The sequence below is a fragment of the Phaseolus vulgaris genome, chromosome 9, assembly GCF_051622355.1.
Source record: "Phaseolus vulgaris cultivar YP4 chromosome 9, ASM5162235v1, whole genome shotgun sequence".
NCBI classification, from domain to species: Eukaryota; Viridiplantae; Streptophyta; class Magnoliopsida; order Fabales; family Fabaceae; genus Phaseolus; species Phaseolus vulgaris.
In genome coordinates, this window is record NC_143506.1 from 24,667,480 (window position 1) to 24,719,682 (window position 52,203).

General features: G+C 31.5%; 1 protein-coding gene across 12 annotated transcripts; it reads left to right on the plus strand.

The window, feature by feature from the left end:
* Window positions 1-15,993: 15,993 nt before the first annotated feature.
* RUG1 (Regulator of chromosome condensation (RCC1) family protein) lies at window positions 15,994-30,899 on the plus strand. 12 transcript variants are annotated; one of them, XM_068626166.2, is made up of 14 exons: window positions 15,994-16,454; window positions 17,272-17,348; window positions 17,515-17,593; window positions 17,818-17,877; window positions 18,040-18,141; window positions 18,486-18,579; window positions 22,409-22,451; window positions 22,554-22,599; window positions 22,699-22,745; window positions 22,820-22,922; window positions 23,007-23,061; window positions 23,179-23,282; window positions 29,889-29,968; window positions 30,345-30,899. In XM_068626166.2, exons 1-14 carry the CDS (start codon window positions 16,214-16,216, stop codon window positions 30,462-30,464), a joined length of 1,251 nt encoding a protein of 416 aa, XP_068482267.1. In that variant the 5' UTR covers window positions 15,994-16,213; the 3' UTR covers window positions 30,465-30,899. The 12 variants fall into 12 exon arrangements, 5 of the variants coding, with proteins under 5 accessions (XP_068482267.1, XP_068482269.1, XP_068482268.1 ...); XR_016515658.1 differs by having other exon boundaries at window positions 16,005-16,454; window positions 22,820-22,929; XR_016515660.1 differs by having other exon boundaries at window positions 16,005-16,454; window positions 22,829-22,929.
* Window positions 30,900-52,203: the final 21,304 nt, after the last annotated feature.

The following is a 52,203-nucleotide window of genomic DNA, read 5'->3' on the forward strand; positions in this document are numbered from 1 at the left end:
CTCAAATTTATTGTATAAATTTTTATTATGATTATAAAAATAAAGAACAAATTCTTTTGTATCCGTTATGAAAAATATCTTCATATTCTGAAAAGAATCTCAAACATACTTTTACACATAAATATTTATTTTCAGTTTATATAATTTAAAATTATATAATATATAAATTTATATCTTAATATTTTATATTTTAGAAATTATACGTATTTTAATTTCCGTGTCATATTCGTGTGATACGTAGCAATATTCACATTCACGTCAAACTACGAATCAATCTCCTTTTTTATTTGAATTAGATCGTGGTTACAAATCATGTAACAGAACTTTGCAGAGTTTAGGTATATTTCATAAAAATAAAAAAAAATAAAAATTTATGACTACAGTTTTGTTGCTTGTGATTGCGTGTCGTAGCATTAGTCAAACAAAGAAATATTAATTTGGTGCTACTTCTAGGTCTCCAACACACACAACGCCAAATACAGAAGGTAATAAAAAAAAACATAAATGGTTTAATGTAGTAATTATTTTAAGAAAATAAACTGCAGGAACAAAAAAAAATAAAAAAAATAGAAATAGTTGGTGATTAAAGTATGAAAGAGAAATTGCCGGACATCCGTACTGTACAGATAATGATGAAGAAGACAATGTTTGACTCCTAAGACCTTAACTGTGGAGTGTTGCGCAATAGTGTCAGTGCTACAACTTTTTATCTTTTTGGTGGGACGACTTTTATCATGTGCTAAACCTGCTTTATACAATTTAAAAAAAAAATGGTATTGGGTATTAACGTGTTTTTTAAAATTAGAAGAAAAAACTAAAAATGATAGAAAATAGTTGATTTGAAATTATTATAGTAATGTATGTGCGTTATGACCATTAACCTCTTGTCTTCTTACTACTAAGCTTTGTCTTAATCTGATTTAACACGTCAGAGTAGCACAAGTAGAACTTTAAAAACCTGTAAAAGAAGAAGGAAGAGAAGAAAAGATAATGTTGGCATGGTGGTTTGTTTGAAAAAGAGAAAGTGAGAGTAACCGATAACCCACGACGAAATCACCATAGGCTGTGATGAAAGTAATAAGGCGATCACAATAATTAAAAAGTGCAAAAGATGAAAAGTTATTATACTATGATATCATATCCTATGATGGTATTTACGTAGGCTCCTAACTCTCTCTCACCAGGACCACGGTCACTTCCTTCCATTTTTTTTAATAAATAATTATAGACTGAATTTTTTTTTAAAAAATATATTAAATTTATGCATTTTTTTATTTTTCTACAAAATATTTCAATATTTTTATAAAGTATAGTCACTGTCAAATTCATGCAGCGAAAAGAGTTACATGACTGTCAAAATCAAGTCCGAATTAAAAATGGTAGAGAAAAAAAAAGAAAAAAAAGAGTGGTCGGCATATGTTCATAAAAAATATAAATACAGGGAGAATTGAGATCTTGATTCCAGAGTTAGATCTTGTTAAATAGTGACAGAGAAGGAGAGATTATGGATGAAGCTTTGAATGGTGATCTAATTTCTATCCTCTAAGAGTTCCTCAGTATGTGGGACAAAAAAAATGTATTATTAATTTAGTTTATTTATCCATTTAGTTTTATCTCGCATAATTTGTAGTTTACGTAGTGGGGTGGGGTGGATTTACCCACTAGTCCTCGTAAATAAAAATAATTATTATTTTATTTTTTGTGTAAAAAAAATATATATTTCACTCATCCATTATTGCAGTGTGATCGTTTTATTTTGTTTTAAAAGAATTGAATTTAATGTACTAAAAAAAATATTTTAATCATCTAAAAGATTATGGTGAATTTAGTTTTAAGTAAAGTCTTATATTTAAAATTTGTTAATAAAAAAATAATATAAAGAAGAGATTCCAATAAGATACTCGTTAAAAGATTGGTATCTTTATTAAAATATTTTGTAGCAAAATTTTGATAAGATACTCTGATACATTTACATACATATATAGGAAAAATAGATACAAAACAAAACTTAAATTATTTTAATCAAGCCTTCTAACAACCTTCATACTTGAATTCATATTTTTATCTTAATTAAATGAATTGAAACAATAAAATATTTTCAATAACAAAAATAAGTTTTTTTTATAATTAATAAATTTTTAATTTTTTAAAAAAATATTTTGCAAAACACTTACTTGATTGTCAAAGAGTTTTTTGCAAGTACACTTCCAACCAATACGAAATTTTTTTATCTAAAATAGGATGTTAATTGTTCGAACAATAACAAGTATTATCTAAAATTTATACAACAGAATCCAATAATATATTAAAAAAATTTAACTCTATCAATCCAACAATATGTTAATTCTTTATTACTACAAACTTTAAAATATTCAACCATTTTAACAAAATGTCTCACAATTGCAACAAAATCAATAATTTAATTTCAATATATATAATTTTATTCAATTTCTAACGTTGTCTATCTTTGTTTTCGTTTAGGTTAACCTCAGTTACCGATAAATGTTTCATATTTTAAGGAGCTCTGTTTTTTTTAATAAAAAAATAACTTAAGGATGTTTAAAGATTCTCTAGATTATTTGCAATGAGCTAAACATAACAATAAGAAAATCATTAAATAAAAATCCATTTTAGAAATTAAATATAATTAGTTGTTATAGTGACTAAATTAAGAATATTTTAAAGACAAAAAAATTATTGATTTCTAAATTAGTTTATATTATTGATAAATAGTTTTTAAATTGGTATCTAATTAGTTACCAAAGTTTTAACTATTAATTATTTAGATTTTAAATTTGGTAGAAAAATCTTGTAGTGAAATAAATACAATCATAAACTTAAACTAAGAGAGATCAATCTTATTTTCATTTAATTATACATGTGATAACCTTTGGACTACATGTAGTAAAAAAGAGAAAAAAAATTAAAAACCTAATTGAACACAAAAAAAAATTACCCTATCAAAATTCTCTTAAGCTAAGTCTACTCTTGGTTATCCCTTGTCTACTGGCTCCAAAATGAGAAAATAAAAAATGTAGTAAAACAAGTTTTAAAAAAATAGAAAATTTAGATTTAAAAGGAATAATAATTTTTTTTAGTTATTATATATAACTTAAAATACCATTATCATTCTTCATCAACTTTTTAAAAAATATATATCTATATATCTATATTATTTTCTTATTCTTCATTGCTATAAACACGAGTCAGCTTAAAAAAAATTGTGATTACGTAATAGTTTTTTAATCTTTTAGCAAACGAGTGTGAATGTTACTCTTTAAATGTAGCCCAAAAGATAAGTAATAAAGTCATGGATTTTGGTTATCATTAGTTGTTTTCATCATATTATAATTAATTCATTGTCCTTTTGTTGTTGTTAAAAGACAAGGTTATGTTTAATAGCTAAATAACCTCATACAATTACACAATTCAAGAAAACTTACATTTCATTTAAACTTAGCTTCATTCTAAATTAAAAAAGTGTTTCCAACACTACAACACAAATATTAAACAAAAATCAATCTTAGATAAAAAAAAAATAGTTAGTCATTGTATTAACTAAATTAAATATTATTTTAAAAACTCAAAATATTATTAGTATTTAATAATAAAATTTAATAAATTAATTTTTAAATTCATATCTAATTAGCTATTGAGATTTGTAATTTATATGTTAATTTAATTATTAAAAAAATAAATTTTCACTAAACATTTCATTAAATTAATACTAAATTTTCACTATAAGTGGATTTTTATTAAATACCATAATTATTTTTAAAAAACATAAAATGTATCATTGTCTAAAAAAATTAAAATTAAGATAACCAATTATACTTGTAATAAAAAACTGATTCAATCTAGTTCATTTAATTTTTTATAAATAAAGAAATATTACATAAGTCAATTCACCAAGTAAAACAAAAATAAAAATAAGTATTATTTGTTTTTTACAAAAAAAATAACATTAGAATATTGTAAAATTAAGTAAAGTTAAATTTTCGTCCAAAAAATTCTACTAGTTGTATTTATTTCACTACAAAAAAATCATTAAATAAAAATCAAGTGTAGGGACAAAAAATAATTAGTTACTATATTCGCTAAATTAGATATTACTTTAGAGATTAAGAAAATTATTGATATCTAAAGTAATTTCTATTGTTAATAAAATTTATAAACTAATTTATAAATTGGTATCTAATTAGATACTAAAGTTTTAGCTACCAACTTTAGAATCTAAATTAATTGGTAACTAATTAAATATCAATTTATAAACTAGTTTATAAATTTTATTAATAATAAAAATTAATTTAGATACCAATAATTTTTTTAATCTTTAGAATAGTATTTAATCTAGTTAATATAGAAACTTTTTTTTTTCTTCAAAAATTAGTTTTTATTTAATGTTTTTCTAAGAGTGGATTAAATTAAAAATTTAACAATATCAAATATTTCTATAAGTTGTCATATATTAATAATTTTTATTTTTGATAAATGATAGTAATAATGAGAAAATAATAAAATAGTATTAATAATGATAAGACTGATAAAAAAAACATATGATAGTATTTATTTACAATATAAATAATAACAAAAGAGAATATATTGTAACAAATTGTATTCTCTCTTTGTGTAATAGGGTTCATACTTTGAACAAGAAAAGAAACTAAAATGATTTTCTCATCTATGATAATCTGAATGTTCAAAACGTTTTTTTTTTCTCAAATAAAGAAGAATCATAATCAATTATCCCTTCTTTATTATCCCTTCTTTAGGAGTGTAGTTGCTCTCAAGGGTTACTTTGGATCTTTGAAAAAAAAAATCAGTATCAATTCTTTCTCTTCAAATAAACATCACTCATTATATATATTTTCAATTACTCAAGTGTATGTATAACGTAAGGGATGAAGAAATTTTCTCTCATTTGAAAAAAAAATATATTGAAACCATAATATCTTAATCAAGTGACATCTTTTTTTTAGAAAATTGACATTTAAATGTTTAAAATTCTATTTTGATATGAAAAAAAATGAATAATTTACACACTATCCATTTTGGTGATAAAATTGTATATATTAACAAATAAGTATAGAATGAATGATTTTGAAACAATAAAGTTTCATAATTTCCTTTAAGTTAATGAAATATAAAAATAACCTTGATATAGACAAAATATTAGTATGTGATAGGGTTTGTTACACATACATATTCTTTTGTGTTCTTTTTGGAGTCAGACAGTTGCTTAAATTTGTGGGATAAAAAGTGTTTAGTGTAGTTTGTTTTTAGGCTGATTACTTTTTTTGTCACTTCATTAAGTGTTAAAAGTCAATTTAATCTAGTAGTTTTAAAAAAAATCATCCTAAGTTTTTCTAAAAAGTATGCAATTTTGCTTTTGTTAAATTGACATGAACGACATTAAGTGATGATGATGTAACACACAGAGTGACACTATTATGCACACATGAACTATGTAGTTAGATACAAATGGGACACATCATGTATAAGGAATTTTCTGATGTGGAAAATCTCTCTTTTGGGTGAACTTTTAAGGAGAACAAAATTAGGGAAAGGAGATTAAGGTTGTACGGCAAGCAGTGATTGCAAGATTTTGAGTGTTGTATTAGGAATTTTGTGGTGTTCATTGCGGTGTTGTTGTTGGTGCGTTCGAGTGTTGCAGTTCGTGGTTAACTATTGTCTTTGTAAGATAAGTTATTCTTCATTTTCACTTTCATTGTTGTGGGATTGGTTGGATTAAGGCTTTATAGATTTAAGGTGGGAATGAAATGTTGTTCTTTTAGTACCATTGGGTTTTTTATATGCGGTTTATTATGTACTCTATTACTTTCAGGCTACTTTTAGAGTAAAATTAGGATTTAGGGTCCCACCATGTGCAAAAAATTGTTTTTTGTGGTCTACCATTTTCTTTTTTGTGTGTTATTTGAAGGATTACTTTGCAATTTATTTGATATTTGTGTGCATATCCATATTTGATTGGGATAGGTTTTATTATTTTTTTATGATGTATAAAGGATTTTTTGACGTTGTGGTCCACCATGGAGGAATTTTTTTAAATATTGGCAGTAAGATGTGTCGATGGTTAGACAACTACATGGTCATATGGCTCAAATATATGCAAATACTTTGAGATAGTAGGCATTTTGAAGGAAATGGGCTATTTAATGATTAAGGGGTTATAATATTCACGTGGTGGGTGTTGTGTGTTAGAAGATAAGTTGCACTTGTTGTTTGATGATAGTGATACAATTGATATGTTGAACATTGCAAACAAATATGGTGAAGTACATTTATTTGTAGTACACACTTTGTCATAGGCTCATCTTGTGGATGAATTTTTATAGAATATAGGGTTGAAAGTGGTAATGATAGAGGGGTTCAAAGCGAGCCTAACTATGACAATGATGGTGACGAGGGTGAGGGTGACGAGGGTTATGTTGAAGAGGATGATGGTGATGAGGGTGATGGTGATCAGTTTGATGCTAATGAGGGTGATAGTGAGAGGTTCATGGTGAAGATGCATATGTTAAGGAGGGATGAAGGTCAGGAGGGTCATGTTGATGAGGATCATGGTTAGGAAGTTGATGTTGAGGAGGCTTATGTTGTTGAAGAGGGTGATGCTGGAAAGGGTCATGCCAAGGTTAATGTTGAGCTTATGTTGTTGAGGAGGGTGATGCTATGGAGGGTCATGGTGAGGCTGATGTTGGCAACCTTGATGTTAAGTGTGATGATGGACTTAATGAGGGTGACTCAAAGAGTGTGGATGGTAATGATGACGTACACATGGGTTAGGAGGGTCAAGGTAATGAGAGTGAGGTTGATAACAACTTATTTCATGACTTATATAATGAGTTTTTGGAGGGTGAGTATGAGGCATATATTTTTCCTGAGAGTGAATATGTCATAAAGGATGTGGAGGATTATGATATTGGTCATGTGTGACACGATTCTTCATCGTTAAGGGAACCTGATGTTGAATTTGTGGAAGTTGAAGTTCAGAGTGAGGCTTAGAATGCAACTGGTGAGGGATTAATTGATGGGTTTGTTGAGGTTGAAAATGTTAATGGGGTGAGGACTACTTTAGAAAGGAAGAGGTAGATAAGTAAAGGAAATGTAAACAATCCCATGAAAGGTTATGAACCTAGTTTTGCAGATGATTAGAATCATTGGGTGATGATGATAACCCAACTGCAAATATACGTGTGAATGATAGAGGATTGTCAAATATCGAGTGAGAGTCAGAGGAATTGGACAGTGTGGAAGAAAGTGAAGAAGGTGATGATAGGTTAGGAAGTAACGGTGGTCAATTTCCATCTTTTACAATGTCCAAAAAGATGGCAGATTTCCCTTAGGATTTAGGTACCTATTTCACAAACAAGGAAACTTTCAAAGATACAATAAGAACATATATTGTCCAATATGGGAGAAATTTAAAAATCATCAAGAATGATAATAGGAGAGTTAGGGTTAAGTGTATTGGAGCCCAAGAAAAGTGTGACTGGTTTGCATATTGTGGCTACTTACCATCAACCAATTCTTGACAATTAAGGAAAACCAATGGCATTCGTAGTTGTATTAGACAATTCAAGGTAAATTTACAATGCTTATGCAAACCCCATCTATATAGCTACACAATAATGAAGATTGATATTGAGACATTCATGCACATCAGAGCAAAACTCTCACTCTCCTACAAAATAGCCTTTGAGAAACTCTTAATGTAGGAGGAAATAACCACCCAACATGCATAAAAGGAGAAAATCTCCCTGTAATGAAACCTAACCTAACTTATGTGTACATTCCATTTGTACCTAGCTACATAGTCCATGTATGCATAACAGCGCCACACTATGTGTCACATCATTACCACTTCACGTTGTTCACGCTAATTTAACAGAAGAAACTAAATTGCATACTTTAAAAAAACTTATGACAAAATTATTTTTTTAAAAAAACAACTAGATCAAATTCACTTTTGGCCCTTAATGTAGGAACCAAAAAGATAATTAATCCTTGTTTTTATCTCTATTTTTGAGGAAAATGTATTAGATAAATTCCATGTATGAATTGGGTGTTTTAGTTTTTATAAAGAAGGATTGTATTTTCTAAGGAGTAAGTATCAAAAGAAAAATTGGACTAACCTATCTATATCTAAAGGTTTGGACATTCCTTAGATGTCCCAATTATTTATTTCATTCTTTATTGATAAAAAAAAATAGTATGTGATGAAGTTAATAAAGAACATGATTATTTTAGGTATTGTAAATGATTATTTTAGGTATTGTAAATATGAAGTTAATTTTGTTTTTACAATAAGACATATATTACACAAATGAGGGCATGTTTATACATGAAAGAGTATACAATAACAAGGTATAATATAACATAATAGTATTAAATTTTGAGCTTAAAGAACATAGATTAATGAAAGGAAGGGGAGTGAGGGGAAAGGAAAAGCAAGAAAAAAGAGACTCACACTAACACTCATTCAGAAACCCCACTTCCCATTCACGAGTGATTCAAGCAAAACTGTGTCCCCATCTCAACCCAAGAGCTGTTTATTTATTCCTTCACTTTTTTTTTCTCATTGACCTCTCTACCCACTCTCCAAACCCCATCACACGTAAGTCTCCACTCCCCACTGCCCCACCCACCACCCTCATTCCGTATATCGTACATCCTACATAATACTACCATTTCTTTATAACCACAAATCATTCCCCTCCATCGCTATATATTATCCCTTCCTCCTCTGCTTTCTCCACTTCCACTCACTCTCTCTCTCTCTGTTTCTCTCTGTTTTCAATTTTCAATTTTCAATACCAATATCCCAACACAAGCAAGCATGCAGGAAGAGAAGAAGATGAAGGTGAAGAAAGGGTTCTTGGCTGTTCAAGTGGGTTTAGACGACGACGACCAACCTGGTTCCTCTCCTCAGAGATTTGTCATTCCTATCTCGTACCTTTACCACCCTCTCTTCAAGCGTCTTCTCGACAAAGCTCACGAGGTCTACGGCTACCACACCGATGGCCCCCTCAAGCTTCCCTGCTCCGTCGACGATTTTCTCCATCTCCGTTGGCTTATCGAGAAGGAGTCCTCTTCCCATCAACACCCCCCTAACCAAACCAACCATCGCCTTCCCCACGCTTTGCACTTCCACTCCTGTTGAGGCTTCTCCCCTTCTTCTTTTTCTTTCGCTGTTTCTGTTCATACACCATATAGCACTAGTGCAAGCTAATTAGTTAGGAATTCACTCCATCGCTCTGTGTTTTATTGTCCAGAGGGAAACTTAATTGAAACAACTCAGAGAAATTTATCTCTCTGTTTCGATCACTTCCGATTCTTTTGCTCTCTGTCACTTCTTCTTCTGGAGAAAATCTCCAGCAATATGAAACCTCTTCAAGAGTTCTGTAACGATAAACGTTGAAAAAATTATTAATAGAACTTATCAAAGCTGAATCTGTGAAATTTACTCTGATTTCTGCGTCGGTTGCAGAGGATATGGAAATATGTTGGAATTCTCCTTTAACTTTTTTCTTCCAATGTTTTCGGGTATGCTAATCATTGTTCCCGCTTGAAAATTGAAGAGTGAAGATGTGAAGGATCAACAAGTTGTAATACAAATGATTGATACATAGATTAACTCTTTTCATAAATTATTCGCATTATTCTTTTATAAATATTTATAAAAAAAAATAAGAAAACCACTATATATATACCTGGTAAAATAAAAGATATATGATGCACCACTATTTTAGAGAAACATTCGCTTTACAACTCTTTTTCTTAATTAAATATTGTATTATAATATAATAATTCGGATAAATATTCTTTAATAATGGTTAATGAATACATCCGCCTTACATTTTTTTAATAAAATAATAGTTTTTAAATTGTAGAATGAATGTAAAAAATGAGAGAAGAATGTCAATGTATAATTACTTAAATAATAATTATATATATAACTGTAAGGTAAATGTAGAAAAAATTATATAAAAATGAATCCTGATTTATTTAAAATTAGTTTAGTTTCTTCATAAAAGTAAATCATCAAAGTGTACCTTAAAAGAGGTTTTTTTTTTTTGTAACGAGTAAATTAGCTACTAGTTTAATTTACTAGTTTATAAATTAGTTTAATTGAAACATAAATGTTTGATAAAAAATTGAAAAATATTTATTTTAAAAGCTTTTAGTGTAAACTACAATTACTTTAGTTAACTTCTATTTGGCTTCTAGAGAAGTTAATTGTAAAAATAGATAAATTGATAAATAAATAAATAAATAATTTATAAAATAAAAAAAAAAATATTAATACTCGTTAGATCAACTCATTTAAATAAAATGATTCACCCAAATCAAAAAAAAATATACAAGTTTTAAAAAAATAGAAGTACTAAAAGATTTAATAAAAAAATCATTATTTAAAAAACCTAAAATTATAGTTACATAATAATATATTTTTTAGAAGCACAAGTTTATTTATATAGTTATATTTTTATACCATTTTACAAATTTAATTATAGTTACATTTTATTAACTAACTTACTAAACGTTTATATAATCTAATAAACTAGTTTATTATTTCGAAACTTATAAACAAAAAAAATTATTAACTATGATATCAACTAGTTTATCAATTAGTTTTCTCAAATATACCCCGATTCCATTAATAAAAACTAAAAGACAATTCATAATATTGTTAATTACATCATTTTGTTTGAAGTTGGTTAAGTTTAACATTGTCAAACTAAGAGTGAATAAACTAACTTCAAATTACTCCTAAAAGGATGATTCTGCAACTGACTTTGCTTTTTGGAACATTCACAACTCTTAACCGCTGCAACTGCTCACATCATGCTTTTCATTTTATTTGCTTGCTTTACCATGATGTTCTTAAGTAATAATAATAACCCTTTATTCTACATTTTTTAATCTATGCATTGTGGAAGAATATCCCCTAAAAATAATCTCATTTTAAAAAATTGTTTTAATCTATGCATATATGGAATAAAAAAAATAAAAGTGTAAAATATCACAATGAAAATACATAGTTATGGAGAATGGTGAAGATTTTATTTTATTAAATTGAAGCAGTTTAAATAAATAGGACTTTTTCAATTGAATGAAAATTACAACAATTTTTATTAAGTTAAATTAGTCTAATTTTTTAAATTAACAAATCAAAATATGTATTTGATTTAATTATTTATTTAACTTATGTGGTTATCATTTTTTGTATACACTTATATATTAATTTTTTTAATCGTAGTATTAATATAAATTATTCTTTATTGAAATCAATTGCTAATGTCATCGAGAATTTTGAACGAATATAAAATAAGTATTTACATATTAACTCATATTTAAAGTAATATTATTGAAATTTGAACACAACTTAAATAAAAAGATTATTTCAATGGGCAGCTACATTTATATATTAATTTTTTTTAATCATAGTATTAATATAAATTATTCTTCGTTGAAATCAATTACTAATGTCATGAGAATTTTGAACGAATGTAAAATAAGTATTTACCTACTAATTAATATTTAAAGTAATATTATTAAATTCAAATAAAAGATTATTTCAAGCCTTTCGAGCCTTTTATTTTTCGGTGATTCCTTTCTGCACCTATAGTTTTCATATGCATTTATATTTGGGTGATTAAAAGATCAATTTCTATCATCTTCACCCTTATGGTTGTTGTCCCCTCATCATCGTTATTTATTTGTTGTTGTCATCTTTGTCTATTTTGTCATGAATTATAAGAAATATATATTTGAATTGTGAATTATGTAATTGCATAAAAAGAATTTAGAGTGTGCAGTTTAGAAGATATTTTTGTGTTATAAAATCTAAACTTCAAAAAATTATTTCTAAATTGTATAATTTAATTTTTTTTATAAAAAATAATTTTTGAATTACACGATTCAAAAGTGAAATAAATTTATGAATTATATAATTCATTAATTTCAAAATATATAATCTAATAAGCTGTTTCATGTAAAAATATAATTTATAAATTGTGTAATCTAAATGTAAAAAAAATAAAATTGATTGTACAATTTAAAAGTCATTTTTATTTTTGAATGATAAAATTGATAAGTTTTTTTCATAAAAAAAAATGACTTAGCTATTACAAAATCCAGAAGGACAAAGTGAAGATTTTCATATATTTATGAAAGTGTTGAAAAAAATTATGGCAGTGAAAAAAGAAATCTCCTATTTTTCTCATCTTTCCAAATTTTTGTGTTTTGTCTTTAAGTCTTCCTTGGACATGGGCTGCATTGATATTGGGCTTTATGCGTACACCACGTCCAAAAGTTTGAAAGAGGGCTGCTTGTTCCTGCACCTCCATATATTATTGAGGAACCCCATGTAAAAAAAATAAATTAATCTCTTAAAATCCCATTTTCTGTATATTTTGGATTACATAATTCGAAAGTCAAATCCATAAGCAATTTAAAAAAATATATATTATGGACTACACAATCCACAAACTAATTTTGGATCCGAAAATAGCTTATGAATTATATAATCCAAAATATATTTAAAACAAATGGTATTTTAGATTACATAATCCAAAAATATTTTTTGGATTTGAGAGTAGTCTATGGATTATGTAATTTGGGTTTGAAAAAAAAACTTTCAGATTATATAATTCAGAATATAAACAACACTTTAATTTTCTTTTTAATTTTTTATATAGAAAGACATTTTTTAAAAAAAATAAAAATTATGAAGGCTGACAATAAGAAATAAATAAAAATTTTATATTAAAATATATATACAATAAAATTAAAAAAATAATAATAATTAAATGATAAATTATACTATTAAAACGTGTAGTGATACGGTCCGTACGATCAAAATCTTAATTCGGTACTCGGTCTAAATCGACCGATATGACCAAAATCATTATGTCTAAACAAGATTAACGAGACTAATCAGCGATCAAGCACTGGGTAATGCACTCTTAATCATGACCCAACTCCCTAATCTGGCCCAATAACAAAGAGTCCACAGTAATCATATAAATAGACACAAATTCCAAGAATCAGGTACGTTATCATACAGTACTAAAAACACCAAGTGTCGAATATCAAATTCTTACTTTAGCGTTGGAGTACCTTTTTGCAGGTATCATTCGAGACCGGAGCTAGCAAGGAGGAGGAATGGAGGAGCGAGTGTGAGAGTTCAGTTAGGAGGAAAGAGCAAAGTGTAGACCTACTGAGGAGTGGTTTAATCGTTCTCTTGGTCCCAACCTCGTTCGAGAACAATTGACGCCCACCATGGGGCTGAGAGAATTAGCGTATAGAAGAGAGTAGATGGTGTCAACCATAAGCATGGTGAACGAGAAGATGTATGATACTGAGCAAATGGCGTTATTGGTGTCTCTGTAGAGAGAGATTGTCGAGATGAAGAGAAGGAATGAGGAGACTAAATGGAAGAATGAGGATGAGATTTTGGCTCTTCGAAAGGAGAACGAAGAGATGAAGAGGAAGTTTGTGGAAGGGGGTCCATTTGTCGGGCCGACCAACCATGCTGGGAGGTCCTTCACCACTCCCACCGACCTTAGAATTGTCGATGAGCTGAAGGATAAGATCCACTCCAAGAGGCTAACTGCGAGTCCTATCTGAATAGGTCGATCCCTACGACCGGTACTCTGGACATGACCAACCGACATGCATTCATCGACTCTGTGATCGGAGTACCACTACCGAGTAGGTGGAAGAGCTTTAACAAGGACCGTTATGACTGACCCTAACGACCACATGGATGTGTGCACCACGCACATGAGCTTGTACACCTCAGACAATGCAGTCCTGTGCCGAGTGTTCCCCACCTCGTTGAAAGGAGGAGCTTTGATACAATTCAAGTAGCCAAGAAGATGACCAAAGACTCGATAGGCAATTCACATTGTGAATTATGTTTTACAACTTTTTTACAATTTTTATCATATAATGATACATAGTCAAATGATAATTTTTTGTTTGACAAAATCTAGGTTTAAATTTTTTTCCTTCTTAGGTTAATATATATTTAATAACATGCAATTTTAATAGGATAAGGAAAGAAGAAATTACTTAGAGATTTTTATACTGGCATGTCTAATAGTGCATACTACATATAGTTCTTAACCAATATATTGATTTATTATGTAGAGTAACATTGCAAGTTACAACACAAATATTATTTCGTCCTAGCCACTCCTAGCTAACATGTTCTAGTATTGTTTTGGAACTATCCACTCCTAACTAACTCACAAGTATTCTTTACACTATCAATTATGGCTAAAAAGCATAAGCGTTGTTTTGGAACGTACACTTCTCGCTAACCCACTAAGTATTCTTTAACAAATAACTACTCATGGTTAAGACAAATGTTTATCTAAGATGTGATAAAAAAAAGATCACAAGTTTCTCTCATTACAAATGGTAGCATCTTTCAACGTGTACAAAGTTTAAACTCTCTCTTCTAGTTTGTTAGACAAAACAATGTTCTTTACAAAGGCTTTAGGGAAGAAAAATATTTTAACAACATTTTGTCATTTTTAGCGATTCGAACCTGTTGCTCTTATTCTTAAAGGTTAACTTTATATAGACGTTAAAAAAAAAGGTTGTGGAAAATGTTTTTCTAACTATTGAGAAGCTTCAATTCGTTAGAATGTCTTTTTTGCATTTGAGCATGTTGATCATAGAGGATGCATTAAATGCGCTCCATGCATGCATTAAATGATTTTCTCCTTTTGAAACAACATTCTAATAGATAGAAAAACTTATTAGTCATTGGTTAGAGTGCCTTTACTCAAAGTTGTCTAAAGGACATGACCGTATAAGGTAAATAGTATTTTCTAATATTGACAACGCAAGTGTTAAGGAGTTGTTGAAGTACACCAACTTTAGCTCATGTTGCAGAAGATCGTTCATGTGCCATATGCTTTCATGAATGTTCTTGACAGATGAGGAAAAAACATTTTCCACAACATAAAATAAGTATAAAATATTTTCGTGAAGTATAGTATTAACATAATATTAAATGTGTATTATTTGAGTAAACAATGTTTATCAACTAAAAAAGACTATGTATTTCTATGAGATGAAACACTTCTAGATTATATAATCCATTATAAAGAAAAATCTTTTGTTCTACCAAGTCTAATATTATTTTATGCTTTATTGTTTAGTAATGCTTAATCAAAATCTAATGGTTAAAATTTTTTCTCAATAATATTATTTTCCTGGATTTTCATTTGTCAGGGCTAGCCCACAATTTACTACATAATAAAACAAATTTGAATGAAGAAAAAATTATTCCTCACAAACTATTGAATTGTTATAGAAAACTTTTTGATTTGTCACATTTTATTTAGATTTATAACTTTAAGTATACATATGTATTGAAATTTATACAGAAAAACTTATTATTATGATAAAATGTAATGTGAAAATATTTTTATGTACATATGCATATAATATATTATTAGTTAATATAATATATAATGAGTATTATATATAAAATGTTTTGAAAAAACGTACAAATATTAGTTTTTTATGGATAATAATATATAGTGACGTGAAAAAACGATTAAGAAAAATTTGGTTGTAAAAATAAAATTTTAAAAAAATTCTAATAATTTTTTAACATCCGTTGGTTTAATAATTTTCACTAATCTAATAAGATAAAACTTTGTATGAGTTAAAATATAATATAAAATCTTACCTATGATAACTATTTAAAATTTTTAAATTGCTACAAATTAAAAAAAAACTGAGGATCGAATTAAATTTTTAAAAATAAATAATGAAACTGAAACTCGTAAATAAAAAAATGATAAGTATTTTAAAAGAATAAAATAAGAGTTAAATATGAAATAGTTTTACAAGACTAAATTTTATTTTGAGAAGCGGGTTTCTTATCGAACACAAGAGGGTTAAAATGGTAAATTACGCTTGGTATCTCTACAAGGTTCTAACCATAACTAACAGCCATTACCAGAAGAACATAGCAGACGTTGCAGCAGCGTGAACCGTGAAATGTTTCTCTGTGCTCTCACTCTCTCTCTCTCTCTCTCTCTCTCTCTCTCTCTCTCTTCAATGCGTTATTGGTTTAAGTATTGAACTGCATCTATTCGCTTCATAATTCTTCCTCACTCCAACAACGTCCTTCTTAACGGACTACCCATTCCTCTCACCACAAATGTGGCGTGGAAGTTTCTCCAAATTCGCCATTAGACCTTCGGCTCTAGGGTTTCTGACGCGGTCTTTCTCGCGCGAGGCGGAGGGGAAGAGGTTCGCTGCGTTGTGGGGGAACGGCGATTACGGCAGATTGGGTCTTGGCAACTTAGATTCGCAATGGAAACCCGTCGTTTGCTCCGCCTTCCGCAACCAGACCCTTAAAGCCATTTCTTGCGGCGGGGCTCACACTCTCTTCTTAACTGGTTTCTTCTTTTATTCCTCTTTATCAAATTGGCTATTCTTCCATTTTCTTTTATTTATTCGTTAAATTAAATTGAGAATTATTAATAAAAACGGAATATTGGATCGTTTTCTTCTTGATTGTTATTGTAATATCAAGACTTCGGAAATGTTAGTCTTGTGTAGTACTATGGAGTGCAATTGTTTGGGGTTCGTGTGGGAATTTTGTAGGGTTGCGATAGATTTTTTCTTGGGTTCATTGGAATTTGAATGTCTTTAACTTCCAGCCTATGAAGCTCTGGGACACGCTTTTAAAATGGTGTCTCGCATCGGACACTTACATCCAGAGGATAAAGTGTACAATTCAATTTTTTTTTACAATTTTAAAAAGGATGATGTGATTTTCTAAAAATTCATAACTTATTATATAAGTTTTTTTTATGATTATAAAAATAAAGAACAAATTATTATATATAATAAGGAATATTTAAATTATATATATATATATATTATTGGAAATATTTTTATTTAATATCCTATTATAGTTTTATATAATACGAAATTTTTTAAAATTGTTAATTTTTCTTTAAATGAATTTCAACTAAAGTATCTTGTTTCAGTGATGATGATTATCATATAATTCATAATAATGTAATATATAAATTCGTGTTCTGTCCTATATATTACACGTGGTTTAGCTCAGTAATAATAGTCTTCTATGTGCTATTGGATTGGATGATACAATATGACAGTATTTAAAATTGGTGATGAGTCTGATGACTATTGAAGAGTCTTGGTGATGTCCGTGTAGGGGCTCACAATACTGTCTTCCTTCCGCAGATGATGGAAGTGTATATGCAACTGGTCTTAATGATTTTGGGCAGCTTGGTGTCTCAAAGAGTAAGCACTACTCAGTGGTATGATTTGATTTGCCTTTTTTAGCTGTATTTTTTTGTTTGGTGAACTTATCACTATCGCAGTAGATTGTTTTTTGTTCGACTGTTGATGAATCATTCCCACTGGACATAAGTAGGAACCAGGAAAATTTACTTGACAACATTTTCCATGTTTTGGATATCTTAGGAGCCACTTCGTGTTTTTGGAGAGGAGAAGAAAATTATGCAGATCTCTGCTGGTTATAATCATTCTTGTGCGATCACAGGTCGGTGCTTATGCATGCTAGTGTTCACCTTCAAAAACTTGTATTTGATATTGGATATTTTTTTTCGTACAAGTTTTGTATTTGATATTGGATGCCTTATTTTTTCCTCCAAAACGAGTATTTAACAGCTTTAAATTCTTTTATCCTCTGAATTTCTGCATATTCTTTACCTTCCTATTTTTAAGTTTTCCCTACCTCCACCTTCTCACTTGTCTCTGTTGTAGTGGATGGAGAACTTTACATGTGGGGAAAAAATACAAGTGGGCAGCTTGGATTTGGAAAAAGTAAGAACTAAACCTTGTATTAGCATTTAATGGACCCAGAGAGGTTTTTTCTCCTGAACCTACTCATATTATTATGTTTAACTTTAAAAACTTGATACTCTAGAGCTGTTAGAGGTGTTCAAAGAAAAAAGGATGGCAGGTAACTGTTTTGTTGAAATGTAGGGGCCCCAAATATAGTTCCTTTGCCTACTAAAGTAGAGTACTTGGATGGAATCAACATTAAAATGGCAGCTTTGGGTTCAGAACACACTCTCGCAATTAGTGGTATGCAATAGATATACTAAATATTCATAATATCTTCTCAATTGTTGTTATCGAGTTCCTCTCAGCAAGCATGACTGTAAATTGTACACTAAATATTCATAATATCTTTTCAATTGTTATTATTGAGTTCCGCTTAGCAATCATGAATATAAATTGTACACTAAATATATATTTTCTCAATTGTTGTTATTGAGTTCCTCCTAGCAAGCTGATGTAGATTCTACACTAAATATGCATAATATATTCTCAATTGTTGTTATTAAGTTCCTCTTAGCAAGCATGACTGTAGATTGTACACTACTTATTTATAATATCTTCTCAATTATTGTTTCTATCTTTGCTAGATGGTGGGGAGGCCTTTAGTTGGGGAATGGGAGAGTCTGGCAGACTTGGTCATGGCCACGAGTCAAGCATCCTAGGATTCTTCAAAAGTTCCAGGTTCTGCCCCTTCGTATCTTTAACAATTTTAGTCCTCATTAATTTATATCTCTGCTATTTTGTATATTATGTTTAGGAAATTGCGTTTTATCTCATGTGATTTGGCTAAAAAACACTTTGACACTTTGTGGTTAAGTTTGAACACTTCACCTCCTTATTGTTTCCCTTTTAAAACATAACAAGCCATGTGCTATTTTCCATCCTTTGCTTTAATGGAGTGTACATTTAGAACTTACTATAGAAATCTCTAATTCTCATTCTTCTGTCACCGATTGATTAGTCATTTTCCCACCCTTTTTATTACCTTGCACTTACGGGTGAGAATGGAATAGATCGCGTGAGAGAGGCTTGTGGTTTAGCCTGCATTAGGTCTGGGTCAAGTAAGGCTTTTTAATGGAATGAACTAGGTCAAGATGTTTGCAAAAGTATATTTGGTTAAAGAGATCAAGTTTTAGATATTTGGAGAAGTCTATTGGTCTAACAAACCAGTCTATATGAGTAAATATTTTCTTGTTATTATTGTTATATTAAACTTTATATAATGTATTAAAATCATATATTTATTTACTTCTATAAATATTAAACATGTTGATCTACATATAGAGTCTAGCCTATGACTTGTTGAAAGATAAATTAGGCATTATTGCAAAATAGTCTTTTAAATAAACATGAAAGCTCTTTATATATAAAAAAAAAATATACTTTTAAATAAGTTATCATGGAGGTCAGTTTAGACCCTAAATTTAGACTTGCATCATTATAAACAAGTTAGGCTCGATTTTTATAAACCCTAATTCTATTTTTATCTCATGACTTGAGTAGTAGTGGTTTTAATTCTTTAGTTTATAATTTGTTTTTTACATTGAGTTTTTTTACTCTGGTTTGAAACCGGACCATCTGGTTGGACCAGTGAAGCAGTCAGGTAACCGGTTCAAAGAAATCATAAAAGTTGCCTATAGAAGAACCAGTCAACATAGACTTTTAAATAAGTTATTATGAAGGTCAATTTAGACCTACAGTTAGACTTATATCATTAAAACAAGTGAAGCAAGATTTCTATTGATAGCATCCTCTTCATTCGGTTGGTTTTCTTGAAACATAACTTGGAGTTGGCAGCAGCTAATGGAGGAAATGAGTCAAGGAGAGCTCCTATGAAGCTATGTTTTCCTTGGAGTTGCTGTGAGGTGTATGGAGAGTGATTGGCGAGGCCATATCACTTGGAAAAGAAGGGAGAGATCAAGAGATGTCTATCCTAGAGAGGCTAGACAAAGGAGAGCTAATGGCTTGCAAATTCAGCAACATAACTCTATTATATTTGATCTGAATTTTCATTAGCCAAGCACCTCCTCCTTTTATAGGTAAAGAGGCCGGCCAAGCTTACAAGAAAAGAGTGGGAAAATTCAACCAAAAACAACTAATTCAAACTTGGCGCCATCCTTGAGTCACACAGCAAGCATGAGTGAGGTGTGCACCTTGTGTTCTAATTAGGTCTAATGACCGGCCTAGAGTTTAATGTGGGCTGTAATTAAGCCCAATTATACTATAGGTAGGTTTTATAAACCTAACCCTAATCCTAATCTACTCAAGACCAAAATACAAGCGAAAATTCTATTATACTTTTAAGCAAGAAATTTAAATCATACTCTAAAATATACCACTAGGTTATGGCTCCTTCAAACATATATAAGAGAATGTCTCTTCCATTAGTAGTAGAATTCAAGAAGGGATTCTTCTAGCCATTGTTCTAGATACGCTAAGGCCTCTGCCATCATCTATAAACCCTAATCTCTACCTATTTCCGTTTCTGTCTCATCATGCCTTGGATAGTTGTGGTTTTAGTTTCCACAGTTTATAATTTGTTTTACATTGAGTTTTTCCCCTCTGGTTTGAAAACTGCATCAGACCGGCTGGTCGGACCAAAAACCAGTTCAAAGAAACCATAAAATGTCTTATAGAAGAGCCAATCAAAGAAAGAGAAAACCGGTCTAAATCAGTTTAATTTAAGAAATATTTAATAATACACTTTTTAAAACTTAAAAATAAAATAAAAGTAACATAAAGTATTTGTTATTATCTTTTTATTCTACTTATAAACATGTTATTATTAATAAGTATTGTTAAATATTATTGTTTTTTATTAATTTAAGTATGATAACATACTTTATTTGTACTTTTATATGTATGTTAAATGTTCAAAACCTATATAAATTTACGTTTTACTTTAGCATAATAGACTTATGATATTAAATTTTTTAATATTATTTTATTTATTATTTAGTCATTATATTAATTTTATTAATATTGGTTTGACCACTATTAAACTATTGAACCTTGAACCAGTGCTTTAACCAGTTCAGTCACAGGTGCATTTAAGCAAAACCTTATATCAATCAATTTCCACTCTTCTCTTAGAGAAAACTGAATTGAGAGAAATTTTATTAATTGTTGAACAACATTACAAGTATTTATAGTATTTGCAAGTTGTGTGGTACCACCTAACACCTATGTGCTACCGCCTAGCATTGATATATGAATATTACAATAAACAGCTTTACACTAACATACAAGTAAACAGGTGGACAGTTATACACTAGCAATTCTCAGCTAGACACCTGTGCATTAACATACAAGCAAGTAGCTCTGGACAGCTGTACACCATACAAGCAAACAGCTGGACTGTTGTACACTAACAATTCTTACTAACACCCACCCATACCTGATCTTAAACAAGAAGCTTTGAGAAGCATAAAGAAAGCTACATGTTCATTTTCATAAAAATACTGTTGAGGATATTGGCCACATAGATGCATATGTAGAGTGGGGTAACCTTAGATAATTTGAGTGACTGCAATTTGGGTTGTCAAAAAAGACCTCCTCTATATAATATATGTAGGGTGTAACCTTAGGGACATAGATTGGCTGACTGTAAACAGTAAGAGAAAAACAGATACAGCAAAAAAGGTATAACATTGATGATTAATTGAGAAACATTAATTTTAAAAACTAGATTATACAAAATCTGACTAATAATTTAGCTTATATAGAACTTGAGCCAAGTTAATACACAATTTATAGCGATTAAACCTAAAAGAGGTGCAATTTTCTCTTTTATGTACTTATTCATTTTTTGTCATTGACTTTCTTGTTGCAATTTAGTGAATTGGTTACATACGGAAGCCAATTTGTTTATTTTCGTGTACTTGAGTTTTAACTGAAAGATAAAAAATGGTAGTTCTCATAGCTTTTAACCATGTTGAAACATAGTGTTATTTTATTATTATTTCTTTGTATGTACCCAACTTTAGGGTTAGGGTTTAAGGTAAGTGTCTTACCTGTTTTTGTAACCTATATATACATCAATCCAAATCACAACAGTGTAGGCTGACTACACTGTTTTCTCCATCTTATTTATTCAAGTAACCAATTTGAGTTCTGTACAAAGACAGTACAATTAGAATATATTTGAAGAATATATATATATATATATATATATATGCATCAATCGAAATCACAACAGTGTAGGTTGACTACACTGTGTTTTCTCCATCTTATTTATTCAAGTAACCCATTTGAGTTTTGTAGAAATACAGTACAATTAGAATATATTGAAGTATACCTTCTGCACTCAAAACATGTCTGGAGAATTTCTAAATTAGAATTGTTTTAAGAGTAAAAATAACTATGTAAACAGTGTCTGTATTTGATGCTGGAAAAAAATTTAATTACCCAAACATTGCTGCTTTGACTATGATCTTATATAAATTTCAATCCTTACCTTGCTATTCTTATTATGTGTTTCTCTGTTGACATGCTTTTTAATATCATGCAGTGAGTATACGCCAAGGCTTATAAAGGATCTTGAAGGAATCAAGGTGTGATGTTGATAGGATTGCCTTGCTTCTAAGATGGTTATATTGGCTTCTAATTTTTAGCTTTGATCTTTAATGTTTTGCTCTATTCTTGACTATGTTTAGGTAAAATACGTAGCTGCTGGGTTGCTAAATTCAGCTTGTACTGATGGTACTTGAATCTAGTTATATCTTCTATCTTTTATACTTTTTTCATGCCCTGTATTATTCATTGCATACTTTCTACCCTTTCTTGATGAAATTTTTGCAGAAAATGGTTCTGTTTTAGTATTTGGTGAAAGAAGAATTGAAAATTTGGTAAGCAATTAGTGTTTTTTTTTCTACTCATTGTCTTCTGCTTGTAATGACTAATATTATTTTCAATCCCTAAGCATTTAAAGGGGACGAGTGATGCAACAAGACCATCCTTGGTCAGTGAACTTCCATACTCTAAAGAAGTTGCTTGTGGTGGCTACCACACCTGTATCCTGACAAGTAATTCGTCAGTTTCAGAACTTGACCTTGTGTTGATTTGTTTGTTATCATTTATTTACTGTTTCATTCTATTTTCTTCTGTAGATTCTGGAGAGCTTTATACTTGGGGTTCAAATGAAAATGGGTGCCTTGGCATTGGGTATTGTTTCATACTTAGACTTGTTAATTGATCATTTTCATTTTCATTTTCGGCATTTACATTCTTTTTTGTAATATGCATGTTAGTGTTCTAATTTTTCAAATTATTTTTATCCAGTTCCTCAGATGTTGTTCATCTACCTGAAAAGGTTCAAGGGCCATTCTTGAAGTCTTCTGTTAGTCAGGTTTCCTGTGGTTGGAAACACACTGCAGCCATCTCTGGTAAAATACCTTGAACAGAAAATGATTGCCATTGAGTAGTTTTTTTTTTTCTAGTCATATTGATGTAAAGGCTGCTTTCTTTTACTACAGAAGAATAATTTCATCAAGACCATATAAAAGAGATTAAACAAAATATCAAGGAAGCAAAGCTAGCGAATCTCATAACATATTTGTAAGGGAAACCCTTTTAAAGATTACCCGTTCCTCACTGCAATTAGTGGCCAAATATTAGAGGTAGCCAAAAGTCAAAAGCAATACTTTATGCTCATCTTAGATTGAACCAACCTATCCATTAAACATATTAAAAATATAATTAGAAGAAGGAAAGAAAAATAAATAAAAGGGAATTTGAGGTGAATCAGCTCGGACAGGTTTTAACCAAGTTCCAACATTAACTAACCAGGATGGACATAACCTGGATACCTGACTCGAGCCTGTTTTTTAAGCTTCAGTTGATTTGGGTGGGTTCTCGAGTATATCCAACCTATGCCTACCCATTTAAATGGCTAATCATGGTCCGAATAAACTTCTCATAGAAATTTCCTTAGATATGACGGTTACACTTGTTGAAGGTAAGTACATGGTTAATTTAACAATGGATGTTGACTCTAATGATGAGGAAGATTGTCACTCACCTTGCTGTCTCTAGTTCATATATGTTGAGTTTAGAGAGTGAGTACGGAAAACTTGATTGATTTTGATTTAGGTTACAATAAGCATCTTTGTATATAAATTCTAAATGGACTAAGTGGGTTTCGTAGGCAAAGATAAATGGGTTCTGCTTCTTGAATACTAATTAAATGCATTTAATTTGTGATGCACAAACTCGTTTATCATATAAATTGAATGTAATTCTAATAGTTAAAATCCCATGAAGTGACGAGGCCAGACATAGGAAATCATACTCATTGTTATGTGTAGATTTGCTTAATTATTTGGGAAAATCTGTTATTTTTAAAACAAACAATAAAATAAAATAACTCACAATAAGATTAAAATAAAATAAAAATAACTTAGTGTAGGATTTTGATTGTAAATTATTTTAAATACCAAAAATCCCAACCCAAGTACACACTTAGACTGACTTGGGAAACCAGACCAGACTACTGGACCAAATTGCCCAAACCTTGTCAATACGGAAAAAGAAAAGTTCATTTACAATTATAATGACGAAGGAATTGATACATGGTTTAGTACTACAATAATTAGTAAGAATAAGCTTGTCAATTGTAGCTAACTATTGTGGTTAGCTTCACAAATAAGTAATTAAATTTTGGAAGAGAGAAGCTATAAAATTTTTCTCTTTTCTTAATATGATTAAAATTGCACTTAATCTTTTCCTTTGCACAATCCATCTTGTATATGAAACACATTGCATGCTTTATATCTGAGTCCACCAATCTTCGGACCACCACAAGAGGGGGGCGACAACTTTTTCCAAAACCAATGTTGTCAAACTTGTAACTCAAAGGCGGATCGGGAAGGGTCTGAAAACTCAACTCGAAGATCGTAACATGACTCAGAAGAGTTACTACTATACATAACATAATTAAAAATAGATTCATAATTCATGAAATGGTCCACATACATAACATAATTTAAAATAGATTCATAATTCATAAAATGGTCCAAATATATAACATAACTAAATGGTCCAAATACATAACATAATTAAAAGTAGATTCAAGATAATGTTTAATACAAAGAAACTATTCAACAAAATCATTCATATTAATCATAGGATAATCATCTCCCTCCTCCAAAAGATCTTCATTTTCATTATCATCAATTGGAGGAACCTCCAAATCATTAATGGATGGAGCAGTTGTTGCTCCTCTACTAGCATCATCTTCTCTAACTTCAAGTTGTATGTCTTCATCTAAACCATGTAATGTTTTATTTTCCTCCGCAGTCCATTCATCATCAAAAGAAAGATCATCAATAGTATAGTCTTTTGTTTTTCTAACATCTTTCCTCTTCATCAATCTTGAATTAGTCATCACAAATACCACATCATTCATGGTCATTTGGTGTAAATGATTTCTTTTCTTAGTGTGGACCTAAATAATTATAAAACTGGTTAACACATCATATGGTCATCTAAAAAATAATTATAAAATCACTTTTAATAATTTAAATTCTTACCCTTTCAAAAGCACTCCAATTACGCTCACAGCCAGATGATTTCTTTTCTTAGTGGGCACCTCTGCTCCTCACACCCTTATCTCTGCCACTGCTGCGCCCTCCCCTACTCCTTCCATTCCTGCTGTCGCGGTCCCTCTTGCCGCCACCCAAGCATCACCCGCTCCATTTCCCTATGAGAGAAAGGTAGTGGAGATCGAATCTGATGAGGACTCCGTTGAGGGGCCGGTCTTCAAGAGGCTTAGGCCCACGACGGCAATGGCCTCCCACTCCTCCACTGTTGGCTTCCCGGCGTCGCTCCGAGACCAAACGCCAAGCGCTTCCTCGCCCCCTGACCTCTTCGTGCTTGAAGCTGGTGGGGAGAGCACCCCTGCCATCCCATCTGCCCCCGAATTGTCCGCTGTCCTGCAACATGCCCTCAAAGGCTTCCAACTAGGGGTGACGGAGGAAAAGGCTGGGTCTCAACTTTGAGGCTCTCCTTGCTCAATCCAATGCCCTCATAACTAGGACTGAGGCGAGGGTGGCGCTAGTAGAGGCCAGAGATAAGGAAGAAACGGCCCTGCTGGCTCGTGCGTTCACTACCCGCGAGACCGCACTGAAGCAGGAGTTGACTAGCCTCCGCCCAAGCTGAAAAGGAACTCTCGAAACGACTTCATGACAAGAGCCAAGAGGCTGTCGAGCTGGAGGCAAAAATCCTGCCCCTGCGAACCCGGGCCATCGAGTTGGAAGAGGCGGCTGAGGCATCCCAAGCTAAGATGGTGAGGCTTGAAGATAGGTCCACCAATCAAGAAGTGCAACTGGGTCGTGTTGAGACCAAGCTCCTCCAGCAAGCCGAGAGGTTCAAAGAAGCTTTGGCTGAACTGACCGAGGGTGCTGTTGATGCTTATGCCGCAGGGTTCGAGGACGCCCTTGCTCAGGTTGCCTATGCGCACCCCGAGATGGACGCTTCACCCTTCGCAGCATCAAACCGTGTTGTAGACGGGCAGATCGTTCCAAGGACTCTTCCCTTTTAGCTTGTACTTGGTTGCCAAACAAACAGTTTTTATTGTTTGCTTGTAACTTACTTGCTCGGATGCTTAGCTGCTTTAACTCCCTTAATCTTGAATTGACCAAAAACTGCTCTTTATCTTATTCAACTGTTAACTTGTGGTGCCTGGCACCGCGATGCTTCTACTAGCGCCTTTTGGTACCCTGCCCTTGCTGTATAAAGCAAAAAGGGGGGTTTAACTGTGAACTAGGCCGTTCAGCCTTGGCGTTCTCACTCGAGGGGAGAGGCATTCTCCCCGAACCTACCCTTCCACTCACGAGACTTTGAACGTAAGGGAAACAATTCCTTGACTGACCCCAGCTTCGCTCAAGGGCGAGGAGGATTTATCTGGGAAACTATTTCGTTCAACCTTGGCGTTCTCACTCGAGGGGGGAGGCGTTCTCTACGAACCTGCCTTTCCACTCGCGAGACCTCTCACGCAAGGAAAACAAGTTCTTATCTGACCTCAGCTTCGCTCAAGGACGAGGAGGATTTATCTAGTGAACTATTTCGTTCAACCCCGGCGTTCTCACTCGAAGGGGGAGGCGTTCTCTACGAACCTGCCTCTCCACTCACGAGACCTCTAACGCAAGGAAAACAAGTTCTTAACTGCATTGTACAAAACTCAAGAAAACATTTCAATTGAAAATTATTGGGTGACCTCGATAAAAAACCTTTATAAGGGAAAAAGAGCGTCCCCTAATACTATGTACAACGTTTTTGCTTAACTGAAATAAAACTTGAAGTTGATCGCATTCCATGTACTGCGATGTACTGCGCTCTGAATAGCTTGGTGAGTTGTGGGAACGACGTTACTTGACCATCAGGGAGGCTGATGAACCAATCCATCGTTGTTCCCAACAGAGTGCTCATGAACAATTTGCATCTCACCGCGTCGGAGCCCCCATGATTTCTTATGAGAACGGCATCGGAAACTCCCTAGGTGGCGTCACAGGTTCTCGACCTCCTTCCTCACGTCCGTCTACCTGGTTTTGCAGATCCCTGCACAATTCCTCATTTGAAAGGCGCAGTTCTTCTTTGGTTGCCCGCGATGCCACCAAATCAGCCTGGATGTGTTCTTGGTTTGCTTTTGACGCAACCACTTCTTCTTGAAGGGCCTGCATCGTTTCCATAACCTGTTGTAGGGTGAGGCTTTCGCCTCCGTTTGGTGCAACAGGTCCTTGCCTCGTACTTCTCATCTTTCTAGTTCTTGCTTGTGGGACAATGTTTTATATCGAGCCCCACGGTGGGCGCCAAATGTTCTTGTCGGTTGACCGCAAACACCTTCGTGCGTCTACGAGAGTCTCACGCCCAATAATCCTTGCGTTCAGATGTGGTATCCTTTCGACTGAACACTTGAAAACACAAAGACAAAGGACACCCTAGAGGCCGTTTGCACTCCGATGCTCAAGTCAATCTTAGGACTAGGAAACACCAAAATTGTTTTTTTACATAAGACTGTCACTGTGTGTTAAGCGGCGCAAATGAATAGCATACCTTGCTAAGTTTGTTACTTCCCTTTATATAGGCTGAAACTAGGGTTTGCACTATTTCCATTACCCAAAATAGGCTTCCTGAGGGGGTGGGCCCCAGTGCCGCAGTTACTCACTCTTAGGATAACCTAGCGCGTGGGGTTCCCTAACTGGAGTGCAATCTCTGACGGGGTGACCACCTGGATGCCTCCTCGTGCACCTGATCTCTAGGGTCACCCGCCTTGGGAGCGCCCTAGCTATTCACATGTCATGCATGCAGCTCACCCCTGGAACGTGACCTTCACAGGACGTGTCTTTCCAGTGGCTCTATGCTTGTGTTACGCCTGAACGCGTCATCTGTTCCACACGCATAGACTCTCGTGACCTAGGCTTCTCCCTTACTGATAACTGGTACGTGATTTGGGATCCACCTTTCGTGGTCCAACTCTGATGTTCGAGTCCCCGATGTCCGACCTCTCCACACTACTTAGTGGTACATCGATACATCCTGGAGACCAATGTCTGACCACACTTCGGTTCCTTAGCGCACGTGCCTCGCGAGACACTGGCCCACGCTGCTCGTGGGACCCCGCTTACTTGGCCCCTACATTACTAGTGGTCAACAACGCCTGAGGACTGGTCGGTACAGTCCTAAATCCGCATTCAACTAAGAAAAAAAAAACCTCTTACCGAGCAAGCAAAAACAACACAACACAAGACCATCTCTTTTACTTAATACCAGATGACCACCATCACATATCAGAACTCAGATAGACGCAACCACCGTAAGAAAGGAACGCGAGCACCACACGACACAAAAGAGACAAACACATACGATCGCAAACAAAGGCGAGGCGAGGTGAGCAACGATGAACATAGGCAACCAAGAAAATGATGAACGCAAAAACACTTTAATGAAATGCTCAAACCCTAATGTGACCCAAAAGAGGTTAGTTTATTTGATTTCCAGTTTACAAACGACATTGTTTTGGGTTTAACAAAAAAACCCTCTAGACTCGCCAACTCGTATGCAAACTCGCGAGTTTAACCGAGTTTGCTCTAAAAACGAGTTTGCTACTGAGTTCACTTGTCCAGGGTGAGTGGGAATGTAATGGTTAGCACTATTTGACGTGTTGAATATTCAGGACAAATCAATGTAAGAATACATCATTATCAGGATGCTACACAATAATGGACTGATTTTGAAGGCTATGACCAAGAGCCCCCACTTTTGGTAATGTATTAAATAGTGGAATACTGAGAAAGAAATAACTATCTATAAATCAAACCTTTGATTTACTAGATCACAGGAGACACCGGGCATATATGTGAGGAATGTGAAATTGGAGACTGCACGATCTAATAACAATGCTGGATTCCTGAACCGTCCCTACAGTATCAAACATGTTTCTTGCAATTGGAACATTTTACTTTGCACCATCATATATATACAAGTTATGATGAGTGATTCCTCCGACAGCCACATAACCAAGTTGAGAAGTTGTGTTCTGTCTTCAAATTTACTGCTTTTTATTATATTTGTCATGAATGCCGGTTATCTATTTGAATTTCCTTAGGAATAAGGATTTGTGGACTAAAAATTAGTGATAAGTTTCTTGACTCCTGGAGGAACTTGATCATTTTTCTAATTCTTTTCAGTATCTGTTGATGATCTACTTACCTTTTCTTTTCAAGATTAAAAACTGCATTTCCCTAAGTGTCAGTGTTAACTGCAACATAGTTTACATATTTCTTTAGAGCTGTAGGCTCTCTATGGAGATTTGATGATGTAATACATAGCTCCTTTTTTTCCAGATTTATTTGATAAAGTTTTGTTTAAGTTCATTTATTTGATAAAGTTTTATATGAGAGCTGTATGCTCTCATATGTAAGACTTGTACTTGATGTTTACACTGTACTTGTAGATGGAATTTTCATTTATTCTGGAATTTTCATTGCTTTCAGAAGGAAGAGTGTTCACATGGGGCTGGGGAGGTTCAAATGGGACGTTCTCTGAAGTTGGACATTCTTCTAGTGGACAATTGGTATGCTTCTGCTTCTCAAATAATTTATATGTCCTATTATCAGTATAAATGTATGAAAAGAAAGGTTACACATTCATACACAATGGTCCGAATGCCAATTCTGTGACGTAGGATGGACAACAAAAGAGAACCAAGAATCCATCTAGATTAACGAGAAATTGTTCAATTAATAATGACTTCCGTATGTATATAAAATTTGCCGCAAGCACACGCAAGCTTTCTAATTGAAGACATATTTCCTTAGAGGAAAGTGCGATCTGATAAGTCAGACTGATCCATCTCTTAAATTAATTGATTAGTTTATTGCCTTTAATATTGCTAAGTGCACTGTTATCTGCGTTGCGCAACTACAAATAAAGTTTATGCCTTGGCTCAGGGTCATGGAAGTGATGTGGATTATATAAATCCTACAAGAGTGTGCTTTGGAGAGGAGGTGAAAGCGTTGCAAGTTTCATGCGGGTTCAATCATACAGGTGCTATACTGGAATATGCATAAGTTGTCTGCTCCAATAATTAACAATTAATGGTAATTCTTCAAGAAGATTCAGAATGTGATTCATCTCCCGGTGTTTGTTCTATGCACCGCTATATTAATAAAAAAAAATATACATCTTCTAATCCATCCGGGAGGATCCCGGAAGTTGCATGCATATACTGTACACATGTTGTATTATACCATTCTTTTCTCAGAAATATATGGTCACAAATAAAGCTTCGTAAATGTAGAATACTTGTGTAAAGAACGAGCAAAGAACGTTGCTTCAGATAAATTATGCAAGGGAATGGTTGCATAGATAAGCAAAAAGTAAAGTTTATAGTGTTTTTTTCTTTCCTTTTTTATTTTTGGTTTGCTGTGTTACTGGTACTTTCTAAACAGAGATAAATGCGTATGTCATTTGGCAGTGCAATTATATGAGCCTACAATATCTTGCTAATTGTCACCCTGTGCATATATGCTTATCCACCAGCATCACAATTGAAAAGGCATTTCGTCAATTGTATGTTTTTAGAGATTCTCACGGAACCACCACTACATCCATTAAATAGGGGAATGGGAATCCCAATAACATGGTACGGTGGTGAGATGATTTTCAAATACTTATGGTTTGCCCCTTTTTATTGCACGATAGAAGGACCAATTAATACTATTATTGCACCTCAAGTCAAACTCCTTCCTCCTCTTTATCTTTTGACCAATAAGACCTACTTTTTTAGTAGATTTTTATTTTATTTCATTTATAACACTTGATTCCAATCTAAAATATTTATAAATTTATTTTATTTGACAAAAGTGATGTGGGTGAATGAGACCTTCCATTGGCTCCTTTTTAATGTTTTTAAAACATTGCAGCTTGAAATAGTTTGGACCCCTGTGCAATAGCCTACTTCAACATCGATTCCTTTCTTCACATATTAACGTGTGTTTTGTATTTTCAAGATTTTAAACATACTATTTTAATTTAATATTTCTTATAAAATAGAGTTTCGGGTATATTTTTACATACCACATAGTATTATTCTAATCTGAGATGGCACATTCTCATTTGCATGTGTACCCTGTGATACTGTATCGTATATGATAATAAATGTCTGCGCTGATAGGTCAATACTTTGGGAGATAGCCTTCTATAGTTTAGATGATAAAGTGTCAGTCATTTCCCTCAACCGTTAGCAGGTTACGATTGTGTTATCATTATTTCTTTACTTTCTTTTCTTTCACTTTTATGTTTTAATATTTCTATTAATTTTATAAATATGGAAAATTAGTAAGCACACAATGTCACTTATTTTAATATGATACTCTTTTAGGTTTTCTTTGCATTAGAGTAGGGTAAAAAGGGGAATAAATGAGGAGGAAAAGAGAATAGAAATGAAAACTAAGGATAAATGAGTACTGAAAAAGTTAGTAATAAATGTGATTGATGTCAATGAAAAAAATTTGTTATATTTTATTTTAATAATATTATATTATATTATTTATAATAAATAAATTGTAAATATTAATAAAAAATTAATGACATAATCGATAATGTTGTAATTGTTTGTCTTTATTTTAACTCAAATATTCGGTCTTAAATGAAGAAAGTTACAATTTTTTTATTCTAAATTTTCATGTTTTTTTTCTCGTTACAAATTGTGATACTTAAAGTTACAACAAGACTTAATTTTTGAATTCTCACCATGCAAACAATACGTTATTTACTAAATTTTATCATTATTTTTCATAAATATAATTTAAAGAAAATTTATAAAAAATTCTTGACTTTCGACCTACTTTTACCATTTGAAATTACCTTCAAATTCATTCTTCATTTCGTGATCTTTCATAAACCTTCTAGGTACAATGTGGAACTTAGCCCTTCTTATTTAGATTCTTTATATTCTTCTATGCGACACTTTGCTAGTTTGAGTTTTCTTTTTTTAGATTTACTAGACTTGCCATCTATATCAGCACTTTCAGGTTTTGCTTAAATTTTTAGGTTTGTTGTGTTAAAAATTGCGGAATTTTTGGATTTGTTGAGTTTTTTTTTAATTGTTGGATTTTTGTGTTTTTTAGGTTGTTGAAAATTATGGATTTTCTATAAAAAAAGAAAGAAAAGGGATCGATTGTGGAACACAATATCCTTGAGTCAAGTTTGAGCTCATTTACAATATCTTGAGATGTACACGCATTAAGATATTGAGACAATTCAAAAATCAAGATACTCGAGATGATACTATGACCTTCATCACTTATCCTTTATTGAGATCAAGCCCTAGCTAGATAAGGATGCCAAAGATGTTGTTTTCTTTAGAAGGTTGATGGTATAATTTCTCAAGGAAAACAACCTGGTGTTTTCACATGGCATCATGCTTCTAGAGAGTTTTCCCTATAGAAGAAAGCTGTAGAAGAGGAGATAAGGCTAGAAGTTGAGAAAATTTAAATACTAGATGAAATTTTTTTTTAAAGACTATATTATATATATATATATATATATTATGCAAAGTTTGTATGACATTAAAAATCTTTTTAATGATTTGATATGTTGAAATTGTTTTTCAAAATTATCATGTTTTATTGAATCCAACATTCTATGATTTTGATTAAGTATTGAAAATTACAAAGCATAAAACATGAATCATGCATCGTTTATAAGACTAATGGTTTCAACAACAAATCACGTAATATGCAAGTGTTTTATCTGTCAGACGATACAACATGTGAAGTCTTTCTTTATGTTTGATAAAACTCTCATTATGTCAGACAATACGCTCACAAATTAAGCTAACTTCACATTAATTGAACATTTGTACACTTATTCTTTTGATGTAGGAAATGTTCACTACCTTATTTGCCAAAAATATCTATTAAAGGTGCAAGCTAAAGTTGCTTTCTTCAACATCTTGATACAAAGGACATTTCAACTCTGTCTCACTTGTCTGTCCTCTACGGTGTGCACTTTTACTATAAATTAGTGCAAAATTTTTTGCTACCTGAGGAGATGAGCATTTCCAACAATCAAAGTTACACGAAGTAGACAAGCATTTAAAGCTGCATGAAATGTCAAGCTCAGACGTAGAAAGGACATGCATAAAAGTTGAAGCTTCTCAGCAGCTACAAATGAACTCTCAATGACTATCTTCTTCAGTGCTTATATTAAGCCCTTTATTTAAAAGAAGATCGCATGAGCAGAGGTTCATAATACAAAAATGTTTTTCAAATTTCATATGACCCTACAAAGTTTTAGAGAAAGATCTTTATTCTGGGAGCAGAGAATCTGCCATATGTTAGAAAAAAAGGTTGAGTTCAAGAAGAGGCAGGGTGAATTCATCTTTGAAAACTTTTTCAAAAACTTAAGAAGAATTAGAATGAATCGCTTACAAAATTAATTGATTAAAGTGAATCCAATACAAAATTTAAAAGATTAAAAGACTGGTTACAACAAGAAAAATTTACATTCAAACTTAGAAATAAAGAGAGTGAGAAAGAAGATGACACAAAATTTTTATATTGGTTTCACTTTTAAACACGAGTTATATCCAGTCGCCTAGCTAAATAAGCCAAGCTAACACTAAAATAATTGTTTAAAAGAAAAAGATTCACTAAGAAAACCTTTCTTGAACCCTACAAAAGTGTTCTTTAACCCCTATAACACTCGGTTATAGAATCATAATTAGAAATCATATTTAGTCAAAGTCAATCACAACAAAGCAAAATGAATCACAAGAACAATATCACTTGATTACAAGATTAGGCTGAATCCAAAAATGCTTGGGTGAAAATCCTCAAATTGAAGAGATTGATCTCAATTACACAAAAATTAAGCTCCAACGAAAACAATTTTTGACTCACAAGAAAAACTTTCTCAATTATTAATGTGTTTTGAAAAATTTGTAAAAGAGAGTTATATAAAATGTATCTTGTTAATTTTAGTCGATTGAAACAACGTTTTAATTTATTAATTTCACTTACTAGTGAAAATAATGGATTAAATCACTCTTTCATTATGTTAAACTAGACTAATAAAGATTTTTTTGATAACACATGAAATTTCAATCTATTAAAAATTTGTATTAACATATTAAATAGATAATGTAATCAATTAAAATATTCACTACAACCTTTTAGGACTTTTGATAAAAATATTTAAATGGATTAAAATATGTTTTAACTAATTGAAATTATCCTTTAACCACAAAAAGTTCTAAAAAAATTAAATCAGCTTTCTTAAGTATTTATCAAGATCAACCTAGTTTCAAAGAGCAAAGACATACAAATAAAAAACAACATAACATACTTTATATAAAACTAAGTCTTCAATTCTCAATGCTTCTTTAAGATTGGATTCATCAAATATAATAGTACCAGCAACTTCAACACCATATCCAAGGATCCAAAGAAGGCTCAATGGAGAAAATCGAGAATGTTCATACAACTATCTAGGAGAGAGAGCTTACATACTGTATACATTGAAATATGAAACCTTGAAAAATCGTTATGTTTTTACATTTAAAGTTATTTGCAACCAAGCCGAATGAGACATTAATAGATACAGTGAAGTTGGGCCAAAAGATAGGTGTCAAAATATTTGTGGTCCAATGTGACTCACAATTAATAATATGACAGGTACTATGAAGCTTTTAAGCTAAAGATCCACACATGATTTAATTCTTGTTCAAAGTAAAATTTATGTTGTGTTTTTTGAAATGGCAAGTTTGTTCAAATAGCTTTGAAAGTAGTGTAGTTTTCAAAAGATCATAAAAATTCCATGAGCAACACACTCAATCTTTTGATAAGGATTTTGGGTCCCTTATTGACTACATGAACAAAGTTAATAACTTTTCAACACTTTCTCTACTTCTTTAACAAGAGTTAATTTAATGGCCTAATAAGTAACTATTATGTATAAGATCAGTGAAATATGTGTTGTTGATTTTGACAAGATTTGTGGGTGAGTCAACAATATTTTTAGATGTATAAAAATTTGTTGTGTGCATGAGACAATAGAAAATGTTTATTCTTATTGAGACATTGAAAGTGTGAAAAACCTTTGTCACCTAATGTAAACATGAACCAAAATAATGACATTTATCGTCCGTGGAATTGTTTTACTTACTTTACATTCGCGTGGTTTTTCATGTTGATTATACTTTGGCACTTTTCTATATTTGTTTTGATTCCTCTTTTAGTTAGCATAGAGTCTAAAATATTTTTTGCTTGTAACCCAAATGCACAGATCTAGATAACTTCAATTGATACTTGTTGATGTTGTGGAAAAATTTCTCTTGATTAGATAAATGTTGATCGATGACTGTGGATTTGACTACCATATCACCTACATAGGCTTTGACATTCTACCATGCAGGGGTGAGGGATCTTATCTATGAGCCTTTGGTATATTGCCTTATGTTTTTCAATCTCGAAAACATAAATTTGTAGCGATGGTTAAATGTTTCATCCATGAAAGTAGTTTTCTCTTCATCCCCATGCAAATATGATTATATCATGAGTATGTATCATAAAACTAAGTAGCTCGCAACCTGATGCCCCATCCACAACCTGATTATGTCCCAACCACTAAACAATCAATGTTGGGCAATATGTAAGAGTCCTTGAGACATGCTTTATTTAGATTTGTCAAATTGGTTCACATTCTCCATCTGTTGAAGACTTTCAACATTACAACATTTGTAAACCCAATTAGATATTGCATTTTCTAGATTAAAATAACCTCAAATAGCTTTAGAATTATGCTTTTATCATCCCTTATTCTTATGGATGGCAACAGGCCGAAGTAGGTGTGGGTAGAGCCTAACCATTACCCGTCTTGTAAAAAAAATTAACCACATTACACATCACGCTGCCTGTTGGTTATGCGTAAAAAAATACTCATGATTTTTTTTATAATTGCATGTGTTCATGGATACGCACAAATATTTTTTAACTTTACTTTTTAATTTTAAATATTTTTTTTAAAATAAGTCTTTAAAATATAAACTCGGATAAAAAAATTAATTTTAAAGTACAATTCAAAACAAAATTTTATACTAACATATTAATGCAAAAAAATGGATCTTTCTAGAAAAAAAATTAAATGAGTTGAACCAAAATATAAGTTTTAAAAATTTAATCTTTTTTAAAATAACTTCAATTTCATACCTCCAAATAAAAAAAATATAAAATTAAATTCTAAACAATTCTTCAATAATTATACTTATTATTTCACTAATAAATTTATTTTGATCACTTGATTTTTTAAAAATACTTAAATAAAATTTACTAGCAATGATCATTAACAAGTAGCGGGTATCCGCGAGTTGGATTCCATATACATGTACTTGTTCCATCAACAAGTGAGTAATTAAAATACTCATACCCATTACTCACATGTATCCATTAAGGATATCCATTCAGTATTCCTTATAGATTTTCCCAACAGATATCTATAGGTATAATTTTTTTTATCATCCCTACCTCTTCCCTTCCCCTAAACTTCTAATTGCTTTGGCGAACAAGTTCAAATCCAACAAAATAATGATTGACCATGAAAATAATTTGATATTAAGTATTGATAGATGAACAACCTTTCTTTCAAGATGTTCATTCAGGTTAGTACCTACCTTGACCTTTTTTTCTATCTTTCAATAAAATGTCCTTCAAATCTTTTGAAAGATGGGGATGTCTTTCATCAAATATCCTTCTTGGATCTAAATCCAATACATTTACTTCTTGATTGTTTTTCAACAAGGAGTAGGTGTATCAATTGCACGGGATGCCCATGTAACATATGTGACTTATATGTTGATCTACTCGATTGATGCCCATATCCTTCTGAGTAAGGATATTTGATTTTTTGGTGAATGGTAGAAACAATAACTCCTAATTTATTCAAGGAGGGGCAACCCAAAAAAGCAGTTTATGAAGACAAAGCATTCATCAATTGGTTGATGAGAAATATTTTAATTAACTCCATCGAGTCAAAGACAACCCTTTACTTTGCATATCCTATAATTTCCACGTTATCACCTGAGAAACCTACTAGCACTCCATCAAACTACTTTAAAAAATCTTTTAGAATTTTGAGGCCAACGAAAGTATCCCAATATAGTACGTCAGTCAAACTCCCTTGGTTGACCATAACCTAATGCACATTCAAACTCATCATGGTCACAAATATGACTATGAGGTCATCCTCATGTGGAATTTCATCTTGCAAGTCCTCCTCTTGAAATGTGATGGTTGGAGTTTTAGTAAATGTTTAATTCGTAAGCGGTATATCCATTATCTTTATCGTTTCTAGGTCAAACTTAAGCACCCATCTCCGATAAAACCTCATGCAATGGTATTGAAATTTCTTAAGAGGGGAATTTCATGCTAGTCATTACATTGATACTTCTTTTCAAATTTTGTTGAAGTTGTCATTTGCCTACCATTTCTCATACATCACCAAACTTCCATATTTGTTGCATCAAAACATAATTTTTTCGTACCATGCCCACTATTGTAATGGAAATCATATCATGCATCACGATGATGGTTGGTCAAATTATCTAATATTTTTGGAAATGTCAACAAGTTTGTTACATGTACTTCCTTCAAAAATTGACATTTCATTATGTTAAGTGGCATTGGATGAAAGTTCAAACCATCCTGACTACTCTCAAAAGTTTTGTAGTGTCGATGGTTAGGGGATGAACGTAAGTAGGATTTTTGCCAATCACTTCTTGAGTCTTTTGTGATGTTTATATGAAGCACTAATGTCTTTTTTCCTCTTTTTTCTTTTTTGCCATAACTTCTCAAACCTTAATATGGAATGCAACTCGAGATCAGACACCCTTGTGCTCTGCTAGTCTTTAAATAGAAAATTCACTAAAAGGATAAGGTTAGAGTCGTTTAACAAAAGTGTTGACAAACATGGCTTCATCAAGTTGAAATTTTTTTATTGTAACATCACAAAATATCTTTATAATCTTTCAACAAATTAGAGTTATGCTTGACATTAAAGATTTCACTCAACTTAGATGGTTTTGACCTATTCATTGCAAATTAGATTTAAAAAATATTTGAGAAGTCATCAAAAGACTTCACTACGCCATTCGATAAATTATTGAACATCTTGCACTGTACACCATCAAACCTTAGCTAATTAGCATATGTGCTTGGAAGGTTTTTAAGTGATACACTGAGTCTTGCGAGTCAGTAAATTGATTAATCTTTGAAACCATGTAATTAATAATAATTGGTTCATTCATGACCTGAACCAAGAAGGTTGGAAGTTGTGTTATTTAGTTTCAGGCTCAGTCAACCTTTCTTTTGTTAACCACTTGTTGAAGTGTTTGTTGTAGCTTTTCATTTCTTTTACGAAGTTACTCCTAGTCTTATCGAGCCTCTTCAACTTTCTACCAAATTTCTTTTGTTTGTCCTCTCAAAGTCCTCTACCATCTTCATAATTTGTGATAAACTAAGAGTATAATATTTCTCATTTCAGTGAGAATTTCTTCGTGATCCTTTTATGATTAATCCTTTATTTTCTAAAGAAAGAAAATATATGGTGGAGTTATAAACATTTTTTCCTATAATAACAAAAGTTCTACGAATTCTTTTAATATACTTAAAGTTATAACATGAAAAAATACTTTATTCTAAAATTAATGATGTAAGAATATATTGTTAGAAACTTTCTAATTGATACAAACCCTCTCTCATCTATTAAGTTGTGGAAGAATTTTGTAGTTAACTAAGTTTTACCTATAAAGAATAGTTATTGATAGAGTATTACATATTTTAGTGATAAAGTTGTTATACTATGGGAAGTTCTTTAACTTTTTATTTGACAAAAAGGAAGAAATAAAAAAGAGTGAGAAAGAATAAGGGAGAAGGAAGAATGTTTGAGAGAAGATAAATGAGAAGAATTGATGTAGAGAGTGGGTGAAGAAAGCAGTAATGAACAGTGTGAGTGAAAACGAAGGCCCGGGAAATGCGGAAGCGAAGGAAAAAATAGCATCACATTGGTGAGAGTGGTGATGAGGACTATCATGATCCCATAATTGACCAAATGGTGGTCCCCACACCAACCAACCTCATGGGCCCCACTCCCCATCTCACGTGCTCTTGTCCCCTCTCCGCTGCGGGACCCACCCTTCTCCGTACCACTCCATTAAATCATATCACGTGCCTCCACTTTCTTTTTTTCTTTCTCTTCCTTCCATAATCCAACATTTTAACAAATCAGATATAGAAATAAAATAAAAAAGTAAAAACAATAACTCAAATATTTAAAATGTGTTTTTAGGTCTTTTAAATTTGAAATGATTGATTTTGATTTTTAAAATTAACATTGTTACAAAATCCGATAACACAATTAACATTGAGAATGATTTTAATGGTGAAGTCCTAATTTAATTTTAAATTTTGATATTAAAGTACACCTATATTAGAAAATATTATTGTTCACTTAACTCTAATCATGACAAAAATGTTATAAGTAAATTCCTTTAAAAAAATCCATCTCTTAATCTTTTTATAAAAAACCAAATGAAACAATTTTTCTACATATAGTTAGAATAAGAGATGTTAATTTTTTTAAAAATAAAATTTAATTGAAAGTTAAGGCATTAAAAATATATTTTAACAAAAAAATTATGAAGTTTATTTTAGTTAGATGTATTATTATTATTATTAACATATATGAGATAGCTGCCATTAATTCAATATCTATAACACCGGTAGCATTAATGAATAAGAAAAATTTCTAAAATTTGGATAAAAAAGTGACCTAACTTTTAAAGTAAAACCATTTTTTCTCTTTGAATAAGGCATTCTTAAAAGTCCTAACACCAATACCCAAGTCACCAAATAGAATGTTATCTATCCCAACAATGTATTTTTTAACCAGAAAATCAAATTCATATCAGTATTTTTAAAAGAACTCAACTATTTTTCAACTACTCAAATACCTTGATGATTCCTTCCATTAAGAGAAAATAACATATTGGTAGAAAATTAAATTAAATTTTGAGAAGTAAATATATAATTGGATAGATACTATATTGTATAATTTTTCCTATTTAAAAAATCAACAGACATATTTATTGATTACTAGAACAAAACCTGTCTTTCTAGAAAAAAAATGTTTTAAGTCAAAACTCAAAATCTTATGGATATGCCAAATATGTTTTTACTTAAAAACAAAATATAGTCAAACTTGAAATTGTTTGATTCTCATTGTAATGATAGTTATCCACTTTTTAACATAGAAAGGAGAATCATGTGGTAAAGTAAAAACCAATACTTTGAGTCCATTCAGAGATTAAACTTTTGTATCAATAGTTAATATTTTAAGCACATGTATAATGGATAAGTAACAATATTATTACTTGTTTTAGCATAATTAAGATTATGGTTTAATAGGAATATTTTCTTTTAATTATTATTTTATTTGGGTGATATGATGAAAAGTGAGAGATTTCAATAATGAGAAATTATTTTTATTATAATATTATTTTACTTATTTATATATTTTTATTTTGTTAATTTTTTATATTTAAACATTAGAAAAAAGATCCATAATTAATTATATATCACATATAATTGGTATATAATCGATTCTGAATGTAATTTACAAAAGTTTAGCAATATTTATTTTTTTATTAAAATGTATTCATTTTTTAAAGTGCAAATGTCACTCGATCTTGCTGTAAAAGAATCGTGTTAATGTGATTTAATTTTAGTTTAATGAGATTACATAAAAATTGTGCGACGATTTTAATTCAAAATGAGTTATATAATTTTTTTTCTATTTTGTTAGATATATTTTGCAGCAAATTGAAAAGAAAAATGTTTTCACATTAATTTTTATAAAATACTTTAACAAACAATAAGTTATATCTGTGTCTTGTATAAAACAAAATATTTTTAAGGCTCACTGTAATTATATAAATAATGAAAAAAATAATACTTTATTTGGAATTAAATGATTTTTATTTGTATTATATATATGTTGTTTTACGAAGTTGAGGTGAAAGGAGCATTATAGTGGTGTTAGTGTCAGCGTAAGCGTAGGTGTAGGAGCGGAGAGTGAGCACAAATTTAAGTCTCCCACCATTTCCCGATAAACTCATATTCCTATTCATCATCATACACTACCTACTTTCTCCAAATAATTTCTAAAATAAATTTAATTACAATGAAAGGGATAGTAATTTAAATTTAAAAAATTATTAAAAAATAGTTAATTAATTTTAAGTATGTTTTAAATTTGGTATTTTCATTTATATTCCTATTAAACAAATTATGTCTATTGAATGTTTAAAATATTTTTTTATTTTTTATCGAAATGTTATCTCATTTGATTTTATGGTTAATGGATGACATAATACTTATTTTTATCTTCAGTTTCTCATTCAACCCTTTTCAATCTCTTTTAACTTACTAATCAAATCGTTCTTGAAAAGAAAACATTTAATCGACAAGTTGAAGTAGATTGGAAAGATAATGAGTGAATTGATGGGTAAATTGGAGACAAGAAAATAAAAAGAAGATCATCTTATTTTACTGACAACAAAAATAAAATAAAAGGTTACCTGAACCAAAATAAAAATATTTTAAACATTCAATATTAAAGCTTAAGCACAATTTTATGAGATATCTTTCCACCAATATTATTAAACACATTTTAAATTTTTTTGCTTAGCCCATTAAATATGCATTATAATATTGTTATGACTTTAACATATCTGGGTTTTTGTTTCAAGACAACCAAAACTATATTTAAATTTGAAGGTAAAGATGCAAAATAGATTTTTGGTTTTTTTTAATAAATTACTTTCATATATGAAATTTTGTTCTAACATAGTGTTATTTTTTTTCCACATTACACATTGTACACTATATTGCTCTATTATATCTACACAGATAGCATGATTCTTTTTTATTTAGATATGAATTTGATTTTCGGAGAGTCAAATTTTGTCATAAATTAGCTTATCTGGCATTAGAAAATTAGTTTTTATTATATTTTTGTAAAAAATTCTTATTTCTTACAAAATATACAAATCTATTCTAAAAAAAAAAATAAGAATAAAAGAAACCTTAGAAAATACAATTAGTTTAGAAAAATATGAGAAAACTGTGATTTATCATAAATCTCTCGTTAAAGCAACTCCATCATGTGGTATCTAGAGCATTGGTTATTTAAGAGATAAGTGTTTAATCCTTTCTTCTTGGTTGATCAGTGTTGTTTTCATCATATCTTGCTTGTTTAGAGTTGTTTGCACTTATTGTCTTCTCCATACTTGTCATTAAATTCTTTTCAACTTCATTTGCTTTGTCTTGAACCATTCATTCTTGTGCTTTTGGGAGTTTATGGAATCGAGTATGCTTTTGATTTTTTCTGAGTCTTACTACAACTTTTAATTGATTCATTTTCTTTATTTTTTAGTCATTTGGATTTCGATGATCCATATGTTTTGTCTAGAGTCATGTGTAGTTCTAATTGTCATGAATTCTCTAGTTTAACCGTTTAATTCTACAATTACTTACAAATTGAATCCGAAAATTATGTTCTTTTGAGTGCTTTTGATTTGCATATTTTAGTTCATATTTATTAGCAAATCATTAACAATTTCTTAGAGATATGATTCTATTGTGTTTTCTTTTGAGTTTGAGCATATTACTTTGATTCCTTTTGGTTTCATTTTTGGCTATTAATTGCTTATTTGCTTCTAACTTCAATTCAAGCATTTGATTAGTAGTTGTGTATCTCTTTTTTAACCAATTGCACATTCATTGAAGAAAAAGGTAAAATTAAAAGATAAGGGACTTGAAGTAAGAAAATCCAAAAGAAGGAGTAACGAAATGAACAACAAAATCGACCTAAAAAATTAAACACAACTACTAAAAGACTCTAAAATTGAACTTGTTCTTGGAAGTGAACCTTTAAACTAATATAATCAACTTGGTTAAGTTTGTGTCTAATGGGGATCTTCTTTAAGCTCTTTGTTTCTTCACTTTAAAATAAACAAAAATAAGAAAATATTTAATAATTCATCTCTTTAACTTTAGTTTGGTTTTTTTTCATCTATTCTAGCATTAATCTTAGGTTCTTCTTTTGACTTTCTACTTCTTTGTGAACCTTATTTCTAGTCTGTCTACCTGTTTTGAATATTCCTTAAAGTCTTATCTCATACATATCTCTCTTGAGTTTAGATTTTCAAATTGACATCTTGAAGTGGTTTTCTTCTTTGGATTGAATTGTTTCCTTTTGAGATTAACTAACCTCTCAAGGTAGCATTCTAAAGGAAGTGAGACACAAAAGAAGGATCAATATGCACTTTCACATAGGAAAACTCTTTTAGATTTTCTTTGCTTTCTTTTGGATATAATTTTGTTTACAACTTTATTCTTTTATTTTCTTGCTTTTAAGTCTCCCTGGAAATTAGGAAAACGTCTTGTATCTTTAATAGTTGACCTTCCTTTGGTCATTAGGACTTCTTACACACACAATAGGAAAAAACCCTTTTTGAAGTTTCTTTAACGAAAAATTGTGAAAAAACTTTAGGGAATCTTTGGATAGGATAGGAAACACTTGGTTCTTAAGAGTGTCCATATGACCCTCCTCTCTTTCCTAAGGCGAACCTAGAGAAATTTTGACATTTTAACCTTGTTGGAACTTCTAAACATGAAAAGCTTTTGTGAAAACCTTTTATCACTGATCTTTTGAAAACAAACTTTTATGAAACGATTTTTCTTTTGAATTGAAAATGAGTGATCATTCACATTCATCAAGATTATATGGAAGAGTTAGGGGTCCTCTAGAGAAAATAAATCAAAGGGATAAGGTGAAGAGACTTAGAGAAAAAGATATTGAAGAAATAAAAGGGATGTTTGCTCAACTCATAATAAATCAAGAAAGGGGCAAGAAGAAACATAGTGAGAGGTCTAGTAAGAGAAGATAGTACCATAATGAACCACACAAACTCCCATAGAGAAGGAGTGCCTAATAGTGATGGAACCCTGAGAGATAAAGCAACCATTGAGCTAGCCCAACCTTCTAGAAGGATGACCAGGGGCATGACACAGAACCCAGGGCTAGGCCAGGATCAATCCATAGGCAATTCATAAGAGCATATCATTCCTTGGAGGATTACTAGAAGCAAAGCCCACATGATTGGAGCTGAGCACCATCTAGTTTCATTATTTTTAATTTCGGTAGATTAAGGTGTACTTAGTCTAAATTGGGCTTGAGTTAAACCCAACTCTCCCTAGCTTCTAGAAACACTTTGGTCGCCCCTTTGTTCATCCTTTTACCCTAATTTCTGAAAGCTTTTCATAACTTGGGCGGCACACTAGGTTAACCTAGTTTCTAGAAGGCTTCTTGCCTTTTTTCGCCCCTCTTCTCACTCTTATCCACCAAGGCACCCTCTCTTATAAATAGGGTGCTTTGCCTTTTGTATTTTCACCTTTAATTTGAAATAGAAAAGAAACCCTGCTTGAGTGTGTAGTGAGTATTTTCTCGTAAATTGTGGGTCTTATCTTGTGAGAGCAAACTACAAGTGGTGACTCTTCACCACTCATCTTGGAAGCATCTTTCCTTCCAAATGGTGTGACCATCATCATTTCTATATAAGCTCTTTTCACTTTTCTCTTATGTTCCTTTACACATTCCATTCCTTTCATTGTGTTAATGTACTCTATTATATAATTTGGTCCATATCTTATCTTCACTTTCATATATTTCTTTCATTTTTTGCAATACATCATCATTTTCACATTATATTGTGTTTTCTCCTTTTCTCTTTAGAAGAGAACCTTCACACTTACTTAACCACTTGATTAAGTTCTTGTCCAGTGGCAAACTTCTTTGAGCTTCTCACCATGTTTTGCTAATCCAAAATTCATAAACAAAAGTGAAAACCTCTAAAATGTGTCAATCTAAAATTAACTCACATCAAGTAGTCACCACCATGATGACTACTATCAACCCATCCCCCTAAAAGGCCTAAAAGGGAAACCCAACCTAGAGAAGTTAAGGTTGACCTTCCTCATTTTAATGGTAAGGATGATGTAGAACTCTAACTTGATTGAGAAATGAAGGTAGAGCATCTATTACCATGTCACCAAGTAAGTGAGGAAGGGAAAATTATCTTAGTTACCTTTAGTTTTCAGGTATATGCCATGTATTGTTAGACCTCCCAAGAAAGAGAAGTATTTATGCATAATGATCCTCCAATCCAATATTGGAATGATCTAGCCTTAATAGAAGCTTAAAGCTCAACTCACTAATGCACATATTCTAGTCTTACCCGAATTTTCTAAAACCTTTGAGCTAGAATTTGGAGTTGGCATAGGTTTCATTTTGTTGGAAGGAGGACACCCAATTGCTTACTTTAGTGAAAAAATTCAAGGAGTTTCCCTCAACTACACCACCTATGACAAAGATTTATATACTCTAATTAGGACCCTTCAAAGTTGGGAACATTGCCAAGTGTCCAAGGATTTTTCCATTCACAATGACCATGAGTCACTTAAATATTTGACGGATCAAGGAAAACTTAACAAGAGACATGTAAATTGGTGGAGTTTAAAACAATTTTCATATGTGATAAAGTTCAAGAATTAACATTATGGTTGATCCCTAGAAGACACACCTTAGTTTCAAAATTGAGAGCCTAGATTTTTGGATTTGATCACATGTTTAAGTTGCATGCAAAAGACTTTGGTTTCTCCTACACCTTTTCCAGTTGCCAACATAGGGCATAACGGGGGATTCTATGTATATGATGGGTACTTGTTTAAAGAAGGAAAAAATTGTATACCCTAAGGATCATATAGGAAATTCATTATCAGTGAGACTCATGAAGGATATCTCATGGGAAAATTTGGAGTTCAGAAAACTCTAAGTTTACTTAAAAAATAATTTTTTCGGCCCTACATATATAAAGATGTCCAAAAGCACTACAGATACATATCATGTTTACATGCCAAGTCTAAAGTAATGTCTCATGGACTTTATACTTATTTTCTTATTGCTTTTGTTCCCTCGATAGATATCAACATAGACTTTATCCTTGGATTTCCTACAACATAAAAGGGATTTAATTCCATCTTTGTGGTAATGTACCATTTAGCAAGAAGGTACACTTTATACCCTACTACAAAGTGAATGGCGCAAGAAACATAACTAAAACTTATTTGTAGAGAAATGGTTAAACTTCATAAATTACCTAAGATAATAATGTCTAATAGAGATACTAAGTCCATTAGTCATTTATGGATAAGTCTATGGGAGGACTAGGAACTCAGCTTAATTTCTCTACCAGTTGTCATCCCCAAATTGATGGGCAAACAAAGGTTGTAAACAAATCTTTATCCATTATGTTGAGGGTTATCCTAAAGGATAATAAAAAATCTTGGGATGAGTATATCTCCTATATTATGCTTGGCTATAATAGAGTAGTACCCAAGACTACTAGGATTTTGGCTTTTGAAGTTACATATGGTTTTAACCCCTTTCACCTTTGGACTTGATACCTCTCCCTAATATTAATGATTCCATCCACAAGGAATGAGTGTATCCAAAGGCTAATTTCGTAAAGAAACTACATGAGAAGGTTAAAACTCAAATACAACATCAAAAAAATAGATGCACAAAATAAAATAATAAGGGGAAGAAATCAATCATATTTGAGAAAGGGGATTGGGTGTAGCTTCACTTACGCAAAGACAGATTTTCTAACTTTAAGAAGTCCAAACTCAACCCTTAGGATGATGGTCCTTTCCAAGTCCTTAAAAAGAATAATGATAATGCATATATGTTAGATTTTTTTAATGCTTATGGAGTGAATCTCACTTTTAATGTTTGTTATCTTATACCTTTTTCGGATGGAACAGATGATGAGGGCAAACCGTAAAGATTTAAGGACAAATCCTTCTTCAAAAGGAGGGGATGATGGAAGATCTCAGACCAAAGGACCAACCATTAGGGTTATAGCTTGAAGTACCCAACAAAGGCATCCACTGATCTTAGTAAGCCAAAGCTACTCTCAACATGAGTCAACCTTAGCTTGTAATAAAATGTACAAAGTAGGAAAAAACAAACTTGTACTTGGCTAAGTAGTCTAGGACATTTGGACCTTATATTTGGACTAACTATATTAAAAATTTTGGTTTGTATTTGGGACTTATAGTAAACTAGGGTTAGAGTAGATTTGTTAGGGTTTCAAATAGACTCACTTAAGCCTAAAAGAAACCCTAGGTTGGTCACACATGGAGAAGTACACGTACTTTGCACATTTTACACATATTTGTGTGTGTAGAAAGCATGAATGGGTAAGTGTCATTTCGTTCACTATTTGTGCCACCTTTTTAGGAGCACATGAGGTAATTCAAATTTTAATTTCCCTCTCCTTTGCCTTTCCAAGGGTCGGTCACCACTCCTATAAATAAGAATCTTCCCTCTTTGTAAAATCAACTTGGAATAAGTATTGAATTGATGTCAAAATTGTGCCTCAAACTCATTTGAGTTCTCTATAATAGTCTTCTAAATTTGTCTCTCTTAGACATTCTCCTTGATAGTTGGCAAAACCTCTCTCATTGGAAACTCTCATCCACCATTTATGTACAGGAATAGTTGGCTTTATAAGGGAGGTTGAATGGAGCCTTAGACTCTTTTCGCAATAGAAAAATACAATTTTCTAATAAAGCATCTAGTTGATCGTCTAATAGATCGTCAACTAGAAACATTTTTGTAGAACATTGACTAAGAAGAATAGAGTAAACAACAACACATGAGCAACAATAAGAGTAACGAGATATCAACACACAAGAATTTATCTTAGTTCACCCATCTGGGCTACATCCAGTCGCCTTAAACAACTACTTAAGATCTTCTACTAACCAACACTCTTCATTACAATAAGTATTCTCACCTCTCTAGGTTATAAGTAGTATCACATCTCCAAGTTACACATTCTAAACATCCCCCTAATTTTAAGAAATCTCAAGAAAATAAGGAACATTCTCAAAGAGAGCATAAACAAATCTCATAAGGGTGGAGAGTTACAATGGTTTCGCACTCAACTCAAAAGACTAGACACTCTAACATCTTGATTAGACGTTCATTACAATTGTTGTAATTTTAGCAAGATCACTTGAACAACTTGAATTACTTGGCTTGCCTACCTTTAGTTCTTCACCTTCAATCCCTTTGTATAGCTTTTCAAATTTGTCCTTGAACACTTGAATTGGTTAAGTTTGAATTTTGAAATATCTTCATCTTTTTTTGTGATAGACTCTCAAAACAGAAAGTTTGGATTTTTTATCTTTCAATTTTACTTTGAATATGTTTAAAAAACTAACTAGAAAGTATTTGCAATACGGTTTAGTAAAAATAAAATAAAACATAAACAAACAAAAAATTCATTCCGGATAACATGTGATACTAAAACACAGTATTTGAGACTCTCAATTATTAAATTCATTTATGAATAAGAAAGATTTAAAGATATTCACAAGATCACAATTGATAAATCTATTTAAGAAGGATAATTTTGAAAGAGATAAACAAGATATCTTTATTTCCTAAAAACACGTTATTAATATATTTTTGTTCCACAAAACTTGCAGATAAAATCTTTATATTTTCATATATAATCTCTTTATGATTGAATGCTCTTTTAGAAGTTGTATGTATTTATAAGATTTCATTTTTCACAAATAATTGTTTTAAACAAACCTGTTACACGTTCAACACATTCATGAAATAGTCTAACATGTTTTAGACGCTTAGAGGGTCTATTGTATACTGCAACTTTCACTAACCACTATTTGATCATTCCAATCATAGACAAAACATATCATTCAAATCACAAATAAGACATTCAATCTGAATTTTTGAAGTTTGTTATGTAATCAATTATTCTTATTAAACCGTCTATCATGAATACATGTTGTAAATGCTTAGAGGATTTACTTAAAACTACAATTTTACAAAAAAAAAATTGTTAGAACAATTAAGATACAAGTAAATCATTCAATTAGTTTTTTTTATCCCCAAAACATAAAAACATAAACACCACATATGATTCTTTTGGTTGTCAGATCGGCTAGTGAATCATAGATCGTTCAGGTCTTAACATTCTTCTCCATATATCACTTTTACTTCAAGCTTCTACCACCATCCTTTATAACTAAACTAATTATAACAACTTCTCCTTAAAGCAACTCCATGATAAACTTGCAAAAGAGAGAACAAGCTTTGAGGTTGATTAAGTTTCACATGATAACATGAAGCAACAAGCTCACAAACACATAAGCAATAGAACATTCGAGATGGTTGATGTAGTGTATGTGAAGTTGCCTCCTTATAGGAAAATATTTTTGGCTTTTAGAAAATATGCTAAGTTTCTTCAAAGTATTTTGGTCCATTCGTTGTTGAAAAAAAAAATCGAGTAATGACTTATAAACTACATATGCTAATTCTAAAGTCCATAATCTATTTTCTATGGATAATATAAGTGTCATTGCATAAGGAACTAGAAGTAATTATTTATTGCATCATTGTGAAGCAAAGCAGTAAAGTTCTTACTAAGGACCTAGGTAAATGGAAGCATCAATTTCTCGAAGAAGGCATTTAGGGTTCTTCTATGATCTCAAGAGGAAGTATCTAGAATTTAATCCTTGGGGACAAAGATTTTTTATGGGAAGGTATTTTCAAATTCTCTTATTTTTGTTTTATTAGTTATGTTTTAGTTATATGAAATGGTTGTTAGTTGACTAGCCTTAATTAAGAAAGAGCAAGTTTGAACATGGCATTCAGAGTGAATTGTAAACAATTTTGAATTCTTTATATTTTAAAAAAATGGATTTCATTCTTTCATTGGAATCCTTAATATCTTCAATTCTTTCAGTATAGCTCTTTTCCTAGAATTATTTATATCAATTGCATAAATCAAGAAAATTGAAAATGAAATGGAGATTAAAGAAAAAGACAAATACAAAGAATCCTCCAAACAAAAAGAAATAGATAATCAGAGACCAAATAACAACAAACATACTTAAGAGAACAAAATTAATAATTTCAAACAACGACTTCATAAACACATTACAAATGGTTACTTGACACAAAGGCTATTAGGCTTGGAGTTACTCATGTTTTCTTAGGACACATCAATGTAGGGTTTTCAAAACTTCAGAATCAACCTACAAATAAAAATTGCAAGTAGATTTAGAAAGGAGAGAACAACAATTGTGATCAATATGATTTTTCAAACACATATAAGGACAAAGAAATAGGTCAAACTGATGTACTCATACAAAATTCTCTTTTATTTTCCAAAAAAACTTTCTCAATGATTGCCATTTATAATCTCTCAAAACCAAAGAAAAACAAAAGTTTAAGAAAAATCACACATGAATATGGCTAATCAAATGACCTTTCTCATTGGGTAAATTCACGAGGTTGTCAATGGTGTTTCACATTCATCTCACTTGAACACTATACTACACTCCAACTTGCTTGCTTTATCATTGGGGTTCATTGGTTTGTGTTGAAGATGGGAGCTTTGATGTATCAAATCCATATGAAGCTTGAAGTTGTGCTCCTTTCTAGGTTTGGGTTTAGATTAGGGTGTTTAGAATCTTTGTAAGATCAGTCCTTGAAGCCTACACAAAGCTTGATTAAATATGTTTTAAACAACTAAGTGTTTTTTCCAAGCAAAGGGAAGACAACCGATTGATTTATCAAAATAACCGGTTGTTTGTCACTTAGCTGGCTGGAAGTTTTGAAACTGCTTTTTGAATCAGTTGTGTAACTGTTTGACTCATTCAACCAGTTAAATCGTGGTTTCAACCGGTTAAATGTGTGTTTTCATAACAGCTTTTCGAAAACCCGTTTTAACTGATTTAGTGAATCAAAACTGCCTACAACGGTAGCTTTTCAAAGGTTATAAATATAGCTTCGTTTTCAAATCAATAACAACGAGAAATACAACAAGTATTGATTCAGATTTGAGAAAGAGATTTGGTTTTGAAAGTGTTTTTCAAAAGAAGCAAGATTGCTTTTAAGCTTTGCTTTGGTGACAAGTGCTGATCATAGGATCTCTGGTTCTATAAATCCAGGTGCTTTCTATCCTGTTTAGTATCTTGTAATTGTACATCTTTTACATATTGTTTGTGTTTGAAATCATGTAAAGACAAAGGGTGTTCTTTCTTAAGTGCAAAGGGGGTGAGTAGGCTTTGTGGGATTCAAAGTCACCTTTTTGTGGTGTCTACTTGTAATCTGTGATTGATTGCTAGTGGAACTCAGTGGTTTGACTGAGAACTGGATGTAGCTCAGGGACTGAGTGAACCAGTATAATCTCTGTGTGTAAATCTCTCTTTCCCTCAAACTCTCTAACTGTTTGATATTTCGCTGCTATAAACAACCGATTAAATCGTGACTTTAACTGGTTGAAATTCTGATAACTGTTTTGTTGGATTGTTTGATTGCCTTCCTTAAGTGCTTATCTGAGTTGTTTGTTAAGGATTCATTCTGAAGCAAGTATTTGCGAAAATATTTGATAAAACAATTCACCCCCCCTCCTCCCTCCCTCTTGTTTAAAGCCATCAATTCTTACAGTTTGGGTACACCATGATTTTTGTTCAAGGAACACTATAAAAGCTTAGTTTAGGGAAAACTGAAATTGGAATAGTTTGGGAAACTGAGATTGGAGTTTTTAGGATTACAGTGGTGACGACAAGAAAGGATAATGTTTTG

Excerpts from the sequence above, each read along its gene's own strand:
- RUG1 (XM_068626166.2), top strand. The coding sequence starts at position 16,214 with ATGTGGCGTGGAAGTTTCTCCAAATTCGCCATTAGACCTTCGGCTCTA. Across the intron at positions 22,452-22,553 it reads AGGATCTTGAAGGAATCAAG|GTAAAATACGTAGCTGCTGG; the intron begins GTGTGATGTTGA and ends GACTATGTTTAG. Across the intron at positions 22,923-23,006 it reads CCACACCTGTATCCTGACAA|ATTCTGGAGAGCTTTATACT; the intron begins GTAATTCGTCAG and ends TTTCTTCTGTAG.